The 72089-nt window shown below is 36.0% G+C and overlaps 4 protein-coding genes and 1 pseudogene across 5 annotated transcripts; 4 read left to right on the top strand and 1 right to left on the bottom strand.

The window, feature by feature from the left end:
• Positions 1 to 12845: 12845 nt before the first annotated feature.
• Positions 12846 to 22629, bottom strand: LOC114301654 (putative MO25-like protein At5g47540). The gene is given in 12 exon segments (XM_082879502.1): positions 12846 to 13088; positions 13175 to 13277; positions 13395 to 13439; positions 13533 to 13591; positions 13754 to 13793; positions 14631 to 14699; positions 14922 to 14981; positions 16722 to 16815; positions 18423 to 18497; positions 19486 to 19604; positions 19755 to 19916; positions 22351 to 22629. Coding segments are annotated over 12 exon segments (1056 nt in total). The 5' UTR covers positions 22471 to 22629; the 3' UTR covers positions 12846 to 12978.
• Positions 22630 to 34170: 11541 nt separating this feature from the next.
• Positions 34171 to 41292, top strand: EMB2761 (threonyl-tRNA synthetase, putative / threonine-tRNA ligase). Of its 2 annotated transcripts, none has more exons than XR_014336150.1 (8): positions 34171 to 34696; positions 36125 to 36271; positions 36399 to 36546; positions 38019 to 38272; positions 38442 to 38819; positions 39343 to 39651; positions 39819 to 40601; positions 40861 to 41292. XR_014336150.1 is itself a non-coding variant. In XM_028246629.2 (8 exons), exons 1-8 carry the CDS (start codon positions 34361 to 34363, stop codon positions 41119 to 41121), a joined length of 2034 nt encoding a protein of 677 aa, XP_028102430.2. In that variant the 5' UTR covers positions 34171 to 34360; the 3' UTR covers positions 41122 to 41292. The 2 variants fall into 2 exon arrangements, 1 of the variants encoding a protein (XP_028102430.2); XM_028246629.2 differs by having other exon boundaries at positions 39819 to 40019.
• A 929-nt stretch (positions 41293 to 42221) lies between these two features.
• On the top strand, positions 42222 to 50411 carry LOC145794807 (exopolygalacturonase-like; annotated as a pseudogene).
• A 9871-nt stretch (positions 50412 to 60282) lies between these two features.
• LOC114301656 (exopolygalacturonase) lies at positions 60283 to 63132 on the top strand. The gene is made up of 4 exons (XM_028246627.2): positions 60283 to 60565; positions 61503 to 61811; positions 61941 to 62459; positions 62568 to 63132. Exons 1-4 carry the CDS (start codon positions 60440 to 60442, stop codon positions 62811 to 62813), a joined length of 1200 nt encoding a protein of 399 aa, XP_028102428.2. The 5' UTR covers positions 60283 to 60439; the 3' UTR covers positions 62814 to 63132.
• Positions 63133 to 68462: 5330 nt separating this feature from the next.
• On the top strand, positions 68463 to 71607 carry LOC145794806 (secreted RxLR effector protein 161-like). Its single transcript, XM_082877168.1, has 2 exons — positions 68463 to 68648; positions 71181 to 71607. The coding sequence occupies exons 1-2, from the start codon at positions 68479 to 68481 to the stop codon at positions 71593 to 71595; spliced, it is 585 nt and encodes a 194-aa protein (XP_082733294.1). The 5' UTR covers positions 68463 to 68478; the 3' UTR covers positions 71596 to 71607.
• The last annotated feature ends 482 nt before the right edge of the window (positions 71608 to 72089 follow it).

Raw genomic sequence — 72089 nt, 5'->3', positions numbered from 1 at the left:
GTGGAGTGCTTGGATCAGTCCAACCCATATCCTGTTGCCCAAACTGTATTATCACAGATAATTTTCAGTTTACAAAAAAAAAAAAAAAAAATTGGATTATTTTTCTACTATACAAAACTTTTTTTGGATTACCTTTCTATTATAGACCTAATCTTAACTCTAGTTGTTTTTTTTTTTAATTATATATTAGTTATTATGTCAGATTTCTTTAAATTTTTTTTATGGGAGATTTATTTATAATTCCTTTTTAATAGATTTATAACTCAATAAACCCATAGTTTCTGGTGTTCCATCAAGTACCATATATTTAGATTTGTATCCCAGGAAATCCTTTTTTCTTGATTTATAATTTTTTTGGGACTATTATACCCTTTGTTCTATTTTGATAGTATGCATTATACACAATGGGATATATACGTTTTTCATATTTTGTTATTTCAATTTTGGAAGTTTTGGTGATTAGATAGCTTGGAGGAATCAATAGATAGGTTTCCATTATACATTTTTGTAGGAGTTTCATTTACACATTGGTGGTGAGAGAACAATCAAATATTTTCTTCTTCCATTGTTGTGATTCGAAACTCTTCTATTTTTTTCTTTTTTTTTTTTTCTGTTTTTCAATTGTTGCGATTTTGAAGTTCTATTTTCTTCCATTGTTGCGGTTTTCAAGTTCAAAATTGTTGGACGAAGGTTAGAGAACATTCAAATACTACCTTTTTCCATTATTGTAAGAAAAAACACTTTTGGCGACCATCTATTTTTTTTTGTCGCAAATAGTCCACTTTCTGCGACTAAAATTTAACTTTTGGCGACCACAATTTTTTGGTCGCGGAAAATCACCTTTTGGCGACCAAAAAAAAAAGTTGGTCGCGGAAAGTATACTATTGGCGACCAAAGGCTTTTTTGGTCGCGGAAGATCACCTTTTGGCGACCAAAAAAATAGTTGGTCACGGAAAGTATATCCTTTGGCGACCAAAAAAAAAAGTTGGTCGCGGAAAGTATACTATTGGCGACCAAAGGCTTTTTTGGTCGCGCAAGATTACCCTTTGGCGACCAAAAAAAAAAGTTGGTCGCGGAAAGTATGCTATTGGCGACCAAAGGCTTTTTTGGTTGCGGAAGATCACCTTTTGGAGACCAAAAAACAAAGTTGGTCACGAAAAGTCTACTATTGGCGACCAGAGGCTTTTTTTGTCGCGGAAGATTACCCTTTGGCGACCAAAAAATAAAGTTGGTCGCGGAAAGTTATGGCGGGATAAATTTTAAAAAAAAATGATACTACCGTAATTACATGCTATTTTTCTATTTAGGCATTAAAAGTTTTATAAAATAATATATAACCCAATTTTTATGGGTTATATATTTTTTTTGTCAAATATGAACAAGAAGTATGTTATTGGCAGAGTGGATTGGATGCATGGTGACTCCTTGGTCAGGAGTTCAAGTCCCAAGGAGCACAAAAGAATTATTTTTTTTGGGTCAAGGCGCTGACTTTTGGCGACCAACTTATCTTTGGTCGCTAAAAGTTTACTTTTGGCTAATATGAATTGGACTTTTCGCGACCAAAAAAGTTGGTCGCGAATGGTCACTTTTAGCGACCAAAGGCTTTTTTGGTCGCAAAAAACTATCTGTGACGAGGCTTTAGCGACCAACTCGCGACCAACATATTTTGGTCGCGAAAAGGTTTTAGCGACCAAATATGGTACTTTTCGCGACCAAACATGTTCGTCATGAAAAGTGTTTTTTCTAGTAGAGTTTGAAATTCTGTTTTCTTTCACTATTGTGGTTTTGAAGCTTTATGTTCTTTCATTGTTCCAGTTTCAAAGTTTAGAATTGTTCGATGAAAGTTAACACCATTTTTGTTTTGCAACTGCATGTAGGTATGCATTTGGTAAGGATTCATGTTCAATAATTGATTAAAGTTTGGTTCAACTTTTTGTTTCAAGATAAATTGATATGGTATTATGTATCAGGGTGTATATGCTTATTGGGCGGGTATTTCAGTGAAACAACCACTGAAATTATTGTTGTTGTAAATTATCAGATTTTAATATTTTGCATTTGATTATGTGAACTTCAACATTAGAAGCATGTAATGGTTGCATGACGTGCAATGTAGATTGATGATTGCATTGTTATTGCATATTGTAAATGTTTGTATATCACTGATTATTGTATGAGTTTTGCATGATTATTACATGGTGTGAATATTCACATTGTAAGGAGTTATTACTTGTTGTAAACTATCACATTGTAATGTGTTGCAATTGGTATTGTGATTATCACATTATTAATCAATGTTAATATTCACATTCAGAAATAGTCATACAAGTGCAAATAATAATGTGTTATTTTACCAACATGCATTTGTAATGTGAAAGTTAACATCAATATTTATTTACCTGAACCCACATTAAGCCAATAGTTATATGTATACAAATATAAGCAACCACCAATAATGTGAATCTTCACAATATTTAGACTTCGATCAATGTGAATGTTTATAGCGTTGCTTCTTCACATCAGAATAAGGTAGACGATTTAGAGTTTTGAAAATGTGAGAGATTTTCTTCCTAGAATAAGGGAGGGATTTTTGTCCATAAAATAAATGAGAGATTTTCTTCATTAAATAAGGGAGAATTTTCTCCATGAAATGAGGGAAAATTATTATTTTTTATGGTGTATTTGTTTCAAAATGGAAACACGCCCAAAAAGTTTGGAAGGGTGATTTGGTCATATTACCTTAAATAGGACTTAATGAAATATTAGAAAAGAAAATGGAACATAACATTTAATAATAGAACTTTCTAAAAGATGGCTCTTTTTTTATATCCGTCTTGACTTAAAAAGACCCCCCCAAAAAAATTTGCACTCTTTAGTGATAAAATTTAACTTATTTTCATCATTTATAAGCTTTTTTTTCAATTTGAGTTTTAAAATTTTTATATCTTCTACTCGAGATGAATTTAAAAAACAAAAAATTTTGTCTCAATTTTTTTAAAAAAAAAAAAAATCACAAAAGACAAATATATCCAAAAAAGTAAACCGACCTTTTAATTTCAGACGAATTAAACATATGTTCGGGAATATATTAAAATAGTCGAAAAGTCACTATACAAAAATCAACTCTTCTTTTTACTTTTCTGCATGTCTTTTTGTAAAATGCAAAAAAATTAACTAAAATAATTGAAAAATGCTAGAGATCCCAAAATTTTTATTAAATTTTCTACTAAACATTCATATGGGTGTAAGTCCCACACTTCTGTTTGATAGAATTTTTTGTATCCTACACTCACATTTTATGTATCTCTAGAATTGCTCAAAATAACTAGTTTCCAAAATAACCAGGTGTGACACCTTGGGCTTCAAGATGACCAACATTTAATCAAATTGTGAGCAATTATGTGCCGGGCTTCCTAAGAAATTATGTGCTTCCGTTAATCATATTGTGAGTAATTTTTGGTGGAAAGGTGATCCAGCTAATAGGGGTATCCATCGGGTTGCCTGAGATAAAATGATCAAGTCTAAAAATCTTGGTGGTGTGGGTTTTTGCGACTTTGGAGCTTTCAACAAAGCTCTGCTAGCTCGCCAAGGGTGGAGGCTAATTCAAGATCCTAACTCCTTTTGCGCCAGATTCTTGAAAAGTATCTACTACCCAAACACAGATTTTTTGATTGCTAAAAAAGGAAGCCGAGCTTCGTAGGCATGGGCTAGTCTAATTGAAGGGCGTGAGTTTGCTGGCAAGTTCATAATGGATCTTTAATTAATTTATGGAATGATAGATGGATTCCTTCAGCCAAGGACTTTCGTATTCACTCCCAAAAGCCTAGTGGCTGCCCTCTTTCTCGGGTAACTGAGGTTATCAATCCAATTTCCAAGACTTGGGATGAGCATAGGCTAGAATCATTGGTATCTGATAGAGAGATGGCTGCTATTTGCATAATACCTGTTTTGATAGAAGACAAGGCTGATCGTGTGGTGTGGCATCACGACCCTAAGGAGACATGCTCGGTTAAATCAGGGTACCATGTGGCATTGGATCTCTATTAAAGTTTTCTTGAGCAACAACCGTCTTCATCGTTTCATGTTCCAAAGATTGTTTGAAAGTTCATACGGGCCCTCCCTGTTCCCCCAAACTCAGGCACTTCTGGTGGAGGGTATGTCACAATTCGGTGGCCACGAAACTCAATCTCGTTGGGCGACAATGTGCTTCAGATGGCCTATACCCCGTATGTGCCAAGGAATTAGAGACAGTGGAGCATTTGTTATGCGGGTGCAATTAAGCGAAGGCAGCTTGGTTTGGTAGTATGTTGAATCTCTCTTTCCAGGAGGGCTCTATCCTTTCCATTGCCAGATGGACTTGTGAGCTCTTTGATGGCTTCTTAAATATGCAACATCGGCAAGCATTCTTTTTGCAAATTGCTATAGTTGGAAGAAATGAGTTTGTCTTTAATCATGTCCCAGTTGATCCTGTGTCTGCTATCTTTAAAGCAGGGAAGGACTGGGAGGAATTTGCAGCCTTTCTTCCCATTGGACAGCCTATGGTTAGCCGCCAGGATATTGTTCCAAGTTTCCCTAAGGTGTGGACTCCGCTTTCCCGTGGGAGATAAAAAGTTAATTGTGATGTGGCCTTCAATCCAGGGTCGTCTAAAGCTGCTATGGTGGTTTTTTTCGGGACTAGTAGGGCTCTCTCATGAATGGGGCAGTCCAAATGGAAGAGGTGGGCTCTGCATGCAAGCGGAAGCTATTAGATGGGCATGTCTTATGGCCCAATCTCTCAACCTCTCCCAAGTTGAGATTGTGGGCTACAACAAGACAGTGATCCACCTTTGCACCTCTGAAACGGTTCCTTCGTGGGAGTGCTCCTCCATTTTTGTTGATATCCAGACTTTGGCTTGTAGAAACAATTTCTTCTTTCTTTGGACTCCTAGAGAGGCTAATGTAGCTGCCCATTGGACTGCTACACAGTTCCTTAAGGGTCTTTTGCCTCCTGACTGGTTTTGTAATCCCTCTGATGCTTTGCGTCAGGTTTTGTTTTGTGATTAATTGATATCCTTTTCTCTAGTCCAAAAAAAAAAAAATGATGACCAACATTTAAAAAAACAAATAGTCTATGGCTTATAAACCGATGCCAGCACATCCACAGCCTGAGGTTCATTCCATATAATAGGCAATTCTTGTGGGAAATTCTATTTTCACACTCTTTTATCTCTATGTACATAATTTTTCAACACACACTCTTATGAAATTGGTTTTATATTTTTATTCTCAGTCCACACCTCACATGTTCTAATTATACCCTAAACTAACATCCTTGTACACACACCACTTAAACCATTTGTTCCATAGAGAATCAATGGTGTAGACTCATTTTTATTCCACCCACCTTGAAAACACAACAACATCTTTCACAAGAAATCCCTCACCAAATCGCTCCTTGAATCTTCAGATTATACTACAACTACCTCCTTTGATTTCCAGTTACATCATCAAATTGATTCCTTCAATCACCAATCTAGTCAATATTGAAAAAGTCATTAATTGGCATCTACTTGTATCAATATAGATCTTGAAACAGTATCATTTTTGTATCAAACTTCATTGAAGACGTACAACTCCATCTATATCTTATTTTTCATAAACTCTCATTTTTTTTTTGGAAGCAATTCGATTTTTCTTATTCGGTACTGGTTATCTGAATGAAAAATGTTTATTCGATTTTTTAACTTCCGAAACATGTAAAAAAATTCGGAACTTGGTTTTTGAAATAAATTCTTAAATTCGAAAGTTGAGTTCCGAATTCAAATTCGGAACTTGATTTTTGAATAGAATTAATAATTTCCGTAGTTGATATCCGAAAAAAGTAACATGTTTCGACACTGGTTTACCGAATTAAAATCGTGAAAAAAAATCTGTACAAAAAAACTTAAATTTTCATAACTGTTTTTGTTTTCGACAATGTTACGTAGCTCAAATTTTGTGGCTCAAAAGTGGCTCAAATGGCCAAAACGACGTCGTTTTGAGTACAGAACAATATAAAAATGGCCAAAACGACGTCGTTTTGGCCATTTGAGCCACTTTTGAGCCACAAAATTTGAGCTACGAGACATTTTCCTTTTGTTTTAACCAAGCATATATTGTTATTTGAATTTGAATTTCCATTGATTTGCAACTCTTTCATCACAAAAATCAAGAATTATGGTGAATTCTAATGACAAAACGATATAATCAATGCGTTATAAACTTAGAGAGAGAAACAATAGAAAAACTAAGGTTTATTAATTTTTTTTTAAACTCAAAAGGTGTATATTGAGATTTTTTTGTTCTTAAAACATGTATACAGAAAATTTTTCTACACAATATTATGGGTGTTACTAGATGTCTATCATGGTCATTTTTATTTATGATATAATTGTCATTAAATTAATATTTTATTAAATATGTATTATGAACTAATTAAGTGTGTGGAAATAAAATTTCTCAATTCTTATACAAATGAATCCAAAGCCTAGCTAAGATACCTAAATAAACCCGACCAAAAAATATACCATAATAAATAAAATAAAATAAAGGTTTTCTCTTTCTTTATTGAGTTTTTCAAAGATTGAGACATTTAGAGATCAAACTTTTCGCAATTTTGACGAATATTGGCAAATGATAAAATGGCATTCAATTGTGTTTTTCATTATTAATTTGCCAACAATCAGCCAAGAATTAGATGTGCTGTAATCCTAATTCTTTCTATCATCAAGTTGTTAAAGACAAACAAGAAAACGTATGTTTGATTGTCCAATTTAATCACATATTACGAGGGAATAATACAACCATGCAATTAGCATAGGATAATTAGTCTGACAGAATGAAATAATAATATTACTCTTGGACTAGGCCTATAAATGGATCTAATTAGGGTCGGATCTGTCAAAATTCGAATCCCATCCGATTAAAATAAACCTGCATTCGTTCCGAATCCGTTTATGCCATATCTGATTTTAGATCACCCGAATTCGAATCTGATAATTTCATATATTCGACCCAATAATCTGATCTGATACATTTATTTATTTATTGAGCTACAATTTTATATAATTTAATTTTTTTTTTAATTTTGTGTTTTCTTCATTCAAATTGAGAATAATAGGATTATCGGATTATCATATTTTTGCATATTTAATCCATTTAATAAACAGAGTCAAATTATTGGATTGCCAGCTCAGGTTTTTTGTAAATGGATTCGGATTTTCGGGTCGGACTCGGATTAAATCCAATCCATTGATAGCCCTACCTTGGACTATCTTATATTATTTTAGTTTTTACAGTTTCAATCAACTTAATTTTAATCCTAAATTTTGAATTTAATATCAATTTGGTCTAAATAAAAAACAGCCTTTAACATTTTGATGAAAAATATGTTGGTCATCAGCATATGACCATTTTCTAAGGGCAAAATAGAAATTTCACTCCCCTTTCCATCTTCTTCTTACTCTTTGTTTGATCTTTGCTCGGTGGCACTCCTCCTTTCCTCCCTTAGCCTCGATGCCACCTCTCTTTCCTTCTCCCAATCCCATTTCCCTCTCCATCCCTAGACACCATCCCTCCTTAGCCCATGACGCCACCCAATTCCCTCTTCCCAACACTTGATGCCATCCTATTCCCTTTCCCCAACCCCCGATGCCACCTCCTTCACCCCTAACCTCGACACCTCCCTCACCCCTAACCTCGACGCCACCCCTCATTCCCTTTCCCAACCCTATACTTTTTTCCCCTTTCCCAAGCCCCTGACAGCGTAACCCTCCCCCCTTCAGCCTTGTGCCACCTCTTTCTTTTCTTTTTATTCGTTTGTGCATGGTTTTGAAAATCAGACTGGACCGGACTGGCCGGTTCGACCTGTTGAACCGTCAACCGGTCGGGATTCTAGTTTGAATATGCCTCTTAAATCGTTCCAAGCTAAAAACCGACCTATTGAGAGAAAATTAGAAAAACCGATGATTGGACCGTCGAACCAGGTGACCCAGGGATGGGTCAAGCGAACCAAGTTGAAGAAATTAAAAATTTTGAATTTTTTTGATATTTTTTTATTTTTTCTTTCTTATTATATATATATATATAAGAAAATTTTAATTATAAACTCTCTTTCAAGGGTCTCCTCTTGTAAAGAATCCCATTGAAAGTTTGAAATTATTGTGAAAGTCTTTACCTATTTATAAGAAAAAAAATTCTTTCAAAAAAATTAAAAAAATCTATGTTGGATTCAATCAAATTTATTGGAGGGAGACTTGAAATTTTGATATACTCCAAAATTTTTGCTGTTCTTTCAATCAAATTATTTGAATTAAAATTATATGAAGGAAATGTTAAATATTTGGTTTCCTCCTTCAAAATTAAAATTAATAATATTTTAAAATATATTATTATATTTTTTAGTAAAAAAATATTAGTTGAAATATTTAAGATAATTTAATATTTTTAGTTTTTTTTCAATTTATAATTTAATATTTTTAGTTTTTTTTTAATTTATAATTTTATTACTTATATTTTTATTTAGATATAATTTTAATATATTTATGACATCATGGGTCGACGATTCAACAGACCCATCCACCCAATCACTTTTCCGATTCATTCACCGGTTCGATTTTTAAAATATTGCCTTTGTGTATCTAAAAAAATTACACACACATATATATGTATATATTTATGATTTTTTATTTATTTATTTATTTATTTTTTTGAGAGTGAACTCATTGTGAGTAACTCGCTAAGCTAGATAGCATATGAGCAAAAGGACAACTTTGTCCTTAAAAATTTACATAGGAGGTCCATATGTATATTTTTCATCAAAAATGCTAATGAGTGTTTTCGAGTAAACCAAATTGATACAAAATCTCAAATTTAAGATCAAAATTGAATTATTTAAAATTATAGAGATTAAAATAATACAAGACAAAACACATAATTACTGGTATAATTGGCCCAAAATTTATCCATGTCATGATTTTTACTCTATCAAGTTGAAACGTAAGAATGAATACAGATACTTATCTGTTTTTAGTCGTGCAATATAAGATTTACTAATGCATTATATGGAAAACTAAAGTCGTAATGCACTATATAATGTAAAACTATAGTGCTATATAATCAATATATGCCATGCCAAGAACCATGGACTCCAGCGGCAGAGCTAACAGGGGACTAGGGGGTCATTGCCCCTGACTCATCAATAAGTTTTGTTTTTGTTTTTTTTTTTTGTTTTTTTTAACGGCAGTTTTTTTTTTTTTCAATTTTGAATATATGCCTATGCAAAATGTGTCCTCACATTTGTCTCAACATGTTTTTTGGTTTAGGTTTTTTGCATTGTTTATAGTACGTAGTTTTTTGGTATATTGAAAGCACCATATAATATTATTTATGTAGTAATATAAATCAATAGTCTAGCGTGAAATTTATGAATGGGACATAAAATCTCATTATTGTTAGGTAGCTAGCTAATAATGAGTGGATCACTTAGCGTAAGTTACAATTTCTCATGTCAGGAACACTACGGATGTAACATTATATGATATTCCGGACTATCTAATAATTTTTAATCAAAACATATCATTTATAAGTGGGTGAATTATACTAACAATTCTTACAATTTAGGACTCATGTCACTTTGATCCCTGACTTTTCAATTATAACACATTTGATCTTGAATTTTGAATTTTATTCCAAATAAAGACAATTGAAGATACCATTGATCAGTTTCAAGGATAAAATCATCAATTTGATAAAATATAAACTAATTTGATAAAAATAAATGTCAAAAAGATATTTTTGAATTTTTAAAAATTATTTCTACTCACCAAAGAAAAAATTATGTAAAATTGAAAAATCTTTTACACATTTATTTATTTATTTATTTGACCGAATTAATTTTTATTATGTGTTTGGATAATGATCATGTAATGAGTGGTTATTTTTATTTTTATTAAATTAGTTTCTATTTTTTCAAAAGTCAAATATGGCGACGACTTTGATATCATTATTAAGAATAATACTATATTTACTAATTAGTGTACTAACTAGTGTACCAATTGATGATGTGACATAATTTAAGATATTTTTGATATTTGTAATTTGTATAATGAATTGGGTCAATAATAATGTTATAGCTAGTGTTGGTACACTAATTAGTACATTAATTGATACATGTAACACCACCGCATTATTAAACCAATCCATTAAATCAAAAAATTCAAAACTAAAAACATTTCATATATTAAATATATCGATTATACATTAAAAGTCTAACAATCACCCATTACATGATCATCATTGAAACACATAATAAAAATTAATTTGGTAAAATAAATGAATAATTAAATGTGTTAAAGATTTATCAATTTTACATAATTTTATCTTTGTTGGGTAGAAATAATTTTTAAAAATTTAAAAATATTTTTTTGACATTCATTTTTGTCAAATTTATTTATATTTTATCAAATTGACGATTTTGCCATTGAAATTGAGCAATAATATCTTCAATTGTCCTTATTTAGAACAAGATTCAAAATCTACGGTCAAATGTGTTACAATTGAAAAGTCAATGACTAAAGTGATACAAAACCCAAACTATAAGGACTATTAGTGTAATTCACTTTTATAAGTAATACTATATCTCTCGAAAAAGAGTTAAAGAAATTTTAAGGATTTATGCTATAAATGATATCTTTTATTTTCTAAATTTAGGAATTTTAATTTGTAATTTTTTGTGCTAAAATTATAAACTTATTTTATTATCGCGTACCAAATTTTAATTTGTTAATATTAATAATGAATATTTAATTTTTTATGCTTAAATTTAACTCATAAAATTATTATTATTTAATAATTTTATAGTTGACCATGAAAACAAAAATTGAAATTGTAAGGTACCCTATAACTTAATTTTCTGACTCAGCCACTGATAAACACGGACACAAACATGTGATACAACAAAAATATGACACGGATACGTCGACATGACAATTTCTAAAAAATACAAAACATGATACGTGAACACACAAAATACATAATTTTATATATTTATTATATGTCATATATATAAATATATTATTCTAAGACAATAAATAAATACAATATAATACTAATTTGTATAAGTTATTATTTTTCTTTTATCATTATAATATAAATTATTTTATTCAAATTTATAATTAATTTTATGTGCGTTTGATCAATAGATATATGTTTCAGTAATAGACACGTATATCTTTCAAGTGTTTAAAAAATGTCCTAATCTAAATTTTTTTTTTTAAATTTAGAACACATTTAGATAAGTATCAAATACATGTCAGGAAAGTGACCGGTGAATCCGGATCACCCATCGCCTTCTCCTGTCGCCCCCAAAACGACGTCGTTTTGGGGGCAAATTTTCAAAAAAAAAAAAAGCAGAGAAGAGGGAGGAAGGAGAGGAAGAGGGAGCGGGAGGAAGGAAGGAGGAGGAGGAGGAGGAGGAGGCTGTGAGCTCGCCGTCCTCGTTCCTCGCCGCCGTCGCAGCCGTCGCAGGTCGCAGCAGCTCCACCTCGTCGCAGCACCTGCGACCACCGTCGCCTCCGCCTCCGACCTGTCTCCACCTCCTCCTCCCCCTCCCCTGTATTTATGGCCCCTCCAGTCCGGCCCTTCCCCTCCTCCTCCTCCTCCTCCTCCCTTCCTCTTCCTCTTCCTCTTCTTCCTCCCTCTTCTGCTTTTTTTTTTTTTGAAAATTCGCCCCCAAAACGACGTCGTTTTGGGGGCGACAGGGAAGGGCGACCGACGATCCGTTCCCAGTGACCGGCACCCACACGCTACTTTTTTTTAAATGTCCGTACTACTTAGATGCCATGGTGCGATGAAGTGCAATCAATGCCTATTCCGTTAGTTTTCACCGAACGAAAACATTGACACGTCACAATCAAAATTCAGCTAAATCTCGGCAAAATATAATTATGTAAAACAGAAATGTTCAAATAAAAAATAAAACGCGTACTTAGGAGTACCTTAAAATGATCTAAATAAGTATATTTTTTAATTTTTTATAAAATATAAATTAGATATAAATTAGATTTAAAGTGATATAGTAGAGAGTTGATATGACTTTAATAAGATGATGTAACTTAAATAGAATAGTAACTTTTTGACTTTTTAATTTTTTTAAATTATAACAAACAAGGTCTTAGAGTAAGTCATCAAAACAAATCCAGCTTTGACAATTATAGAATCACATCTATATAGCAATACCAATCGGCTTGTTTGGTTTCGTTTTTCTGAAAACAATTTTCAAAAAATTCTACTTTCTTATTTTTCGTGTTTTTTTGTTTTTTATGAATTTTTTTAATATTTTAAGCAATTTTTTTAATTTTTAGATATACCTAACATAAATATACCTAAAAAGTAAAAATATTGTAAAAAAAACTTTTTAAAAAATCACTAAATACCAAAAATATAAAAAAAAAAAAATTACGAGAATTCAATACATTTTTTATATTTTTATGTATTTAATAATTTTTTAAAATATTTTTTTACAAATTTTTTACTTTTTAGATGCATCTAAGTAAAGTGCATTTAAAAAACTAAAAACAATGTTTAAAATTTAAAAAATATTCATTAAAAACAAAAAAATACGAAAAACAAAAAAACTCAATTTTCAAAAAGCTTAATCCAAAAAACTCAAACCAAACGCACCGAATAATCTTTAGCTCAGTGAGGTTATGTGCAACCAGACACAACCCTTAAAACCATCTACACAACAATCCAAAAAGCTACTATGGGCTTAGAAGTTGAGACTGGTGAACATATTTTACTGTTGAACAACTCTTGAATGAGAAATGATAATTCAAATAACTGGCGTGCACTACGCTTTTCTATTTTGACTAAACCATTAACCAAGTATGTAATTATGCACATTTCTGAAGAAATTTCAGTGATCAAACCAAAAATAAATAAAATTAGTTTACATGCCTGTTAGCAAGGAATGTCACATTTGTCTAAATCTGCGCGCGGATTGTTTGTGGGCTCAAGCATTGCAATTTCTTTGACAACTTGAGCTTTGCCTGCTTCAAATACTTCATCCACTGTGAGATGAAGCACATCTTTACTCACAGTCTACATCACAGTGCTAAGGATATTCTAACAAATTTCATTAACAGAGAGCGCGTACCTTTATCAAACTTGAAGTCACCAAAGAACCGGAGGAGCTTGCTTCTATTTGAGATGAGTATGCTGACTATCTCAGCAGGCTTATTTTGATTAGCGACAAATAGCTATAAAATGGAAGAAAAAAGAAAAAAACATAAATTCAGACAAATGAATCAATTGTGAAAAGGAACAGTAAGCTGTTTTTCTATGTCGTGTAACACTAAGTCGTATTCTGTAAAGACCTTGAACACATGAAAAGCATTTAACTGGATTGTCTTGTTTGAGTCCTGAAAAAAGAGAAGTAAAATAAATGCATTGTAAGATATGTAAGGTATATAAGTAATTGTGAATGTACTTATATGTATATATACAGAGAGTACCCTGAGTAGATTCATCAGAATCCTCATATTGTCCAATGATCTCACATAACGCACCATCACTAATGCTATGTTTGGTCGAGGGATTTGGGAAGGGATTTGGAACGGGAAAGAGAAAATGTGTGTGAAATTATGTGAAATATAGGCATGATTTATTCACATTTTACCTACCTTTCCCATTTCCCTTTCCAAATCCTTTCCCAAATCTCCTAACCAAACACAGCATAAAGCATTTGATCGGTCAAGTAACATATCTCCTAGGAGCTGCAACACATGGCTGACTCTCAGCAAAGGAGTTATTATTAAATTCTCCAGAAAAAAAAATATAAAATCTCAAAAGATTTTTGAGTCTGGTAATACCAAATTACATGCTAAAAGATCCTTTCAAAAAAATATTTTTAAAAAAAATGCATTATTGCTATACAAAGCAACAACGGAGAACAAATGGATAATTTTGATCGGAGAGGACAAGAAAAATAACACATTACAATGATAGAGAACTACAAAGCACCAACACTTCAAAACAAGTGTCGTAGCAATGTCGGATACAGGGACACATACTGGACATGCCATGTGGTGTGTCCCTTTATTTAATTAATTTATTTCGGGGACATGCCGACTAATTTTTAACCCACTCTTTTTTAGTACTTTTGACGGATATTGGATGTTGAATATTTATTAAGTTTTGCTTAGATTTAAATAATGAATAGAAATCCAAAAAAAATACATAAATGAAGAGTTTACTTAAGATTGAGGTTTTTAACATTTCAAATATTGAATTAGTGTTAGTTTTTGTTAACTTTGATTATTTGTGCATATAATATTAATCTACATAGCAAATAAAAATATTAAAAAGAAAATTATTGCCATGTCCCCTCCATGTCCGTGTCTCTATTTTTTTTTTAAGTCATAATATCCCGGGTCCGTATCCACATCAGTGTCCATACTTCTTAGAGAATAAAGAGAACAACACAATGAAGATGACAACAACAACGACAAAAACAACAACAACAACAACAACAACAACAACAACAACAAAAAAGAAGAAGAAGTTCAAGGCCATAGAACCTATATTAAAAATCTAGAGCAACAAAATTGTACCTTGACAGCATGCCGTCTGGTGATGTAATTAGGAGATCCCAGCAACTTTGAGTTGTATTCTTGAAAAAACTATAACCAAGATATAGTTGGAACATGTTTCAGGCATTGAAAGATCTGAAATTTATATGAAGAAATTTGGAAGTACGTAATATCATAGTGTGTCAATTGTATGCAAGTTGAACATCTAATCAAGAACATGCTTTTGACAAACAGTACACACACATTGATGCTGAACACCTCTAGACTGTAAACCTAACACTTACAGATAATTGAAGTAAACCTAACACATACCCACTCATAATTTCTGGAAAGAAAGTCAGCAACAGTTGATTTATGCCTTGTCAAAAGCTCCTGATATACATGTGATAGTAACATCAGCAGGGTGACAAGCATTAGCACAGGACTGAAACATAATACAATTATCACAGAAACAAAAAGTCCTTTAAATTTGTCCAGAAATGATCAATGGATTTCTTTCCTAATTCAGAAATATATTCAATCGAGAGAAAAGCTTGTTCCATCGGAAATGAAAAACCATGATTTAAAGCATTTTCTAACTCACTAAAACTAACTGAAAGTTGCAAGGAAATAAAAAAAAATTCTACATTAAATGATCTCCACAGATCAATATTGGACTACATTTACAAATCAAAAGTGGAAAATTATTTGAGTTGTCTGTAATATGTCAAAAATGTAAGCATTGTTGTGACACGAGAAGGTATTCAATATCATTATCTACCATAACCCCAGAGCCTTAAAAGAGTAAAATCTTCCACAAAACAAAAATTATTATTTAGTTTTACAGCCAGATACATATGACACATTTATTTGCATGCTATTTTTTTGAAATAAGAACAAAAATTATTTTAATTCATAAACAAAAAACCTAGAGGAAATCTACTTGTGAGAACTTTAAGGATGCATAATCATGCTACATGAATGTAAGGCACTGTGGACCATTCCATAACATTAAGGCTCTATTTGGTAGAGCTTTCCAAAGTTAATTCCACCGCTTGGTTTGAAGAGGTGTTTGGTTATAGTTTTCAAAAATTAATTCGACACCCACTTTTGCAAACACATCTACCCGGTCATCCTCCTGGACGTCCCCCGGACGTCCAGCCAGTCGTCCGGCCGGTTGACCGGAACAGTGTTCTATTTTTTTTTTTTTTTTGGCACCTATTATTTTTATATTTTAAATATAAAAAAAAAATTCGGAACTTTTTAAAAAAAAATTTATGAGCTTTGAATAGAATTTTCAGTTGTATGTTTAGTTATGAGTTGTAAGTTTTTGAATCAAATATTATATGTCACATCAAAAATTTCAAACTTAATTCAAAACTCATAACCAAATAAATTTTTTACACTCAAATCATAATTCCAAAATTCACAAACTCAAAATACAACTCTATTCTCAAATCATAATTCATTAGAAGGGAGAATTCAAAGAAAAGAAAACACGCAATCTTTACGCTGTGACCAGGACTTTGTATGAACCTAACAATTTCAATGATTATTTAGTAACTATAAGTTTCAAATCATTTATGGCCAGTACTATTTTTGTTGCAGCACAATCTTTCCATATGACAACTACTATAACTATGGCAACGCGCAATAGCTCTGTTCTCCAGATTAAATCCACAACTTCCAGATAGAGATCTGAGAAGGTGACATTACAGTTGGTTTGTTGATTCCACAGCCTTATCTCTGTCACAGGATGATTTAAGATAAATGGACTCAGAAGCATATATACCTAAAAGACTTTTTTATATATAGCTAAAAAGACAATTCAAAATAAAATTTAATAAAATAGGATTAAAATTTGGATTTAAGATAAATTGACTCAGAATCATATATAGCTAAAAGACTTCTTTTACATATAGCTAAAAGAAAATTCAAATAAGTTTGAATTTAGTGATGCATTAACAATGGACGATAGAAAAATGCCAAAACAACAAAAACACCAGTCAAATTGCTGGTTTTATATTCATGCAAACTGCAAAAAAGGAATAGAAAACACCATACGACTATGCTAAGAATTTAATCATCAGAACTTGTCAAGCATAAAAACAGATTATCTTGACCATACTCAACTTTAAAAGTCGCCACAGCATCTGAAGCTATATCAAAATTTGGACTTTGTATTTAGTCAAAAAACTTCTTCATATGCTCTGACTCTAAGGTGTACCTGTGAAAACAACCATTTGAAATCAAATCTAAATTACACAATTTGCATGTCTCAACAAAGAATATTTTTGATGAAAAAGGACAAACCAAAGACAGGTTTTTTGGACTAGTTAAATTGTTATTTTGCTTTGACTAGGCACTAGCTTGTGAAATGAACACAAACATGCATAAGCAAATGAATGAATATTAACAAGGAACTTTTGCTTAACCGCCGCGTTGGTCACTATAGAAAAATGCAGCAGTCTATTTAACGTTCTACAGTTCAGATTAAGACATCAAGATGTCAGAGATCGAGAACTAAAATCCCATGCTCTATGTACTTCGTTTTGTAAGTAAAGACTTGAGATTCAAGGACACAATTGCAAGCCAAATTATGTAACAATTGTTGTAGCATAAATAGCATAGCAGTTAGCACAAGAATAACAATATGATGACCACATCACATGATGGACATTTTTGAAGCATCTGCAGAAACAGGCCGAGGTTGGTGGTTGTTATTTTCACATCAAGAGTTAAAACATATATGACGTTAATCTTGTTTATTTTACGGAAACCAGGATGATGGTGTTAAGAATCACCACTGACTTCTCTTCACCTTTTCTAGAATCTTCTTCAGATATTTCCCTCTCTCCCTTCAGATAATTTTATAAGATTGCAGTTACACTTGAATGTTCTGCAACTAAAACTTTCACCACACTTTTCACCTACCCAACAGCCATCATTTACCAACCACTCATTTTACCTACCCAAATTTCACCATTTACCAACCACTCATTTTAGCTGAAGTTTCACCATTTATGAACCACTAAGTTTGCCTGACTTAATTTGTGGCCAAGGTTTACTCTTGGAATCTTCTTCACATTATTGAAGTAGTATAAATATGGGATGAGTTCTTGTACTAAGCATCAAGTAGTCAAGGAAACAAGCTATAAGTGAGTTTGAGTGCACCAAAGTGTTTAGTGTACATGAGGTGTCCTAAAATTTTGAGTGTTCTTCTAGTATGTACTTGAGTGTACTATCTTCCTTGTACAAGTGTTTTGTACTTAATAAAAATTCACATTAGTGAAATTCGTTGTGTTCTCACTCAACAGATGGTCCCTTTATTTCTTCTAAGAGTAAGTTAATTACTACCACACAATTCTTTTGAAGAATATCCTTACCCACTTAGCATGTGGATTCATGTTTCAATTTTTGTGTCTCAGGATGTGATTTTTGCTTCACTTTTCAATTTGTACATGAACTGCAAATGAAGCTGACATAACAAGCACAAGAACTTTGAAAAATGCTGATTTCTAAAACAGATGAATAATAATCTCAGAAAGTGCTACATGATAAAGTAGTATTGTTATGTCACAAGTGTGAGGCATGAATAAGCCTTAGCACTATTTGAGAGGGCAAAAGGCCACAAAAACTGTTCCCCATACATGGAGTGGAAGTAACAAACAAGCATGCTGAAATTGTTCATTGTAATGCTAGGTTTCTGCTACTATGAAAATAATAAACCCTAACCAGTTATCAAACAAGATTTATTTCAAATAGAGTTCTCTCTCTCTAACAACGAATTTTGACAAGTCAACAGGGCCACTAAAACATTTTAATATTGCTCACCTTGCTGCAACTTGATGACGAATGCAGTCTCTCAAAAGTGCACCATAAGATAGTGCAATGTCAGAGTCTTCATAACTAACCATTTAAAATTGTAGGTTGACATTAGAAACTTAAACATAAAAACCAAATAAGGAACACAAAAAATATCCTATTGACCCACAAAAATGTGAACTTTCATAAGAAAGATCACCAGAAATGGTAACAGCCCTCACTGAGACAACATGGGAAAGACAGTGATGTCAGATGGTTAGTAATCAATCACAAACCTATAAATTAGGATCGGCATCTCCAACATAGAAGTAGGCTCAAACCTTCCAAGCAAAAAAAGGTTAAAATTACAGAAAACCTTCAAAGTACTAATCGTAAGTTAATACATTGTAGCCAATTAGATAATCTTTTAATTTTCTCTGATTTGTGAATTGATTCGTAGCAGTCTCTTGAAAAATAAAGCAGTTCCATTAGTAATGGTGCTTCTTTCTAATAATCACTACCTTTTATACATGCACACTTTTTTGGTCAATATGACATAAGCGGACTTGATCCCCAAGCACGAAGTTCAAGAGACCAACCAAATACCACTTGGCGCATAAGGCTGTGACGAACACTATCATTTGTCATAGTCATAAGACTTTAACTAAAGATCAGATTAGGCCTAATAATGCAAATAAATGTGCAATGGAACATAAATGATCAGGACAGCACTTGAAAAATTAGAATACAGCAATCACCATTTAGCTGCAATGTACAATCACTTTCAAGTTTAGGAATGTTTGTTGCTTTAGGATTTGTAAAGACAGAAAAACAATGTAGACAACAGAAAAACCAAGTAAAAGAAGATCAAAATATAAAAAAACTGAAGAAATCTCAATATGTAATTTTCAAACAAAAACAAAACAACAGCTGCCATCAAGATGAGATGAATAAGTGAAGAAATCTCAACTCATAATTATCAAACAAAAAGAACAGCTGCCATCAAGAACATTGGTATCAAATATACATGCATCATAATATTCACAATTTAATTAGCCACAATATTTCTGAACCTGTAAAACCTAGATCTTACCCTAGTACCAAACTATCCACAAGGTCTACATTCTGCTCCATGTATTCAGATGCAATCAACCGTGAATTAACCCATTGTCTTTGCAAATTTGCAACCACATGAGTGGCATCTTGCCGGGCCTGCGGATTATGCATTGTATCATGATTTGCAAAATGGAGAAAATATATAACGTACAAAGAATTTTAGCTCCAAAGCCATAAAGCAACTAACAGTAACAACCTGAAACAAGGAATATATGAATTTCAAGAAAATAGTCTCCAAAGCCTTACCCCAGAATCTAGTTTAGGAAGACAAATAATTAAGAGGCGCAACGTATCGCCTTTAAAGAACTCCTCTGTCAACTGTGCACAAGTTTCGGTTACCGGCTCAGATTGACCATCGCCATAAAGAACTGTCCTCATCTCCAGAATAAGTTTACACAATTCACTTATCTGCATGGAGTCCAGATGTTGGCACAAAACTGAATATTCTGAAATACTTGCAAAGAGAGGTAAAACCAAACCAAACCAAACCTTAAGTTTCATCAAATGGGGTCGGCTACATGAATCTTTCTTCTCCACGCGGCCCTATCAAAGGCCATTTCATTAGTCAAATTAAGTAGATTCATATCTCTATTTAAAACGCTAGTCAACGTTAATCTCCGTTGAATATGACCAAACCATCTCAAACGATTCTCTCTCAACTTATCTTCTATCGGTGCTACTCCTACCCATTCCCGAATAAACTCATTCCTAATCCTGTCTTGTTACCACACATCCACCTTAGCATTCTCATCTCAGCCACACTCATCTTATCTACATGTTGTTTCTTGGTTGCCCAACACTTCGTCCCATACAACATAACTGACCTAATAGCCGTTCTATAAAACTTACCTTTTAGTCTAGTGGGTATTCGTTTATCACACAATACCCCAGGCGCACTTCTCCACTTACACCATCCCGCCTTAATCCTATGGGCCACATCTGTATCAATCTCTCCCGCTGTTGTGATAATCGACCCTAAAAAATACTTTCGTATTAAAAAATTTACTTATCAAAATATGTAGATGAAAGGCTAAGTTTGATTTTTTTTTTTTTTTTTTAATCATAAAAAGTATGAGAAAGAATAACAAGAAAATTTATGTATGACATAAATTGGTAAAGAATAGACTTGAATACTTATATAGGTTGCATAAACAAGTAGTTCGCTTCTTCTTCTAGTCTTTTTTTTTTTTTTTTCAGTTAAATCAAGAGAAGGAAAGTTGGATAAGATCTGGAACATGTCAGGTACCCAAGATACCAAGCAAAACATAACTAGTTAACAAATGCAAGAAAATATATGATGCTAAGAGGCTTTTCACTTAAGGATGAAGTTGCAACTTGCATACCAAACTAAGCCCTGCGTCCCAATTAGATGGGGTCAACTACATGAATTCTTTTTTGCCATTCCGCTTTGTCAACTTTATACATTCAGCTAAATTAAATAAATTCCTATTTTTTTTACTACCAAACCCCAAGTCGGTTTAGGTTTTCCCCTCTCCCTAAAATTTATGTTTATGGTGATCATATTACCATAAGCTTTCTTTTTGTTCCTTTTTCCTGTTGACTAGTACACAATAATAACCAAAATACCAACTTTGCCTGTACACTTCTCAGAGACACTAAATGCATTCAGTGAGCTTGAGCTATGCTTTTAGAAAGTTTTTCTGACAAACTAATTAACATCTACACTACACTTTGTATTAAAATATATGAATGTACAAAATATGTGCAAGCATAAATTTTGAGCAGCAAGTTATTCCTTTTTTCACAACAGTCACAAGGCTAAGAGCAGGGGGGGAAAAAAAAGGTTTTTTTTTCCCCAATTTCACAGCAACCAAACAACCAGTGATTGTTTTTTTAAAAAAAAAAAAATTTGTGTGCACATTAGAAGCGAAGGAAAAACATGATAATATCATAGCAACCAAACAACCAGTGATCTAAAAAAATACAAAAAAACCCAATTGATAATTTCATGGCAATGCGTGTACAGTAGAGCAAAGGCAAAACGTAGAGAAACATTGATAATTTCACAGCAACCAAACAACCAGTAATCACAAAAATCAATTGACAATTTCATCGCAATGCATGCAAATTCAACCATTAGGCCACTTAGGCCTACACAGGACCACAAAAAATAAAAATAAAAAAATCTAGTTGTTTCAAAAACACCAACTTTTCAAAGACTTAGTTAGATAATGCATAAGGCCACTGATAATTTCACACCAACCAAGCAACCAGTGATCTAAAAAATTCACAAAAAATCAATTGAGAAATTCATGACTTGGAGAAACACTGATAATTTCACAGCAACCAAACAAGCAGTGATCTAACACAATGTTTGGATTGAGTGATTTGGAGAGAATGGAAAAGAAATGGAGAGACGTGTGTTTTTCTTGTTTGGATAACCTAAATGGAGAAAAATAGAAAGAAATTGAGAGAAACTCATTTCTCTTACGAGCCTCATTTTTAATCTTTCCAAAAGTGAAGAGATTGAGAGAGAAAAGAAATTACTATTTTCATAATACTAATTTTGTCCTTATAAAAATAAAAGAAATAAAATAATTAAAAATATAAAAAGATTATTTTAATAATATAATATAAAATAATTTCTTTTCTTTTCTCCTAATGAAATCTAACTAAATAAGAATAAGAGAAATTACAATAATTTATTTTCTTTTATTTATTCTTTATCCAAACAAAAAAGAGATAAATCATAATCATTTCATTTCTTTTCTTTTCTCTTATAATTTAAATAATCATTTCTTTTTTTTTCTCTCCTAAATTCTCAAATATAATGTAAAAAATTCACAAAAATAAGTTGAGAGAGAAGATGAGAAATCAAAACCTTTTCTTGGCGCTTGGTTTGGCGGGGGTCGGTGTTGCAATCGGCGTAGATGAGGAGGTCGCGGACGTGACGAATGAGCTCCGATGGAGTCCGGGGCTTCGACTTGAAGAGTCCCTTCATCAATGCAGTGAAAACCAAAGCTCTCTCTGTATAATCTGTATCTATATGTGCATATATATCTTCGAATGGACTAGGGTTTTAGAGAAAGAATGGGATTATCTGCACTGTAGGACAGGCTTTTTGCATGAGAGAAGTTGGTTATGACCTACGAGATTTATCACTCGGACACTAGTTTCCTCCACGAGCTTGGACTCCTATTTTATTTTAATTTATTTTTTAATTGAAAGAATCAAATTTTTTTTTTTTAAAAAATTATATTTGAAATACTTGGAAATTTTCAGTTTTTTAAAATGACTATTCAAATATCCTTTGTTTATTTGGCTACAACTTTGTGCAAAGTTGTGTAATTTTATCAAATTTTAGAGAAAAAAAAATTCATACTATTTGGTTTCAGTTTTTAGAATTCACTTTTCAAAAAATTCTGTCTTTTCATTTTCTATATATATATATATATATTTTTCAATGAAATTTTTTAATATTTTAAGCGATATTTTTAATTTTTAGACACACCTAACATAAATACATTTAAAAAATATAATATTTATGAAAAAAATCTTTTAAAAAATGGATAAATTACAAATATACCCCTTGAGATTTGCTTAAAATACGAATTATCCCTTATAGTTTGAAAAATTACAAATACTTCTCTGTCAGAATTTTTTATTTAACAGAATTAATTGAAAAAATTTCTAACTATTCACCTATATAATAATAAAATTATTTGAATTATTAATTGAAATAAAATTTTAACATTATTAAAAACTATAAATTAACTTGATAATTTATTAGGATCTATTTGTTATGAAATTAAAAACCTTAGGGGCATAATGTAATTTCTAAAATCATAGGGGCTAATTTGTAATTTAAGTAAACCTCAGGGGGTCTGTTTGTAATTTATCCTTAAAAAATTCACTAAATACAAAAAATATTTAAAAAAAAATTGAAAATATAGTATATTTTTCATATTTTTATATATTTATTAATTTGTTTAAATATTTTTCACAAATATTTTACTATTTAGGAATATTTAAGAAAGATGCATTTAAAAATGTTAAAAAAATTACTTAAAATTTTAAAAATATTCACTAAAAATAAAAAATAAAGAACAAAAAACGAAAAAACTTAATTTTTAAAAAATTAAATTCAGAAAACCAAAACCAAACGTAATTTTTTTTTTTTTTTTTTTTTGGAGGGGGGGGGTGTTTAAAAGTCAGTGGTTTGTTTAAATTTTTTTTTTCCCACAATTTTCGTATAAGACTGCAATTTCTCAGTTTATGTACAAATATTGTGATTTCACAGTTTTCTAAACAAAAAAAATATGGGCAAATTCATAATTTTTTAAAAAGTTGAGATATTAGTTTTCATAAAATTCACAAATTTCATACAAAAAAATGTGAAAATACACAATTTCTCAGACATAGGAATACTAAACCTATTCTAACATATCTATCAAACAATATCTATTTTCAATATAAAATTTTGATGGAAAAAGATTGAAAATTTTTATTGTTTTTATAAAATCAAGAAATTTCTTAGTTTTCATAAATTTCCATAGTTCCCACTGTGAAAATGTTAAGTTTGCGTAAATTATGAATTCACAGTTTCTTAAACACACAAAATTGTGAAAATTCATAATTTTTTAAATGGTTAAGAAATCCTCAATTTTTGTACAAAAAATTTGAAATTTTTTTAGTTTTCATAAACTTGGAATTTTGCTCAAGAACATAAGAAAATGTTTTTACATGATTTAATATATAACTTCGATATTGTTTGATACTTTTTGACAAAAAATAAATTTTAAATTTTTTTTATATATAAAGTAGATATGTGCAATGAAAGTTATGACATTTTAACAATGAAAAAAAACAAAAAAAAAAAACACAACCTAATTTAACAATTAATGTCATCAGTATGGGACGCATTGCTAAACTTTTAACCCATTTTCTTCTCTCACAAAAAGGCAAAAAAAAGTCAAAAAATTTTTTTTAATCATCTTCCCAAAACACCCTTAAGTAAAAGTTGAGGTCAATTAAAAAAGAGTTAATTATTTAAAAGTATTATTTATAAATGCTCTGATCGTATATGTTCTATTTAAGGTTTTTCAATTCAATAAGCCCTATATAGTAAAATTAAGAATATTATCAGTTTTTTTCAATTTTTAAAATTAAGAATATTATCAATTTTGTATGGCAATATTTCAGATAATTGTTTCACCAACTGATGAAAAAAAAACAGAATATGAGATTAAATGTTTTAATCATTCTACTTATTAGTTTGATTAAACTATTCAACAAAATCAAGAATATTATTAGTTTGTTCTAGTTTTAAAACTGAAAATATTGTGAATTTTTTATTTTTAAATTTTTTTCTCCAGTTTTGCAAATCAACGTTCCATCATCATGCTCCTTTATAAATATAAATTTTTTAGTTTTGCACAGAAAAAATAATTCAATTTTTTCAATTTTTTCAAAAAAAATAAAATTCAGTGTGTTTGATTTCAGTTTTCTAAAAATGGAGTTTTTTTGTTTTTCGTGCTTTTTTTGTTTTTAGTGAATCTTTTTAAAATTTTAAGCAAATTTGTTTACTTTTTTAGATGTACCTTACTTAGATGTATTTAAATAGTAAAATATTTGTGAAAAAATATTTTAAAAAATTAATAAATACACAAAAATAAGAAAAATGTATTGAATTTTTGTATTTTTTGTATTTAGTGAATTTTTTAAAAACAATTTCACAAATATTATACTTTTTAAGTGTATTTATGTTTGGTGTGCCTAAAAATTTTTAAAAAAAAAAATTACTTAAAATATTAAAAAATTAATTGAAAACAAAATATTAAAAAATTAATTGAAAACAAAAAATATATATAAAAAATAAAAAAGTATAATTTTCTGAAAAGTGTTTGTACATAATTTGTTTATTTATAGTTTTTTCAACTTGAAAGTTGATGTTTTAACGTGTTGAAAATCAAAATAAATATCAAATTATCATTTTTTTTATAACTAATCATAAATGATAAACAATCATTACTTGAAAGGCAATTCCGACTATTAAAAATTTAATAGGATTTGAAGATTTAAAAAATCTTAATTAAGACTTAATAGAATATAAATTCATAAATTAAGATTTATGTGTAAATGTCTTATTCAAAAACAAATCTGTCTAAATCTTCACTAAAATTTTAAAAACAAGCACAACCTACTGAAAATTAAAATTAACGATATTGTTTTTCAAATTAATAAAAAGTGATAACACCTAATATATTACAAACACTATGGCATGATTTGTCACCAAAGACCCTTTTAAAAAAATTATAATTTTTTTTTTTAAGATTTGAGTATTCTAACAAAATTAATTTGAATTTTTTATTTTATTAATTTAAATTTAAATTTTTTGATTTATTTTTTCAATATAAACTATTTACATATTTTTATAAAGTAAAATTATTTGAAAAGTGTATTTAAGTATGAAATACCTACATTGAGTTTAATAATTAAAATATTATTTTTTTATCAATTTTATTTACAAAAAATAAGCAAATGGTTTATATTGAAAATAAATTAAAATATTATGGTATAAATTTATAAAATGAAAACTTCGGTATTTATTTTATTATAAGGTTCAAATTTTAAGATTTTTATTTTTATTTTTTTGGTTTGGAATTTTTCACAAAAAATAAATAACCACTAATCTCTAATTTTTTGCCCCACATTTTGGGTTGTTCTGGGAATAACTATTTTAATTAGTTTTTTGACTTTTTACATGAAGATTTACAGAAATTAGAGAGAAATGTTACTTTTTGTAGTAATTTTTTGATTTTTTAATTATTTTAACCTATTATTTGTAAATTGTCCAAATTTTAAAAATTAGGATAAATTATAAATGCATCATCTAAGGTTTGCTTAAAATATGAATTACCTCTGTTGTTTTGAAAACTATATCACGACCCTTGAAATTTCTAATTTCATAATAAATGACATATTCTTAATAAATTAAGTTTATAATCTCATAACAAATAACTCATTCTTAATAAATCATCAAGCCAATTAAGAGTTTTTAATGATATTAAAAATATATTTTAATTAAAAATTTAAATAATTTTATTATTATATAATAAAGCAGTTAAAATTTATTTTTTCAATTAATTTTGTTAAATAAAAAATTTTAGAAAAATAGTATTTATAATTTTTAAAGTCACGTGAATTTTTTTAAAAAAAGCAAATCTCAACTAATGTATTTCTATTTTACCTTAAAAACTAACGCTCCATTTATTTTGACGGAAATATTTTCTATAGATTTTTTTTTAAAAAAAGTATTCTTTTATGTTTGGTGGTGGTAGTGGTGGTGAAATGGAGGTGGAGGTGGAGGCAGAGGTGGAGATGGTAGCATGGTGGTGGGGTGGCGACGGCGATGATAGTGACGATGATGGTAGTGTGTGGTGAATCTGAGAGTGGCGGTAGTAATGTGATAACATTGGTAAAATTTTAGTTTAAAAAACATTTTATGCATTTTAAAAGTAAAAAAATATTTTTTTATCCATATAAACTTTTTTTTTGTTGACCATAAAATTATATTTCATTGATTTTTATTTTTTATTATACCAAACATTAATAAATATAAAAAATGTTTTTCACTCAAAACGTAACGTAAGAGCCAAAACAATTGTTTTAAAAGGTTGCATTTGATTTAGTTTTTGAAAAGAGTTTTGAATTATATGTTGAAAGATAAACTGTTGAAAAGAATTTTAAAAATTAAAAATTTGTTTGATTATGAGTTTTGAAAATAATTTTGGGATGATTTTTAGTTTTTTTTTTTAATTTTATTTTTTTGTAGTTGAATAGATGAGTATGAAAGAAAATTTGATTGATTAATGGGTAAAATATGAAAGAATAAGAGAAAAAATTATTTATTGCCCCTTGGGCAAATCTAAATGGTGCTTCAACCTAAGTATTATTGATTGAAATAATGGGTCCCATTACTTGTTTGTCCATTTGGAGAGACAATTAAATACTTGTCTAAATATGAATGGTGTGGAGTAATGCTTTTGGAGCAATGAATAATTTATGGAATGAGAGAATAGAGAGAAAAAGTGACTGATTGATTTATTAATAAAAAAAATGAGAGAGAAAAAATATTTTTTTAAATTATTAGTTTTTTTTTTTTTTTTATCGAAAAAACCACCATGCTTGGTTATCATTTTTCAAAAATATTTTTCAAAAAATTCAACTTTTTTATTTTCTATATTTTTTGTTTTTACTGAATTTTTTTAATATTTTGAGCAATTTTTAAAATTTTTAAACATACCTAACATACATATACCTAAAAATTTAAAAAAAATAAAAAAAAATCTTTTAAAAATTCACTAAATACCAAAAATACAAAAAAAAAAAAGAGAATTCAGTACATTTTTTGTATTTTTATGTATTTATTAATTTTTAAAAATATTTTTTTACAAATTTTTTACTTTTTAGATACATCTAAGTAAGATGCATCTAAAAAAGTAAAAAAAAATGTTTAAAATTTTAAAAATATTCACTAAAAATAAAAAAACACGAAAACTAAAAAATTCAGTTTTCAAATAACTTAATTCAAAAAACTCAAACCAAACACACTGATAGATAAACTTGAAACAAGCAGGGGAAGGGGGCAAGCCACCCAGTTTACAGGAAGATAACCTTCTAGATGGGCTTGTGCAACCCAGTGCGCTGCACTATTAGCATTGCGAGGGCACCATCTAAAGGATAAGCCCCGCCTATGTACTAGAGCTTCGATATCAGCAAAAACAACGGCACAATCCCAATGAGGGACATCCTCAAAAGGAAACAGGCCAAACGAATTGCCATCGCTTCATCCTGAAACACCGAAGAAATAGCGACTTTCGTTGCAACCCCATTAATAAGTGTCCATCGATCATTACGCAGCAGAGTAGCCACCACACCCTCTGTTGCACCAGGTTGAATGGCCACATCACAGTTAACATGAAAAGACCCTGGTGTGGGAGCAACCCATGCACGGGCGGCACCAGCAGCCTATCTGTGGTCACTAGCTGGGGCCACCAGAAACGCTTGGGCTGACACAAATTCCAAGTCATCCTGAATTGCCTTGACAATCACCTCCTTAGGATCCATTAGGGCATGGGTAAAGATGTGAGCGTTACAAGCCTTCCAAATATGCCAGCAGAGCCACAGAAGCTTACAGATGGTCTCTTGTCGAGCATGGGAGCTATCGAAGCTCTCCATGACCCCACTAAGCCATTTCTGAATTGACTGAAAGCTAGATAGATCAAAATGAATCCCAAGTCCACTTTTGAACCAAATTGCCTTAGTCCAAGTACATCCTACGAAAAGGTATTCGATGGACTCAACCTCAGAATGACAGATTTGACATAGATTCGCCTTTGCACACCTTCGATTAAAGAGGTTTTGACAGGTAGCGAGATAATTGTCACACATACACCAAGCAAAGTGTTGGAGCTTGGGGGGGAGAGCCAGCACCCATATGAATTTCCATTATTTATCAGACCAGCAAAAGGAGGAGGATAAAGCCAGGTAAGAAGAGTTAGTCTCTGTGTTCACCACAACTGCATACGCAGACTTGACAGTGTAAGTTCTTTTGGCCTCATAATGCCATATGCACGTGTCCTCTTTATTCTCAATGGAAATGGGGAGAGCAGCTATTGCGTTTACCTCAGTCGAGGATATCAATCCCTCCAATTTGGCTTTATCTCACGATTTGGTTTGAGGCAGAATCACATCTTGAACAAGGTTAACCGCACATCCAACCGGTTGTCTGGAGTGCAATTTGAAACCTTTAAGCATTGGAACCCATTTATCCTCCCAAAATTTAATTGCGGCCCCATTGAAAACTTGCTAGCGTAAACCTTTGACCAACACTTCACGGCCAGAGAGAAGACTAGACCAAGCCCAAGATACACGGGCCATTTTAACAGCATACAGGAAATCAGAATGGGGATAATAAATACCTTTCATAACTTAGGCACACAGAGAATGGGGAGATCGCAGGAGTCGCCACCCTTGTCTTGCAAGCAAGACTTTGTTGAAAGACTTGAAATCATGAAAGCCTAACCCCCCCTTCCACTTTGGAAGAGTTAATTTGCTCCACCTAGCCTAATGAATGCCCTGGTCCTCCGAATTCCCTTTCCACCAGAAATTACGGATAAGGGAATCTAGTTTGTTGCACACTTTATGAGGAATCAGAAAACAGGCCATCGCATATGTGGGAATAGCTTGGGCCACCGATTTGATGAGCGTCTCTTTGCCACCCTGAGATAAAAGATGAGCTTTCTAGCCATTAAGCTTAGACAGCATTCGCTCAATAAGGAAATTGAAGGCTGCAAATTTTGATGTGCCCCAACACGAAGGTAGGCCCAAATACTTTGCACCTATTCGAACCATGGCCACTTGTAATATCATCCCAACTGGTGTTGAGTAAGCATATCCACATTTGCAAAATATTGAACACTGGATTAGCCAAATTGATCCGTTGGCTTGAAGAATCCCCATAGAGTTTTAAAATACGAAGTACCTCTTTGCATTGGCCCTTTTCGGCTTTGAAGAACAATAAGGCGTCATCCATGAAGAATAAGTACGAAATAATAGGGCAAGTCCTCTGAATTCTCAAATCGACCAGTCGCCCATGTTGGACATTATGCTGTAACAGTCTAGAAAGGACATCAATTATCAGCAATAAGAGGTAAAGAGATAGCGGGTCTCCTTGCCGCAAACCGTGTGAGGGCTTAAAGCTAGCTCGCTGAACACCATTAGCAAACACCGAAAAGGTAATAGTGGAGACGCACTCCATGACCCATTGAACCCATTTGGAACTAAACCCCAATTTTATCATAACGGCACGAAGAAAGTCCCACTAAATTGTGTCATATGCCTCATGGAAATCCAATTTCAAAGCCAAGGATTTGGTCTTACCTCGTTGAAGTTTCAAGGCATGGAAGGCTTCATGGGCCACTATGATATTGTCTTGGATAAGCCGACCGGGGACAAAAGCTAATTGACTCGGAGAAATAAGAGCACCCAGTACCTTTTTTAGTCTGTTGGCCAAAATTTTGGTAACAATTTTCAAATTAAAGTTACAGAGATTGATCGGGCAGAATTGAGACAGCTTTTCGGGCACACAGACTTTAGGAATGAGAACCAAATTAGTGTGGTTCATTTCTTTAAGCATGTAGCCCCCCTTGAAAAAACTTTTAACCGCATTACAAGTAGCTTCACCCACCACACTCCAATATTGTTGATAGAAAAAACTAGGAAACCCATGTAGGCCTGGTGCCTTAAGAGATCCTAGTTGAAAAGCTGCTACCTTGATTTCCAAGTTGGAGACATCTCGAGTGAGGGCGTCATTGTCTTCAGAAGAAATAGCCCTATGTGTTCATCAATCTCAGCATCGGTCGACAACCACCGCCCCGTTTCTGTTTGCAACTTCACCAGTTGGTTCCTTTGCCGCCGTTGGGTAAGAGATGTGTGGAAGAAGGCTGAGTTCTTGTGACCAAAATTTAGCTAGCGAATTCTAGACCATTGGTGAAGAAACATTTGTTCCCGAAGTAATGCGCTGTCGATATCATTTTTCTGCTAAGTTTGCTTGGCCATGTTATCCTCCGAAGGCGGTTTGCCCTGTACCATAGATAATTGCTACCATAGAGTCGCTAGACGAGTCTTTCCATTTCCGAATTCCTGTTTACTCCACACTTGAAGACCTCGCCTGCATATCTTAAGCCGTTGAGTGAGTTGAAACATAGGAGACCCGACTGTTGAACCAACTTGGTTAAAGTCCCCAATACATAACCAAGGGTAATGAATTCCAGCAGCCATCACTTCTAAATTCTTCCAAAAGGTTTGCCACTCTTTTCTGGTGCATAGGAGCATAAAGGAAAACCGCAGTCCAATCTCTACCTCCCCAACTAGAGAGAACACATCGAAGAATATGACGGGTTTGAAAGCGGACATCCAACTGCATAGCATCCGTCCACCATAGGGCCAAACCCCCCGATAAGCCTATTGGCTCCACATAAAATTTATTGGGAAAATGAAGACTACGTCTGATTCTTTCCAACTTAACCTCCTTATTTTTTGTTTCTATTAGAAGAACCACCATGGGACGATGGGTTGTGCATAACCCTTGTAGAATTCGGATTGTCAGGGGACGCCCCAACCCCTGATAGTTCCAGCTGATGATCAGCATGACTCGTATGGCTGTTCAGGGATAGCCACCAAAACCCCTTCATCTTGCTGAAGCTCACCACAGATAGGGAAAGTACTGGCCACTTAAGAGCAGGCATCTAAATCATCTCTAGATTGATCTCCCTAGGGACATGCAGCAGAGCCAGGTCACGTTCCATCCCGTCGACACCTTGCACCCGAACATCCAGAAATTGGTTTTTCCGTGGTTGGCCTACCTTCCTACCAAATTTCTGCCCCTTAACATTATAGGAGACGGACAAGTTCTTGGCAAACTGGCCTGTGAGAGGCGTTGTTGCAAGCTCATGTTTTGAGTTCGAGCATTTCTGAAGTTTAGAAGGTTGGAGGCCATTAGTGGCTTCTTCGGAAGGCTTCCGTTTAAGAGTTAAGTCCATGAAAGCCTGCGAGATGGACACGTCTATAGTTCTGCTTGATGGATCTACCATAGAAGGGCTAATAGGGGATGCGATCTCATCAAGGCCCAAAGACTTCAGCGAAAGGGCCAGGCTTTCATAAGAGTGGGCTTTGGGAGATGGAAGTGAATCTGAAGGCTCAGTAACAAAGTACTGAGGGCCACAACTCGCAGATGGGTTAAGTAAATTGGGGGTCAAGGGTGCATTCAACTAGATCAAAGGCAGTTTGATAGCCCAATGAGCGTGAGGCCCAATAACTGGGTTTGGTTCCCTTAACATTCGTAGCCTAGACAAACCAAAATGGTTTCCTTTAGCTTGAAGTGCTGGCATCGCCGAAAATTCTGGAGTAGTGGTTGTGCTACGCGCACCTTCCCCATCAGGTACACTCACTCTGTTAGACGTACATCCGTGCACAGCCCTACTACTCAGTCGTACAAACACCTCCGAGGCTAGCAGTGCATGCTCTCCCTGTGGTATTGCACGCGTAATCCCCACCCACACGCACCATTGCCTGCTCCCCTGGCACTGTCTGGGTTGTGGCGGTGGTGGAGCCCGAGGTCCAGCTGCAATGAACGATCGTCGAAAAGGCTTAGTCAAAGGCCTCAGACTCCGAGCTACACCGGTGCGCATGTCCGGGCCATATCCCGAGTTGAGACCATGTTTCCGAGAGACAACTTTATAAGCATTCTGGTCATGGCCTATTTTTCCATAATCATAGCAAAACTCAGATAACTTCTCATATTTATAGAGAACTTTGATACTAGCACCACCTAGAACCTTCCATTTTTCTTCATGATGGAAAATGAAACCTTACAGCAACGGCTTAGTAACATCAACCTCAATTCGAATCCTCAAAAAGTTACGCTGCAATAGGAGCCTTTCCGTATGGGCCTCCACGCTGATTAATCACACAATACACCGTCCAATGGTTTCGCCGTGCCCACGGGTTAACTTTTCGATCGGCAAACCATGGACTTGAACCCAAAAGAGACACCAACGAAACTCCAACTCTTATGTGACCATTCCAGGTTGGGGAGGTTGGAGAACAAGAAGACTACCTATAACCGACCAGGGAGCATCCTCAAGAACTTTCTGACGATCTGCAAGCTCTTCAAACTAAAAGAGATAAACATTGTCGTTCCAAGACGAGATTCGCACCGGTGTTCAGGTTTTCCATGCACTGTGGATAATATTGAGAACTGCTTGCCTGTTTAAAATTTTGGGAGCTAGGATTTTGCCCACCAAACACCTTCCAGAGACATCCTCGTTCTCATCAGTGCCTTCGAGTAAGTCAAAACTCTCCATCAAAGCAACTAGGAAAAGAGGGCACGAAGTCCAAGAAAAGAATAGAGAATAAAGAGAAAAGAGAAAAGGGAAACCTGCAGGAAAATCTTGAGGAATAGACAGACAAAGAAAACTGGGAAAGGCATAAACCCTAGACAGCTACTAGACTAGCAGAGAGGCTCTCATTCTAGAGAGAGAATTTTTGACCGTCTTTTTTTTCACTTCCACACTCTTCCCTTCTTATTAGTCAAACATATTTTTAATTTTTTATTCAAATATTAATTTAAAAACTAAACCAAATACTATCTTAATTTTAATTCTAAAAGCATTTTCAATGTTGTATCTTTTTTTTTTTTTAATATCAAATTTAAGTAAAAACTTTATATGATATTACAAGCTCCAATGGAGAATTTTAAGAATGTCCGACCGATCGATCGGTCAGTGTAATTTTTTCATAAGTTTTTGTACAGAGATAGTCATCCTTAAGGACAACCGGTTAGATATCTGGTCGATCGCCCAATAATAAAAATGGCCTGCAATTCCAACGATCATAAATAATGATTTGACGAAAAATATATTTATCTTTAATTTAATAAAAGATCTTGTTTGGGGTGTACTAATAAGTACACACTTTTTATTTTTTTTCTATCACATCACCTCTCTACTTTTCTATATATTTTTTCATAAAAAATTAAAAAATATATTTATTTAGATTATCCCAAACCACCTATTATTATTTGCGAAAGAATTAGAGCAGTAAAAAGAGGCATGTTACATCAAAAAAAAAAAAATTTGATTAAAAAAAAAAAAAACAATGGGCTGGGTTGGAGATGCGCCAAGCAGTCCAAATTTATTTCGTGGTCGTTTGTCATTTGGGGAGAGAGAGCAAAACAGACTCTTCACAGAGAGAAAATCTGCACCACAAAACCTCAATACTCTGTTTTCAGCCAAGATTTAAAGATTTAGAGAGAAAAATTGTAACCAATGTTCGTCGTCCAGAGGATGGCTTTATCTTCTCACTCTCTCTTCACTTTCTCTCTCCGTCTCTCAACAAACGCTGCCTCAATTTCACGCTCTTCTTTCTTCCCTCTCCACTCTCCTTCGAAAACCTTATTCTCAATCTCCAGAACAGCTTTTCAGAGACAAATTAGGGTTTTAGCTCTGTATCACAAGAGAAATGGGGTTTCGACATCGTCCGCTGTGGCTACCGAATCGATTGAGACAGCTTCAATCGCCGAAGATAAGGAAGAGATTTCGACCGAGAAGATCGTTCTTCCCACTAACGATTCATCTGAGAGCCTTCTCAGAATTCGCCACACAGTAATTCAGTTTCTCCCCTTATAAATTTGTCAATTCTTTTACTTTTCTTTGTTTAATTTGTATTCGTTTTCTGTTTGGCTGGCCAGAAAATGAGAAAGAAAATCGATACTTTTTGTCTTTTTCGTCATTCCAGTTAGCCTCTGTTTGGGAAGTGGGTTGATTTTTGACTTTTTGGCTTTTTTTACTATTTTAGCATAGGATAAAAAGTTTGGTTTGGGAGTATTTTTTTGATTTTTTTGATTTTGTTGGTTTTTTTTTTTTTTTTGAGAGAGAATAATGTAATGATTACGAGGTGATATTTTATTTTTTGTAGTTAAAATAGATTTTTTTTTTTTTTGGGCTGAAATAGCAAAAAAAAAAAAAAAAGAAAAAAAAAAGCCCCATTTAGCTCTTGCCAAACGGAGCCTTAATTGGAAGTGTTAGCTCCCAAAGATTTAATTTTTTCCCAATATTTAAAGCCAGAGAATACCCCTGTTCCACCTGTAATATTTAAATGTTAGTTATGTGATTTAATTCATTCTGGTGCCCTATTTGATTGATTACACTATAAACACCGTGAAAATAAATAAAAGGAAACAAAATATAGAACTTTGAAACCTCATAACAAAAAGTTGATTGAATTTGAATTTATTTCCTCTGTAATATGAAGAACTAGAGGAATCATATTATTTTAACCCCCCCCCCCCAAAAAAAAAAAAAAAAAGAAAAAAAAAGAAAAGAAGGGGAAATGCAATTCAGTGTAGGTTTTCAAAAAAAAAAAAAAAATTCAAATTAGTGGTAAACTTTATGAACTTTAATAATTAAAGTTATAAACTTTTTCATGAATTTGTAAATATTTTGTGAAGATCCCACTTATTTGTAATTTTCCAAAAAAATAACAAAATATGAAAAGCACACAGTGAGGCTGTTTGTTGCAGCTTCTAAGAGGTGACTGTAGTTTATTTTAATTTGGGAGTCTGTGCTAGACTATTTGGTGCAGCTTTCGCTTATAACTTATTGGACAGAAACAACTTAAATGAGCTAAAAAATGCTAATTATTTGGAAGTTTGGGAAGGGTGTTTTCTGATTATCAGCTTTTAACTTAAAAAAAGCTCTACCAAACAGGGCCACTAGAGGAAGCATTATTGTTACTGTTGTTTTTTTGGAGCTGTTGCCATTGAAGTTATATTTGGACTTGAAATGTCATGTATTGTATATGTCATAATGAATTAGGACGAGACATTTGTTCAATTTTCAATAGAATGGTCAGGACACATTAGCATTGACCCATATTAGGTGCTTTTAGCACTGGATCATGCTATCTTCCCATGTTTATATAAACGTAAGTAAATGTAAATCCATTTGTACATAACCAAAAGAGCATACGAAGACATACATGTTTAACTACTACAATGTTTTTGGACTAAACAATCTCATACATCAATGCAGTGTGCTCATGTAATGGCCATGGCTGTTCAAAGGATCTATCCAGATGCAAAGGTGACCATCGGTCCATGGATAGAATGTGGGTTTTATTACGACTTTGATATGGAGCCCTTGACTGATACAGACCTGAAAAGGATTAAGAAGGAGATGGTGAGCAGACTCAGTTCATGGTTACTAGCATTATCATTTTTAACTAAATGGAAGGTCATGAACTTGGGAGAATATTCATTAGCCTATTATTTCAGGGTACAGAATTTATTTCTTAAATCACCTGTAGGATCGCATTATTGGTCGAAATTTACCACTAATTAGAGAAGAAGTTACCAGAGATGAAGCTGAGAGACGAATAAAGGCTATCAATGAACCTTACAAGATGGAAATATTGGAAAGTATCAAGGAAGGTCCCATCACAATCTATCATATCGGTAAGGCTTGTAAATGCATGCATTCATTTTTGCTTCCAGCTCTTTGTGAAACTAACCATTCTAAGCATTTTATGTTGGGAAATCTATGTTGACAACTTTATTCTTTAGTTCTTGCTATTTGGAAAACTAATCACATTTAAAAATGTTTTTTTCACTGTTCGATTTTATTCCCAGTGATGTGGTTGCCAACTTGTTACATATTTTGTGAATTTATGCTTGTTAATTAATTAGAAAATAATTTTTTAAGGTTTATCTAAATTAGCGTGCTGTGATACCTACTATGGTGTGTGGGGTGGGCCACGAGATCCTCAATTGCAATGCAAACTGTATCTTATTATTAATGAATGGAAACCATAAAGGGTGAGAGTATCTTGTGCGCTGAGGATTCTGTACAGCTGTTTTTAGGGGTTTTGAAATGGGATTCTGTCTTTCTTGAGTTGATTTGAATTTGAGTCTTGTCTCTTGACACATTTGGTTGCAATACCAACTCATACGTCCATGTAATTTAGTGTAACAAGGTGAAGTTGTCTCATGCCTTGTGCAATGCAGTTGAAATCCCACTTGAAGATGAATGGTGCCTATGGCCTTAGTTTGAGCCCTTGACTGTAATATGAAATGTTCTTTTCATTCTAATGATGAAATTTCAGCATGCATTTTGCCAAAGGTTTCTGAGTTCTGTGCAACATGCTTAGCTTCCTTATTGGAATAGAATCACTTTGTTAGTTATTTGAGAGCCAAGACAATCATATTGAGTGAAGTTTGTGTAGATAGCTGTGTAGATGAAAGAAGAAGGGATTTCTTGAGGTAGACAATTGGACTTGCTCTCCAGTTGCTGCCTTTGAAATTGCGCTTTTATTTGAGAATCTGGAAAAAAACAAAAAATTGTCCACTGTAAGGATAAATTGGGAAGATTGTTCTTGCTTATACTAGGTACATATTTTCGCCTCTGTCTTTTGCCTTTTCTTGTAACTAGCTCTATTCCTTAACCTCTTAATAGACTTTTCTTATTTTTCTGATTTGGTGGTATTAATACATTAAGGTGGAACATTCTACATTTTAATGTTAGTGATTTGGAAGTTGGGTATTACTATTACGGTATTACCACATAAAAGTAGTTAGAAGGTGTTAGACACTGTTTTGGATTATCACATGGAAGGATTGGTAATTGATAAGCATAAAAAGGGAGCATGGGATGTGGTGTTGACTGTTGGCTATGTGAAGAAATCACATGGTTATTTGTTAGTCCAGAAGAAGGAAAAGCACCTTGTTTCTTGATGAAACACTGTAGATATAACTTTTCTTTAGTGATCTACTGGCGTGCTTAAGGTTAGTAGAAAGAAACATGTAACTTAATTTAGTAAATTAGTGTGTTCTTGCGTGAATAATTTGAAGTCTCATGCAGTAAGGTTGAACCATCTGCAAATGTTTGTCATGCTTGCTCTACTCTCTACCCTATTCTATATCCTTTCCAGGTAATGAATGGTGGGACCTTTGTGCTGGGCCCCATGTTGAGTCTACTGGAAAAATTGACAGGAAAGCTGTTGAACTTGAATCTGTTGCTGGTGCCTACTGGAGAGGAGACACAGATAAACCAATGCTCCAAAGGATTTATGGCACAGCATGGGAGAATGATAAACAACTGAAAGCGTACCTTCATTTTAAAAAGGAGGCTAAAAAACGGGATCACAGGCGCCTCGGCCAAGATCTTGATCTGTTCTCCATACAGGTAGATCTCATTTGCAATTGCAACGAAACTATGTTGTGCTACTTTCTACTGCCTATTAATGGCTTAGAGTTGCTAATTTGTTATTATTTATTTCGAAAGTTACTCATTGCTATTCATTTGCAAAGACAAATTTGCAGTTGAAACTCAACCTTCTGTGACAAATTTGTAGGATGAAGCTGGTGGAGGTTTGGTGTTCTGGCATCCAAAGGGGGCAATTGTGAGGCACATTATAGAAGGCTTCTGGAAAAAAATTCACATGGTACGTGGTTATGATCTGTTGTATACACCGCATGTAGCAAAGGCAGATCTTTGGAAAATCAGTGGTCATCTGGACTTCTACAAAGAGAACATGTATGATCAGATGAAGATTGAGGAAGAACTTTACCAGCTGCGACCAATGAACTGCCCTTACCATATTTTGGTTTACAAAAGGAAGCTTCACTCTTATAGGGATTTTCCAATAAGGGTTGCGGAGCTGGGAACTGTATATAGATATGAATTATCTGGAAGCTTACATGGCCTTTTCCGTGTAAGAGGTTTCACTCAGGTACATTTTCATTTCTTAGATTTATATCTGGAAACTTTTAGTTGGTATTTGTTTGTTTTGGTAATTGTCAAAGTTGATTTGAGACATCAAATTATGTCATGTTTCATGGACACTTCAGATAAAATACTAGTTTCAGATCTGTGGTCTGTGTTCTCGAATCTTTTATATCATCAAGATTAGACATCTAGGTTGCTTGTTGAGTAGATTTTGAAGTACATTAAACCACCTGCTGATTGTATCATTGGGGGGCACATTTACTTAGGATTACGCCCATCTGGGTTGGCCGATGCTTGGTCAAGTCGAGGCTTATATTTTTATGACTCTAGTCAGCGTCTTTGACAGACACAGTGTTGAAACCCTATGCTACCACGTCAAGACAGTAGCGCTGGCAGATGCATGGCTAACTTTGTTGGTGATGGGCTGTGGGCATCAACATGTTTTCATAGTGTGGCATCATTAATAAGCACATTGTAAATCATGGTATTTGCAATATCTATAATTTCACTTTCTATTGATTTTGCAGGATGATGCACACATATTTTGTTTAGATGATCAAATCAAAGATGAGATCAGGGGTGTCCTAGATCTCACAGAAGAAATATTACTGCAATTTGGTTTTAGCAAGTATGAAGTGAACCTTTCAACGAGGCCAGAAAAAGCTGTGGGAGGTGATGATATATGGGAAAAAGCAACATCTGCCCTTAAAGATGCATTAGATGATAAAGGGTGGAGCTATCAGGTTGATGAAGGTGGTGGTGCCTTTTATGGTCCAAAGATTGATCTCAAGATTGAGGATGCTCTTGGAAGGAAGTGGCAATGCTCAACCATACAGGCAAGTCCAGAACTTATGATTGGCTTATAATTTGTTTGGGGGTATTTACAGCACAAGTATGTCATCACAGTCATGTTGTTTTCTCTCACATGTTCTCTTCGGTCTTTACTGGTGGTGAAACACTGATCTTCTAATGGAAAAATATTTTTCTTTTTCCATGTGGACAGGTTGATTTTAATTTACCGCAGCGTTTTGACATTACATATGTTGATTCAAACTCAGAGAAGAAGAGGCCTATCATGATTCACAGAGCAGTTCTTGGATCCTTGGAGCGGTTCTTTGGAGTCCTCATAGAGCATTATGCTGGAGATTTTCCATTGTGGCTATGTCCAATCCAAGCTCGAGTTTTACCAGTAACTGACACACAGGTATCTTCAGTTTCATAGGCTTGCAATTTAGTCTGTTCCATAAAATTGAGATTCCATTTGATATGAATGAAAATCTAATCTAATAAAAAGAACCCTCTGATATCTGTGATGCTTTTTCAATACTGTTTGTGATGCATCATAATAGAAGCTTGCACAGTACCCTATTGCAGACATCTCTTTATTTTTTATTTATTTACATTTATATTTTGATTTGACCTTTTGTACCCAAAAAAAAAAAACTTTAACCTTTTATACATGTTTATTCAATTTTATTCTGATTTACATTTCAACTTTATAGTTGTACCTAGTGCACATGGTTCCCGACCCCGTATTGTTTTATGCATACATACACGACATACAACAGGTGCATGATTGTGTGTTTTTGACATAAAAATACACATAAAACCCTTACCTACTGCTAAATTGGCAAGATAGTCAATTGTTTGTTATTGAGAGTACAATACTAATCTTCATATATGACAAGGGGCATTGTGTGGTCAAATGGTAGATGATCATGCTGCTAAGTGTGAAAATGTAGGTTTGAGCATGAGAGCAACTACTTCATGCAAAATAATGCCAAAGGTAAGTCTCTCTCTAATCTCACCTCTCTCAGCACCCTTGATTAAAGGGAACCAGCACTGGTATTTTTTTTAAAACTGAAATTGAAAAGAATGTGTGATATATGCTTATGGAGGCTACAGTGGATAGTCTCCACCATGCCAATAGATTGTGCATATGCTCACATGACATGAGATTGCTTCAGTTGTGCATGTCATACTCCCTGTAGGATTTGTGCCATAATAGTTGAGAGGAGTGACCAATTGTGTTTATATGTTTTCAGCTCGAGTACTGCAATCAAGTGACAAGCAAACTGAAAGCAAGTGGTATTCGGGCAGAAGTTTGCAGTGGTGAGCGCCTGCCAAAGCTCATTCGAAATGCAGAGAAGCAGAAAATCCCATTGATGGCTGTTGTGGGGCCCAAGGAGGTCGAGACACAAACACTTACAATTCGATCTAGGTTTGGTGGAGAGCTGGGGACCATGACAATTGATGATTTTATTAGCAGAACCAAGAATGCCACTGAAAACAGAACAACATTTTGAAATGCTAGTAGTCGACGATTCTTGGATGTCCTGCGACCCCAACAGCATTATTGATTACAATTGTTTCATGTATACGAGGATTGAGGATTAAATCAGATACGCCATAATTAAAACAATTTTGTTCTTGAATTTTTGAAATCAGATATACCATAATTGCAATTATTTTGTTCCTGAGTTGTTTTGGAAAGTGATTAAGGCAACCTGAGAACTTGAACTTGCAGTTTGTGTCATTTATCAATTTTGTGAACTATGAGGGGCATTTATAAACTGCTTGATGTAGATGTTTCCTTACAGGGTGCGATGCACGGGTTCGAATTTTACTGAAAAGTAATGTAGCTTCTCTTTCTTCTATTTTCTTATTTCTGGTTGTTATATATATATATATATATATATATATTTATGTAGCAGTGACATAGTGCATGAGGCTTCCTACAGTGGAGTCTGAGAGGGCAAGATATCTGCATCTGGAAATTGAAAAGCCTATGCCCCCAATTCGAGTCTAAGAGAGCCTATCATTACATGCCCGATTAGAAAAGGTCAGACTTTTAACACAACCATGAAGACTGTAAAGTCTATACTTCTTGAACGAGTGATGCTAAATCCATTAACTGGATTGTCATAAATTCAAAAAATTTAAGCACAAACATAATGATTTATCACATGGCTTTTCCAAACGGGGTGTGAATTGAGACTTAATCAGTGTGAACATGTGATACATTTTGTGCTATTTGTAGTAGACTCAAAACTTACACTGAACAAATAAAATAAAATAAAAAATAAATTTTGAAGAGTTTTTGCTTGTGCATGTGCGCTGCCAGGTGCAAAAAAGCTCCCCATGAGAATGTATCTTAATCAATGATTTTTTGACCCTAAATAATATATAGAGAAAAATCTGAACTGCAAATCAAAGCTGAACATTTTGGGCAAACTGTTGTGAGGATGCACTCCTTACTCCTAAAGAGTCTGGATCCTCGGCCGCAAACATTTTGGGCAAGAGTGCATCCTCACATTTTGGGCAAACAAGTTTGCCCTATATATATTCATTTTCTTTCATTTCTCTAATCCTGCCAAAACACAGAAAAAAGGGCAAAAAAAAAAAAAAAAACTTTATAGCTTGTACTTCATTTTTATTCTTATTTTTCCTGTTCTTTTTCATGTCCTTAAAAAATTCAAGATCAAAACATAACTTCTTTATATTTTTGCTATGAAATAGGTTATGTACCCAGAATTTGTATCCCAAAACTTATCCTAAAAGTGAAATGTATAGCGTAAATTATAGACATTGTGTTGCGGGCCATTCTTATAGAATGAATGTAGCCTGTTGATATAATTTTTAAGTAATTTTTTTTTTCTCTCCTAGATATATAGTATTGTTATTTTCCTATCTATCTTCTTACTTAATGTAACAAAGTTAAAGTAGTGTGTGTTTATACATAGGGTATAATGAGTTCTTTGAAAGAGGCATGTGCATCAAAGGATCCAAGCACAATTGTGATATCACAAGGGACATATATGGTTGGTCCAGTGAAGTTTCAAGGACCTTGCAAGGCTCACAGTACCATTGATGATCAAGGAACTTGGAAAGCTCCTAAAGACCTCGATAAAATCAAGTCACAAGATGGTTGGATTATGAGAGGGTGGTTTGCGCCGTGCAAATGGGCCAAGCTAAGTTTGCGTGGATCTCGGATTTGAGCCGTGCAAATGAGCCGGGTTGAGTTTGTGTGCAAAGTGAGCCAAGCTAAGTTTGTATGGGCCTTGTGTTTGTGCCGTGCAACAAACCAAGCTAGATGGACTTTGTTTAGCTCTGTATGTCATTCTAGGTTGATGTGGCTTTGGGACCGAGCTAGTTTTGGGGAGACCGGACAATGGTTGACAGTTTATGATAGCAGAGTTGATCACATAACTGAGCCAAAAAACCGAGCAAGGTCTTGTAGCTAGCACGACATAACGTGTTGCTCGACAGTCTTAAATGCAAGAATTCAATACGGCTACTCGGTCCTTGACTAACCAGGATAGCACTTAGCTTGATGACCGAGGTAGGAGTGGTGTTATTTTACTCGCACTTTGGAGATAAGGGTGTTAAAGAATAGGAATTATCCTTCAAGAGATAGACTCCTGATGGGACTCTACGAAGAGGATTTAGAGTCCTGCTACAAGTCTACCTTGTGGAATACATAAAAGCTCAGAGGTAAACTTTAAAAAGGTAATGCAACTTTACTCACTGAATTTCTAGAGAGCTTTTCCTATATTGATCTTAAGGGCAAACTTAAGCATCGGAGGGATTTTCCTGCACACACCCGCTGGTTAGCTCGCCTGAGTTGTTTTGCAGGCTATACGACACCATTCAAGGTAAATAAGCTTGATCATGAGGAGTACACGTGTGACGAATATTTTGTGCCCGTACAAATTATTTTCCAAAACATTGATGGCTTGGCACTCTCAGGTGGAACTTTTGATGGCCAAGGAGAAATTGCTTGGAAAGAAAATAATTGTGCCCAAACAGGAAAATGCAATTCACTACCCACTGTAAGTCCTATTGTTTCTAATATTTTGTAGCTTCAACCATATAGTAATTAGTGCAAGTAAAGGGTTGTTTTTGGTTGTGCTTTTGTTTTCTTACTTTCATTTTTCATCAAAAATATAAATAATGAAAAGATCAAAAAAAAAAAAAAAAAAATGAAGTCGTTTTTTATTTTATATGTGAAAACAATTTTCAAAAATTAACTTTCTTGGACTACCCCAATGTGTGCTCATTAATCTCAATGTATATGTAAATATACTGACAAATACATAAAAGATCAGACCCAAAAATTGCATATTCAAATATTGTAGCTTAAAGGGGGGTGACAAATGCTTTTTATTTATTTATTTAAGAATTAAAAAAAAATACGTTTGTTAATTGTTAAAAAATTTACCCTTTTTTTTTAATGAGATAGTTTGTGAGTCTTTTCATACTTTTGCATTTTTGTGAGAAAATGCTATATTACCCTTACGGTGTTATGTAGTCCTTGTTAACATAACCAATTATCGGTAAAATTGTTTTTGTTCAATTTTGCTTAGATTATCAAAACAATTGATTTTTTTTATGCGAAGTTACTTATTTAGCCAACAGAAGTGTTTGGGAGAGTAAGGTGCATATACTATATGTACTTACGTAAGTTTTCACAAATATATATAAGCTATCTCATAAAATAGTGTAAGTTCTTACAAATATACGTAAGTTATGATTTTTAAAATTTTTATGGACTAATTTACGTATTGCCATTAGCCAAACCATACAACTTGTTATTTTTAGATTTTTAGCCAAAAAGTGGTAGCCAAACAAATCCCAATAGTTATGGAAGTTTGATTTTGTTTTCATTTTCTCAATTTCGATTTTTCAAAAATAAAAACAATAAAAAGTTCAAAAACATAAATTTCTTTTCATATCGTTTCATTTTCGCAGTTAAAAAATAACCTTTTGTGAAATACTAATGACCGCTATGATGTTTGTGTGAACTTTTCACTGAAAAAGTAAAGAAATGTGTAACAAATGTATATATAAAAATTTATTAAATTGTTCTGAGAATATGTAAAAAGTATATTAGAATTTAAAATTCAAAAGTGTATCAAATTTTTCTATATTCGTCTCTCCAAACAGAACATCCGATTCAACTCGGTCACAAGAGCAATAATTCAAGACATAACTTCATTAAACAGCAAGTTCTTTCACATGATTCTAAGCTGCAAGAACATGACACTTCAAGACATCACCATAAATGTGCCAGAGACGAGCCTAAAGACTGATGGAATCCACATTGGGCGTTCCAGCAGGATCAACATCACGGGCACATGTTGGGATCGGGGATCCCGCCTAAGACCTTATAGAAATCATACCAAGCAGAACAACACACCCTCATAGAAGGAGACACCATATTTAACGTGGTTCGGTCTCAAAGCTTACGTCCACGGGAGAGTAACCGGTTATTACTATACCATTGGAGAGATTACAGAAAGATTACAATAGAGGAGGAGCTCACACTTTCCTCACTCAGCCACTCTCCCATCTCCCTCGCTCACACCGAGAGAGACGGTCTCTCCGCCTCACATCTTTCACTCTCTTTGGTTTGCTCGGTTTGCTCCATCTCTCTCTGCTCTCTCTTCCTCTATTTATACACTGAGAATGGTAGAGAGCTGGTTGGCCTTGCACATGGCCAGCTGTTCCTTCACTTTTGGTGGCTGTCCACTTTTGCGGCTTGTCTTTGCGGCTTGTCTTTGCGGCTTGTCGGTTGGCAGCCGCATTCCTTGACATGGTGTGCTGTGTTTTCACATGTGAAGAGAATCACCCCTCACATGGGGTGATATCAACAAATCACCCCCTCAACCCATGTGAGGTGATCTAGTGCACACATTGCTGCTAATCTTGTTATGCCCAAATTTTAGCATAGTCTGCATCTCTTCACTGAGACGCTGCATCCCCTGAAGCTAGAGATAATACACCAAAGATACAAAAGGAGGAGGGAATCCTACATCCTCAACTCAACTCACACCACTCTCTGATTTGGAGAGAGCCTCTGCTCCTATCTCCCACAGATCTCTTCCACGCTTCCTGTCTCGGATGTCTTCACCTGCTATGCTTGAACTTGCGTAACCAAGATATCCGACACCCTCTAATTGGATGTCCTGCACCCCCTACTGAGATGCCCTTGACTGTCATGTCTTATCTCGCAGGACCAGTCATTGAAGCAATAGAAAACTCGTTGTTTATCCCATCAACGTCCTTGGTCTTCTTTGCTCGGAGCTTTTCCTCTGAACTATCAGCCTTTGCCCTCTGCACTTCTGAACAACCTCCTAGCGTTTCCACATATGCTCGTTGTCTGTGCCTTTCCAATCCCTGATTTGCTATCCAGTAGATTGATGGTTGACAGTAGCTTCATCTGTCAAAGCATCGTCAGCTATGCAATTTTGCATAGTGCTCGCACACATGGCTTCTGGTCTCCCTGCGTCGAGCTCGCTTGAGAGATTCGCATCAACTCTATCCTTCGCTGCCATGGAACTAAAGAAACCACCATAGAGAAAAAGACTTGCCACTCCTTGGCGCGCACTCTTGCGTTTTACCCGTCTCAATTTCTCTGTCTGGAAGTTCCTGTGAACTTTCAACAACCCATTGCTACATACTTTTCTCGCGCCTCTGTACGACACTCTAGCGTACCCTTGCATTGCTGCATGTCTGCATTTATGCTTCTGCGCTTAGTATGCTCCTCTACAACTATTGTTCTACACATCCACATTTCATCAGTACCTACTCATATACAGTAGCTCCAACAGCCACAGCATTTCCTTGAGCCTGTACTTGTTGCCAAATCATTTGTCCATCGATGAATGGTCTTGAACCAGATCTTCCGATGTACTTCGAAGATAATCATCTCTGCAATCCTCTGATCGCCCCCTGACCAATCCTGATCTCCCTCGATCCACTACTTGATCAAGCCTGATCTCCTCTGGTCTTCAATGATCTATCTGAATCTGTATCTGGTTGTCCAATCTGGTCAGAATCTACCAATTCTAACCTTTTAAGTGAATCCGCAGCGTTCCACAATATCCGACAACCTTCCTTCGTCTATTAAAGATGACAAACTCCCATGTTTTGACAATCTTTAAAAAACCATTCAGAATTTCACTATTCTGACCTCGCGGTTGTGTCCGGAATGATCCGTTTAGCTAGGACCAACCTTCGCTGCACTTTCGGGGACCTCACTGAAAACCATCCCCGAAAGTTGGGCCACACCACAATTTTTTGAAAATTCTGGGCCAAATTACAATTTCAGAAGTTCAGGGAATATTTCGTACTCCAACAGAATATTTCGTTCACTGCACCTCATGCCGTCTACCACTTTGATTTGCTTTTTTTTTATACAAAAACTCCAATTCCAGAATCTGACCGTATGGATGTGTTCGGAATACTCAAAATAGTTGGAAAGCACTATTGGATTGCCAGAAACGAACTCTGAATGGCTTAGATCAAGCCAAAACATTTCGTATGCCTCAGATTTGCGACTACACCTTAGCCGCGAAGCATTGGATTCTTTCTATTGCGGCTACACCTTAGTCGCATCACACTGGATCCCTCTTCTGTGTGCTGACGTTGCAGATGACGTGGCAATGACGGTGCTAACGTGGCACCGACTGGACCGCCACGTGTCAATGACGTTGACGACACGTGTCACTGACTAGACGGACACGTGGCGCTGACGTGGATGCCACGTGTCATTGACGTCTACTGACGGGCCTCTGACGTGGTGCCATGTGGCGTGCGCGTTTCGTACACACGTTCCTTCTACTCCCCTTCTTCCTTCCGCCGCGCGTGGGGCGCGTGCACGAGACTGGGCCGACGCGTCGTCTCACTGCACAGCGCGTGAACGCGCGTGCTGAGACTAGGACTTACGCGCTATGTTCAGGTGGCGCGTGGAGGCGCGTTCCGGCTCGTCTGGGGCTCTTCTTTGCATATTTGGACTCCTCTCGTCGAGACCTTGCTCCTGGTATGCTCGAAACCTGATTTTGAGCAATTTGATTTCTGGACAGTTTCGAAAATCACACTGTTTTTGTTCTGAAACGCCATCAACAAGGCTCTGATACCACTTGTTGGGATCGGAGATCCTGCCCAAGACCTTATAGAAATCATACCAAGCAGAACAACACACCCTCACAGAAAGAGACACCATATTTAATGTGGTTTGGCCTTAAAACCTACGTCCACGAGAGAGTAACCGGTTATCACTATACCATTGGAGAGATTACAGAAAGATTACAATACAGGAGGAGCTCACACTCTCCTCACTCAGCCACTTTCTCGTCTCCTTCACTCACACCGAGAGAGACGGTCTCTCCGCCTTACATCTCTCATTCTCTTTGGTTTGCTCGGTTTGCTCCATCTCTCTCTGCTCTCTCTTCCTCTATTTATACACTGAGAATGGTAGAGAGCTGGCTGGCCTTGCACATGGCCAGTTGTTCTTTCACTTTTGGTGGCCGTCCATCTTTGCGGCTTGTCTTTACGGCTTGTCAGTTGGCAGTCGCATTCCTTGACATGGTGTATTGTGTTTTCACATGTGAAGAGAATCACCCCTCACATGGGGTGATATAAACAACACACATATAAAAACAGGCGACGTTTGTGTGTCCCTAGGCGACGGCAGCCAACAGGTAAACAATGAGAAAGTGAAGTGTGGGCCCGGCCACGGCATTAATATTGGAAGCCTGGGGAAGTACCATGGTGAAAAGCCAGTTGCTGGGGTGACTCTAAAGAATTGCACAATGACTAACACAATGAATGGGGTTAGGGTTAAGACATGGCCTGCCTCTCCAAGTGGGGTTGCCTCAGACTTGCATTTTGAGGACCTTGTTATGAACAATGTTAGCACGCCTGTTTTGATAGATCAGCAATACTACCCATATGATCAATGTCAACCAGAGGTACATCAAAATCTATACTCTGTTGACAATGAATGAGGATTTTATGTTGGTATCATGCTGCCATAACACGTAATAGGCCTGGAATCACCCACGCATCCTATAATCATTCATGCAAATGAAAAAAGAAATAAGAATTTTTTTTTCTTTTTTCGAACGCTTGACATTAGATTACGAAACCAAAGCTAAAGCTTTACACAGTCCTTCAGGAGGATTACAAAGCCAGTTAACAGGTAGAGACCCATTAAAAAAGGCTCTGGCTGTCCAATGAGCAGCTCTGTTGGCCTCACAAGGAGTCCACAAAAAGGAAAAATTACAATAGGTGGCCAAGCATCTAATGTCCTCAATGATAGTAGCACAACTCCAAGGCGGATCATCCTCCGACACACATAAGCAGATCACTGCTTTGTTATCACCAACAATTTCCACTTGAGGGAGAGATTAAGGGAACGAGCTAAAAGACATGCCCATCGAATCGCCATGGCTTCTCCTTGCATGACTGACCCCACTACCTCCATTTGCATTGCTCCATTCACAATAGAGCCATAATAGTCTCGATAAGCACTGCGATTGATGCTTTCGAAGTGCTAGGCTGTAACGCTACATCGCAATTGGCTTTGAGAGTCCCATGCCAAGGAGGAATCCACGTCCGTGACACTTCTGTACGATAGCATGAAAGGCCAGAGCTCTGAGGACTGATTGGCAACCCAAGAAATAAGAAAACTTCAAAATGTGGGATTTGGGCCTATTCCTGCCCACTTATATGATTTGAACTGTTCAAATTGTGGGGAATCACCAAGCAGATCAATAAAACACAAAATGAAATTGATTAGATATCAATTTGGTATAACCATATCACATTTATCTTTATAGAAAATGAATGATTTATTCTAAAAAAATGTGACCGGTCAATATGATTTTTTTTATTATTGATCTTCTGATAGGTCCTTCAAATTAATGTTTGGAATTATGGAAATGAGTTTAGAATATACCCCCACCAAGGACTGTTAATAAGGCACAACATTGCCTATTGATAAATACCTAACTTTAGTTATTTTTTATTTATTTTTATTTTTTAAATTGACTCATCAATATAAAATAAAATACTAATAGATATATTCAAAAATTGTAGATCGCGCACAAATATATGGATTATGTTAAAGATCTAAAATCCCCATTTTCATCAAAAGATGAAATAAATTTTTTTTAATGAACTATTTTTCAACAAATCAATTGCCAAATGGTTTTAGGCACAACACCGCCCCAAATCCTACTTTTGTTATACTTCTAACTAATTATGCAGTAAAAAAACTACACATTGCCACAGCAGGGCTGCCGGAGGTTCTGCAAAATATATATATATATATATTTTCTGTTGGATAGATTTGAACATTTTTTGTTGATTTCAAATTCCTTCGTGTGTGAAGATCACCAATGTGAGCTTCAAAGATATCCCGGGAACATCTGCAACTGAGCTTGCAGTAGGGGTTCACCGTGCCAGGATGTGAAGATAAGTGGCATTTGTGATACAATGGTGAAAATGGATCTTCTGCTCAATGTGCTAATGACAAGCCCACTGTCACCAGCAAAAATTCCCCCCTGCCTGCGCTGCCCCGGCTCCCCAATCTAATCCTTAGTCTTCATTTAGATGCTAATTAATCATCATATTAAAATGACTATATGTGTGTGTGTATAGAGAAAATTTATCTCTTTGCACCTCTTCATGCTCAAAGGCATGATGAGTTTGGTGAAGTTTTGTACTTGTAATTTTTCTATGTTCTTGTTTATACTATACTTGTAAACAACACTACTCAATAAAGATATGGATTGACAAATTAGTATAAGATTGTTAGAGTTGGTATTTATTGATTGTACAAATTGAATGTCACATGTTGATTAGTTGTTGTTGGGGAGGGAAAAAAATGTTTCCCTGTGACCTTCCTCAAATGACAAATGGGTTTTCAAAAAAAAAGAAAAAAGAAAAAAAAAGGGCGATTAGGAAGTGGAGCGAGGATTTTGTCCTTGGAGCCAAACATTGTGTATAGAAATTTAGATGAATAATATGGATTATGTTGATGTTTTTAGATCCTAATTTGCATTGTGTCAAAATATACCAGACATACAAAAATTGAATATAAACAAAAAGAATAGTTTATTTATTTATAAAATACACAGTTACTTAGTCATCGAAAAAAAGTGATTTTTGATAGTCATTTTTACCAAGGAATTCATTTTGGTTGAAAGTATTTTACAATTTTAAAGGTAAAAAACATTTTTTTTGAATCTTACAAGATAGACCAGATCTTATCAACTTTACCATCGTTAGCACCACCATTACCACTCTGTCACCACAGTACTGCCACCGCGTGTCACGACCCCAATCCGCCCCTAGTAGAATGGTGCAATGATGGCCAATAATCCGAGATCACCAAAGGCCAACTTACAAAGTCACACACAATCAGAGTATACATATGGGGCTCACATGTGCGGAAGCAACAAATTTAAATCCAAGTAGTCCATAAGATGTCATGACCCGAACCCGTCCCAAGGGTTAAGGACATAACCGGCCAATAATCATAAGATTACTTACGGCCTCAAACCAAACCGGACATAACTCATCAGAGTAAAGGGGGGCCAAAGGGAAGCAAAATTTAAATATTTGTCCATAGAGCTGTGCTTACATGGCACATCATAACAAACCATACATAGACATATTAATAACTCACAACAGAAAACACAGTAACATAAAGTTTTGTACAAACAGGATCATTTAAGTCTACGTCAACCCATGAAACTATGTATAACAGATTCAAAGTCTTCGCCAACATGACAAAATATAAATACATAACAAAAGGGCGAAGGCGAGTCTCGTGCGTGAGACGCAAGGGCTGACTCTTCAGAACTTAGGTTGTTCCACACAGACTTCACTGAGGCTGGGTTTGGACCTCTCTTGGCTCACCTACAAACACATGAATGAGCGTGAGCGAAAGCCCAGTGAATAATATCAATTAAAGAAGATGCATTGGAACAATATACATCGGACGGCCTTAGGCCCAATTCATATTTCTATCTAGTACATAAATAGATATGGATCAAGTAACTTCAGTTCCAAACACTTCGGACGGCCTCGGGCCCACTTCATTAATGTCAAACTGGCCTTTGGCCCATTTGTCTTTCATTCATGTCAGACTGGCCTCTGCCCCATTCATTCTTTCATTCAAATCATACTGGCCTCTGGCCCATTCATTTTACCATTCAAATCATACTGGCCTCTGGCCCATTCAGTCATTTATTCATGTCAAACTGGGCATTGGCCCATTCATACTTTCATTCAAATCATACTAGTCTCTGGCCCATTTATTCATTTATTCATGTCAAACTGGCCTTTGGCCCATTCATATTTTTATTCAAATCATACTGGCCTGTGGCCCATTTATTTGGCATAGCAAACATTGTCCACCAATCAAATCAACAAACTTATAAACTTACATAGAAGTAAGCAATTGGATAACAACATATTTCAGATATCTTGTCAAGATATTACTCATAGTGATCGGTTGGTTGGTTTGCCCTAGAGCTTGACCCTACACATCACATAACACATACGGGTCACAAATGATTCAATCTATTCTTTAATTCACATATTCCTCTTTAGGCCTTATTCTTATCCCTTTAATTCAATTACAATGCTCAATGTATGCCTAAGAGTACTTAGAAATGAAAGAGAATAGAAAACGAAACACAGAATGCCTTTTTAAAATTTTCAGAAATAGGGTCCCCGCTCGAGCGTGGACTTCCTCGCTCGAGCGGACCCATGAGGTCTGCAAAAGTGTTGGTTACATCAAATTTACGCTCGAGCGCGCACTCAGACGCTCGAGCGTGAACTTGGTCTACATAGCTCCCCGCTCGAGCGGGAGCTCGAGTGTGAACTTCCCACTCGAGCGGATGTCATGACTGTAGAGAATACTGGGAGCTCGTATTTCCCGCTCGAGCGGCGGTTCCCTCGCTCGAGCGGACATCAAAATTTCTGGGTTTTCCAACAATGTTCTTGAGCTCAAATTCAACCTTCAAATCAATACATCTTGCATTTTATGGCTCAATCTTCACATAAACATGTACTAACATGGTACAAATACCAAATTACAACATTATGAAGCTCAATTCCATGAATTACTTACATGCATGACCCAAATTACCCCAACTTACTTTCATGATAACAATCCCATGTATTTCAAACTCATTTCCTTATAAATTGTACATGCATGTGGAATATAACTCCAATTCCAACTCAAATGGTGCAAATGGTGATCACAAGCATAAGTTCTAAACAAAATTCTACATGGATCATATTTTTCATACTCATTTATACAAATTCATGGCAATTATACACATGCATGCATTCCATGACTTCAAACTCAACAAAACCAACTCAATTCCATCACAATCAATTTAATTCATGTTCTCGACCATTAATCAAACTTGAATTCACAAAATTGCAATTTAAGTTCCATGAATTCACTTACCTAGAGGCTTTAATCTTCCCAAATTATGGTCAAATCTAGAGTTGACCTTCCAATCTTCACAACTTGAGCCAAACACCCAACTCTCCCTCTTCCTCTCTCTCTAGCCGACCCTCTCTCTTTTGCTTAGAGTTAAAAATCAGGCAAGATGTAACAAAGGAGAGGAATTGAGTGTGCAGTGCCTATTTAATATAAGTCCCACTAATCACACTTATAAATATTAAATAATTGGGCACTATATCATTGATTTAATCTATTTAATTCGATCCGAATCAATTTCAATTAAATTTCACCATAGGCTCTAAAAATTACGCCAATCACAATGGCGTAATCAATTTCAGGTTCTGTGGCCGATAAGGCCTTCAATTTAAATTCCAAAGCAGATAATCAAACAGATATTCCTACGGTGAACAGATAGAAATTCAAAACCACATATTTTCACATAAATGGCACACATAAACATATTAAACACATAATCACATTCATAATAAGGACCAATTAGCATAATACGGAACAGGGTTATCACATAAGAGCTGTGCATAGATAAAATGAAATATAATACATAACGTGGTTTTACAACTTGAATACAAAATAAAATGGAGTACATATTACATCTTGATCAAAAGGCTTCTCAAACCGACATATACAAAAGACATAACCAAAAGCTAAGAAGCAAAATCTTCAAGATGCTAGCAAAACATGAATCCAAAACAACTTGTAAATAACATCTAGGTGTCACCACTTTCAAGCTCGTCACCTACATATATATAAGGAGAGGGTGAGCTTGGATACTCAGTGAATGATATAATTAATAAAGGTTTGAATAAATGATATTTGAGATCTTTATCAAAACAATACATAGCATATCTTGTACAAGATCAAGGGATGAACCAAGTTCATCTACCAAGTCTTTCCAAAGCTTCAAGGGATGCTTACTAGCATCAATATAATACAAGGGATGACATTCCTGACAAAACAAGGGAATAATTGACCCGGAATCGATTAGACAAACCCACCCGCACAAGGCCGTCGGTAGCAAGGGAGATATCTCAAACAAGGGTACTAGTTGCATTATAGTCCCCTAGCACTAAGGACTTTCCAAGAATGTCATCAAAACAAGATAATACTTGATACAAAACTAGGAATAATCATTCATACTTGAACAAACACTTTTCCAAAACGAAACAAGCAAAGCTTTTATCAAAATATTAGAACATAGCTTTATTAAAATACCACTCACATAGCTCTTCGGGTGTGGGGATTAGAGCAAGGATCCAAGGCCTACAAGCACATAATAAATCCCATTGAATGCACTTCAAGAAGACAGGAAGAGATGCTCAAAGATGGATATAAAATGCATCCCTAGAACAGGCTTTACATGAGTGCAAATGATCTCGGCATTTCTTTCAAAACTAAGCCAAGGCAAAGCAAAACATGTGCTGGGAGTTAAAACACTGTTTTTCATCTCGGAAAAACATGCTGGGTACCAACCAGGTCTTGGCCGAGGTCCTACACCTCTTGGCCGAGGTATGGTTTCCTAGGCCTAGGTGCGCATGCAAGACAAACTAAAGTGCAGGTGATCATGCAAGGTAGGCCAATGTGAGATACGATGCTTGGTCTAGGTGTAGGGTCTAGGCAAGAGTGGGTCTCGGCGACCACACTTAGGGAAATGAAGTCTGGAAAAATCTGAGTTTCCTCTTGAAGAACATGAAGAACATGAATGCCAAAATCATAACTTCTTTATTTAAAATCTAAAATTTCATAAGATGAGTTCAAAAACATGGACCTGGGTACCCATACTTGAAGATCTTATGAAAACAAACACAAAAACATGGATCTTGATACAAACTTTCAGATCAAAACATGGTTTTATTTCAAGAACACAAGAACATCATTTCCTCTTTCTAAATCCAAACTTTGAATCAATGCATGGCTTATGAATCATGCTAGATCATGCAATGCGATTAGATCAACATAAAGAACGACAAGAGTAGATCAAGAATCTAACCTCAAAACACGGATTTAACGGTTCAAGGTGTGAAGATCAAGCTTGGGATCTAGCTTTCTCACTCTAAACTTCTCTTCCTCTTCCTAGAGCTTCTCTCTTTATCATGCAAAAGGTATGACACAAAATGATATGGGTTCTCAGCTAGTACCTGACTTAACCCTCTATTAGGACACGTGGCAACGCCATATTGGATCTCTTCAAAAAGGTGACAGAATGACAAGACAAGAGTATGACAAAGTGTGTACAACAAGTAAGGTGACAAGGGTACTCTGACAAGGCAAGGATCTCGGATCAAGACATAGGCTTCGGCAAGTAAGGTCTCAATGATCTCGGCTAGGAAGGATAACACTTGACCTAGCTGTGCCACACCTTGGCCTAGATGTGCCACACCTCGGTGTAGGTCATACCAATCCAGGGACAAGATCACTAGGTGCAAGGATCAAGGATGTTGGATGCCTAGATGGTAATACCTCGGCCTAGATGATACACATCTTGGCCTAGGTGATGCACACTTCGGCCCAAATGATGACATCTCGGCCAACATGCCAGGGTGAAGGTGGAGATTAACCAAAGTGATTCCAAGATGGTTCTGGGTGTAAGAGGTTCAAAGGTGTGATCTAGGCTTAAGATGACTTCAGCTTAACACACACCAAGCAAGGAACAAAGCATACAAGCAATATCACATAAGCACAAAACAAGACAGAGACCTTTACGTTAGGCAAAACAAGTCAAAATCTACAATGCAAGCTTAACAAAACAAAATCATGCAAATGCACATAAACATGGCTAAGACGAGGATGAGGGTCATTACACTGCGACCACCTTACAACCACTATAACTATCACCACTATGTTTGCCTCTTACACCTCATTGCTACAATTGCCGCTGCTGTCACCATCAATTGCCATGACCGCCAACATTAACATTTTTAAGATCGCAATCAAATATAGAAAAATATTTATTTACAAAAAGATAATTATTTTTTGCACCGGAAACAAATGGAATCCTAGTCTTAATTTTACAACAATGTACAACCTCTTTTTGTGTCTAAATAGGTACCATTCACCTTGTTTGGTTTCAGAAAATTGTGCAAACTTTTCATAAAAATTAAGGTGTCGTTTGGTAACACTTACGTTTTCAGTTTTCTGTTTATATTTACAAAAATTTAAAAAACTCAAATAAAAATTTGTTTGGTAAATTTTTGATCTATAAATCAGTGGTCTCAGTTTATAAATTTGGCCAAAAAATGTAAACTCAAAAAATGTGTTTCAATTTTGAGTTTTCAGTTTTTTTTTTTTTACCACCCAACACTAGCCACCAGCCGCCACCATTTTCCACCACTGTCTTCCGCTACCACCACCCACCTCTACCACCAGTTGCCACCACCACTCACCCACCACCCGCAACCACCATCCACCTGCCACCCACTCGCCACCACCACCCACCCCTCGCCACCACCGCCACCAGCCACCACCCGCCACTACCATCCACCGCCCGCCACCACCACCCGCCACCACCTGCCACCACCATCCACCACCCGCCACCACCATCCACCACCCGCCACCACCAGCCACTTGCCATTCACCCGTCATGACTACCACCACCACCACCATCACCACCCACCACCACCACCCACTCGCTACCACCCACCTCCTGCCATCGTCACCCACCCACCCACCCACCCACTACCACCACCACCACCGGCTATCCGTCACCCACCATCCGCCACCGTCACCCACCCACCCACCCACCATCACCACCCGCTACCACCACTCACCCGCCATCCGCCATTTGCCACCCACCACCACCCACCCGCCATCTGCCATCTGCCATCTGCCACTCACCACCACCCACCACCCGTCACCACTACAACCCACTCGCTACCACCCATCACCCGTCACCTTCACCGTCACCGTTACGCACCTACCCGCCGTCACCACCTACCCACTTGCCACCACCACCCGCCATCCGCCACCTAGTTGCCACCACCACCCACCACCCGCCGCCACCACCACCACCGCCACCACCACCCACTCGCTACCACCCGCCACCATCACCTACCCACACACCACCACCACCCCCACCTACCCGCCACCACCCACCACTACCCGCCATCCACCACCCACTTGCCACCACCACCCGCCATCTGCCACCCATTTGCCACCACCACCCACCACCCGCCGGCACCACCACCGCCACCACCACCCACTCGCTACCACCCACCACCGTCACCCACCCACCCACCCACCACCACCACCACCCCCACCCACCCGCCACCACCCACCGTCTTCCACCGCCACTTGCCATTTCTCACTCTTTTTTATATTGTTAATTTTTTTTAAATATTTTGTCAATTACCAAACGCGTTTGTAGTTTCTGTTTTTTTAAAAATAAACAAAAAATAAACAAAAACTAGTTTATAAAATTTTTGTAAATATAAACTGAAAACGTAAACGTTACCAAATAGACCATAAGTTTTTAGTTTTCCATGTTTTTTTTAGTAAAAAATTTCAATACTTTTAGAAATATTTTTATTTTTTAGATGCACATAACCTATATATACTTAAAAAATATAATATTTATGAAAAAAATCTTTAAAAAATTCATCAAATACAAAAAATACAAAAAAATAAAATAAAATAAAAATTCAATATATTTTTGTATTATTGTGTATTTATTGAATTTTTAAAATATTTTTTCACAAATATTTTATTTATTTGGTGCATCTAAGTTATGTGCATCTAGATTATAAAAAAAAAAAAAAACTTAAAATATTAAAAAAACTATTAAAAATAAAAAATAATTTTTTTTTTTTTTTACTTTTAAAAAATCAATCAAAACCAAACAAGGTGATTAGTTTCTTTGTTTTCAATATTTAAATTGTATCAATTTAGTTTTCAATGTGTAAAATATGTTTTAGTTTAGTTCATCAGCCAAACTCCGCCTGCAATACCATTAAAGCTAGGGTGAATATGTAAATTTGATTTTAGTCGCCAAAGAATATGATTTGTGTCATTTTGCGGGTGTCTCTATTTACATACCATATTTGGTCTCAAGTCACACCATTACTCAATTTATACCTTTAATAATTTAAAAAAACATAATTTTTCTTAACACACACCACAACGTTCCATTTTTGTCCTCACTGCCCACCACTTGGTACACACCTCAAACTCAAAAAAAAAAAAAAAAAACCAGAATACCTTAATTTTTCCAACTCTTTCTATGCTTCGTATCTCATCATTATCATCTTCATCACCTTGATCATGAAAAATGGAAGTTGTAATGGATCATTCAATGCCAAAGCGCCACAAACCTCTTGATAAACCCCAGTTGTAATGGATCATTCATTCAATGGTTGATCAAAGTTTTGATCTTCTTGTACTTCCCTTTGGATTCACTGGTTTTCTTTGATTTCACACTTTGGACAATCTTGTGAGTTCTTGTCACTCTCTCCTTTTTCAACCATTCTTGGGTTCAATTGGGGTGTTTTATTTCTGGGTTTTTAGTTTTTTTTTGTGATTCTCACATACTACATCAGCCCATTTCTGTTCTAGGGTTCAATCTTGAACAATTTTTGAGTTTTTTTGTTTTTGTCACTCTCTCTGTTTTGAGCAAATTGGAATTTTTACTTCAATTGTGAGCTCATTTCAGTTCTAGGGTTCAATCTTGCATAATCTTTTTGAGTTCTTGTCACTCTCTCTCTCTCTCTCAGCACTTGTTGGATCCAATTGGGTTTGGGTTATTGTAATTCGAAGGATTTGAATGCATACATAAAATATAAATTGCTAGTGCTGTGTAGTTGACGTGAAAAATGCCAGTAACAGATTATTAGGGTTGGTGTGTAATTAGAATTCTGTTCAAAATGGTAATTTAACTAATAGAAGGTTGTGTATTCAACTAAGGTGTGTCTTTGGTCATTTTGGTCATTTTAGATAAGGTTATTATTGTAATAAAAAAATAATCAATTAATGGTGTGCCTTAAAATAAAATGGGGTGTGTAAATAGAGGCACCCTCATTTTGCTTCTTAATATATAAATTATGACAATTTAGTCGTCAATATATATATATATATATATAAAGTGTTGCTATTGATCCCAAACCTAATTACAACTCTATCTAGTTGAACTATGGACGAGAAAACCTTAAATATATATGGTCAAAGTATAAAAATAAAAAAACATCAACGTCTTTGAAGGAAAATATCCTCAAGAAAAATACAATTTTACAATGCCAAAAAATAAATAAAATGTCGGCCAAAGCTTACTTTTCACAATGAAATAAGATCCTTATCACCAATAATGCTTTTTCTTGTAGTATACCAATATGTTTTGATATATATATGTATATAAGTAATATAAATATGCATGTTGGATGGCCAAAATAGGTTGGGAAATCAAATTGAAACATTTGTATACATTGAAGGTTAAATTGACATAATAAAAAATTGGAAATTAAAATATTACAAATCTCATGCATCAGAAACTAAAATTATAATTTTTTTAATTGAGTTTCCGCATTTATCATTGATTTTAACAGAATCTACAAACAAAATTAGATTGAGAATCAAATAGAAACACTTTTTGGAGGTGTTTCACAAGTGGGTTTGCAGGCTAAAACAGCCTCAAATTGAAAAAAGTCAAAAAAGCATATGCAAACAAAACCCATCTGCAACAGGTACACTGCCAGGAACGCGAAAAGACATTGCCCTTGAAATTTTTTGAATACCATACCAATCATTAGGGGCAATTTGTCATTTCTTTTCCCACATTATTTCAAACACATTTTTCAATACAACAATCTAACAAAAAATCCAACTCATCTTCCCAAATACAAAACTAAAACAACCTATTAAACTAGCCAAATAATAAAAAATCTAAAAAGTAGTCGCTTCCCAAACGAGACCTTTATATAATAGAAATTAAATTGATATAATTTAAATATCATAAATCAAAAATGTCACAAATTGCGTACTTTAATGACTAAAAAGGCAATTAATCCAAAAATAACCACTGAAAAACACACATTGCATAGCACTGGTGAAAAGAAGTGGTTGAGATTGAAAAATTGTTTCTCATAATATTTTCCCTTGGCACTTGGCAACACATTATCACTCATACTTATTAATAGGAAGTTGAATTGAAACATTAAAACCTCAAACAAATTTAGTATAGCATTGTGTTAGGAGTTTTGTGGTCTCAAGTTCTTCCTCATTTTATATGTGTGTATATATATAGGCTCCCATCAAAGATCAAATTGCATCATTCTTGCAAAATAGTGTGAGACGGAAAAAAAGGAAAAAAAAAAAAAAGAAAAAAGAAAAAAAAAAGAAAGAAGAAAAAAATGGTTATGAAATTAAGTGTCTCACTAATTTCTTTCTTCTTGTTATTAGCTCAAGCTGTAGAAATACATGCAGCCATTTTTGATGTAACAAAGTATGGCGCGAAACCTGGAGGAGACATCACCCAAGTAAGAATACTACAAATTTAAAACTATTTGGCTTTGTTTTTGTTCTCATCGTTTTCAGTTTTGATGTTTTTAGAAACAAAAACAATGAAATACTAAAAGAAATAAAAAAACTCATAATTTTCATATCCTTTTTATTTTTGTACAAAAACAATTTTAAAAATTTGAATACATCTTTGCGGTCTTTCTTTAAAAAGGAATTTTGTTCCCCATTCCAAGCCCATTTTGGTGATTCGAATTGTGTATTTGGTAGTGCACGCAATATAGATCTTTCATGCAAAAATTCAAATTGATCAAACATCTGTAGTCAAATAATTTAATCACATTTGTCTTTAAAAAAATACACAAAAAATATGTTTTTGAGAATGGAACCACCCGTTTTTTTAAAAATAAATTTGATATAAGCATGTAACTATCGATATTTGATTAACTCAATTTTTTACATAGATCTATTCAGGAGGCATTATAAGTTGAATTATTTGAATCACCGAGATAAGCCAAAAATGGGCCCGAAGCACCTCAACTGAATCTTCCATCCAATTATTAGACTTCCATCCAATTATTAGACTAGAGGAAAGCCAAGTCTTCATTAAAAAGGGATTGTTCTAAAAAGCATTTCAGGGTTTGTCAAACGAGTTTTATATCTTGTTCTCCAAAAAAATAAAATGAAAACGATACCAAATAAGAAGATTCTTAGCACATGAACCTCTAAATTTTGGTTGACAGAGTCCTTATTTTTGTTGAGAAAATTCTTTTAAGCTCTATTGAGTGCTTGGAAAGATGAATGTGCATCAACAATTGTTAGTAAAGTTGTGATTCCAAAAGAGACATTTTTGAAAAATTAAAAACAAAAAACAATAATAAGATGCTTGGCACATGAACCACTGGATTTTTGCTGAAACAGTTCTTGATTTTTCTTTTTCTTTGAATATTTTTTTAGGCTCTATTGAGTGCTTGGAAAGAAGCATGTGCATCAACAAGTGCTAGTAAAGTTGTGATTCCAAAAGGGACATATCCATTAAATGAAGTGAAAATCCAAGGCCCTTGCAAGGCTCCTGTGGAGATTCAACTTGACGGGACATTGAAGGCCCCTGCTCAACTGGGCATACTCAAGGGTGATTCATGGCTTACCATCGCATACATTGATCATCTTACAATATCCGGTTCTGGAACTTTCGATGGCCAAGGCGCCGCCGCTTGGGCCCAAAATGATTGTGGCAAGAACCCCAATTGCAAGGCCATACCCATGGTAATAACCAAATATATCTACTACACTTCTTCATTCCATTATGTCGTTCTTATATTGATGTCGATGGAAGAAAAATGCTATACAAACTAACAAAATAAGTTCCATGATGTGTATTTGACTTGAAATTAGAACCTGAGGTTCAACTTTATCACCAATTCGATCGTGCGAGGCGTGACTTCCAAGGACAGCAAGAACTTCCATGTTAATGTATTGGGGTGTAAGAACTTCACCTTCCAGCACTTCACCATCTCCGCGCCTGGAACTAGCATTAACACGGATGGAATCCACATTGGACGTTCAACCGGGATCAATATATTAGACACAAGCATACAGACCGGAGATGATTGTGTCTCGATTGGAGATGGAAGCCAACAGGTAACTGTCGAGAGAGTGACTTGTGGACCTGGCCATGGCATCAGCATTGGAAGCCTCGGAAGGTACCCGAAAGAAGATCCTGTTGTTGGCATCAATGTTAAGAATTGCACCATATCCAACACGATGAATGGCGTGAGAGTGAAAACATGGCCATCGTCCCCTGCTCCTGGCGTTGCCTCCGACATGCATTTTGAGAACATCATAATGAATAATGTTGGCAATCCTATCCTCATTGATCAAGAATACTGTCCTTATAACCAATGCCAACTAAAGGTACAAATTACCAAATAAACAACACGGTTTACACTGTTTTGTTTGATCTACAAATTAAAATCGAGAATACTATGTTTGATTGAATTGTTAATCTTTTCTTTTATTCAGGTTCCATCAAAAGTTAGGATTAGCAATGTTAGCTTCAAGAACATTAGGGGCACTACTTCGACTCAGCTTGCTGTGAAGCTTGTCTGCAGCAGCAGCTCACCGTGCCAGAATGTGGAGGTTAGTAATATCGACTTGAAGTACACTGGAAAAGGAGGCCCTGCTACGAGCCAATGTAAAAACGTCCAACCAAGACTTTCTGGCACACATAATCCTCCTATTTGTGTCAACTCCGCTAAAGCTTCTTAATTATGCTTTTTGGACTCGAGGAAAGGGCTAAATGCTTATATGTAATCATATTTTTATATTATCGTTTTGTATTTATTTATTTATTTTTCCAACTATAAAAGAAAAATATATAGGCGGGTCATTGTTTGCTCCTGTTGCAAGCGAGACCTGTGATAGAGAGTTATGCACCACATCGTCCATGCCTAAAAGCATGCTTGATTGGTAGAGGTGATTGTAGTTGTAAATTGTAAAAGGATCGTATTGTATTGTATACAAAGAAACGAACCTGATTACAAATTTTGACAAATAATAATAAATATTGTTTGTGCTGAATGCTAAATAGTTTTTCTTAATTGTCAAGTTTTTATTTGCAAATTTTAAATGCTCCACATTCAATGTCTCATGTTAGAATTATAAGTGTGTGTGGCAATTTCCTCCCTGCCCTGTCCCGCATCTCCGTCTCGATTTGTGTGGATTTTCTCTATCCCAAATAAAAAATGGGAAATTCTATTATAATTTTGTCCTAAAATAAAATTACCAGAGTGTCCTTATCTTCTCCACTAAAACTCTTGTTTCTTAACCCTAACCCTACTCACTGCCCACCGCTATTGCCACTGCCGCCATCAACTCCGCTATAACTTCTTTGCCGCAAAACCGCCATCCCCTCTCTCTCTCTCTTTGTGGTCTTCTTCTTCTTCTTCTTCTTCTTCTTCTTCTTCATCATCATCTAGGAGGAGCATTTGAGAACCAAATTCTAGACTGGTCCAAAACCCAACCCAACCCACTCTTTGTTCTTCTTTTTCTCAAATTTTTTTTCAATAAAGTTTTTGGGTTACTTTACAGATTGTTAAAGTTTGATCAAAGTCACAATTGTCATTAGATCCAAAATGTCTAAAGTCTTCAATTACTCTCTCTTTATATAGACACAGATATATATATATATATATATAACTATATGCGAATTGAGTTGTGTAGTTACGATGCAAAACATACTTGTGATTGGTGGTGCTAGGTATATTGAAACCCACATGGTGCTTCAGTTGCTTTTGGGTAGGTATAAGGCGGTGGTGATCGACAATCTTGACAACTCCTCCATCGTTGCTGTTAACATATATTAATATAATGTAACATACATTAATATGTATATATATTATATTAACACACATAGCTATACTAATATATTATATATATAGTGGATGCTAGGATGCCAGAGCACGCCTTCGCTTTCGGCTGCTTTCGGCCACTTTCTAATATTTTATGTAATGTAACATAATGATGATGTAAACAATAGCTCCTATAAATGGAGTCTCCTCTTACACGGTCAGATACAATATATACAAGAGATTTCTTACACTCTCTTATTTGTTTCATGGTATCAGAGCACAGGTATACTGCCTAGTCTCTTTCCTAGCATCCTTTTTTTTTTTTCTTCTTTCTCTCTCTTGGCAGTCTGCAGATTGCTGCCCCTCTCATCCTTCTCTCAATTACAGTTTGGACACCACCAAAGCCTTCATCTCTTCACTACGGATCCACGGCCACCGGATTCATCCTCTTTCGCCGTCACATGCGCCGTCACGCGCTAGTTTTGTCGCCGGCGCGTCGCCTGCTTCGGCCTTCAGCATCACACGCGCTCCACGCGTCCCCAGTCGCCTAAGCCACCTCTTTCCACGTCCCACGCGCTCCGCGTCCGCCAGCCACGCCAGCCGTCCGCGTAAGCCATACCACCCGCGTCCCTCGCGCCGGCTCGCACCGACTGCACCTGCTGGTCACCCACTCGGCTCCAGCCGGTCCGGCTCTAACCGGTTCAGCCACTTTCCCAAGCCGGTTCACCCCCATTTTTGGCCCTTTTTGACCGGTTCAGCCTGGTTTCTGACTATTTTGACCCTTCTGCACCCACTGGTGCCCTTGGAATTTTCAGATTCTCCCTTGCTTGTGCTATTTTTCTCTCATGGATCGCTTGGACTTCTCTAACCACCCTATTTCCGTTATTCTTGACGGGACTAATTATGTCCTATGGGCCCAAGCTATGTCTGGCTTCCTCAAAGGAAAGAAACTTTAGCGCATCATCACTGGGGATGTGTGCAAACCCATTCAAGAGACCCCGGATTCTGCTGCCACGGACTCCACTACCAAATATGTCGACCGACTGGAAGATTGGGATAGTAAAAACTATCAGATCATCACTTGGTTTCGCAATACTTCTATTACCTCTATCAACCTTCAGTTTGGTCGGTTCCAACTTGACTCTGCTTCCTCTCCTGCCAAAGCCATCTGGGATTTTTTACAAGAACGCTATCAAACTACTGGCCTTGCTCACCAATATCAGCTTCTGAGTCATCTTCACCGTATGCGTCAAGACACAACTCAGAACATTAATGATTTCCTCTCCCAAATGTATTCTGTTTGGGATCAGCTCGCTCTTTCTGAACCTCCTTGGGATTGTACTAAGTATGCTGCCTTATTTACTACTTATCGTGACCAACAACGCTTGGTTCAGTTTCTCATGGCTCTCACTCCCCGATTTGAGCCAGTACGAGCATCTCTCCTTCATCGCACTCCTTTACCCACTCTTGAGCAAGCAATTTCTGAACTCCTGTCAGAGGAAACCAGATTTGGTACTCTCCATCTGCACCCTGTGGACTCTGTTCTTGCCACTCCCCAGCTTCGCAGTTCTCCTTCCCCACCTTCACCACAGAAGTCCAATGCCTGCAATTACTGTCACAACCGCAATCTTCCGTCCACTCATCTTCTGGTTAATTGTCCAGTTCGTCTTTGTCGGTTTTGCAACAAGACTGGCCCTGGTCATCTTCAACAAGATTGCTTCCGCAATCCCGCCCGTGCCTCTCGCCCTGGTCCTTCCCCCGGGAATTTCTCTCGCCGCCACTCTCACCGTTCTGGGACCCCGTCGACACCACTGCCTGCTCAACGCACTGCTGCTGCTGCCTCCGAGGATTTACCTTCCTCTGTTCCTGTAGACCCTTCCACTCCAGTCTTCTCTCAATCCGATGTCGAAGCCATGTTTCAACATTTTTGGCAGAATTCCGGTACTCCTCCATCTACTGCTTTCTCTGCCACCGCAGGTAACTCTTCTTGGTACTTTGACTCCGCTTGTTGTAATCACATGACCTTTGACCCTACTATTTTTACTCCTCTCTCTTCTACTCCTCATGTTCCTTCTATCCATACTGCTGATGGGTCTCTTCTGTCTGTAAGTCATGTTGGTTCTGTTTCAACCTCTCACTTATCTTTATCTCATGTCTATCTTATGCCTGCTCTTACTTTAAATCTTATCTCCATTAGTCAATTATGTGAGCATGGTCTAACTGTTACCTTTTCCCGTTCTGGTTGTTTGGTGCTGGACCCTCGGACGGGGCAAACTCTTGGGATAGGCCGTAAGCATGGACGTTTCTACGAACTCATCCATCTTCATGTTCCAGATTCCTCTCAGATCACTGCTCCTACCACTGCTACCACTGCTCCTCCAGCTCCTACCACTGCTACCACTGCTCCTCTTTTATCTCCTTTTCAGCTTTGGCATTGTCGTTTGTGCCATCTTTCTGTTGGTCGTTTAAAATCTTTAATTTCCAGTGGTCATTTAGGTCACGTAAGTTCTGATGTTTTAGATTGTGTGTCTTGTCAACTTGCCAAACAACCTGCCTTGTCGTTTAATAAAAGTGACTCTGTTTCTCTTGCCCCATTTGATCTCATTCACTCTGATATTTGGGGACCCTCTCCTACTTCTACTATGGGGGGTGCACGCTATTTTGTTGTTTTTATAGATGATTTTTCCCGTTTTACATGGTTGTTTCTTATGAAAAATCGCTCTGAGCTCAAACAACTTTATTACAATTTTGCTGCCATGGTTAAAACACAATTTTCTAAAACTATTAAGCTTTTTCGCTCCGATAATGCCATGGAATATAAAGATTTTGACTTTCTTTCTTTTCTTCAGCGTCATGGTACTCAACCTCATCTTTCCTGTCCCGGCACGTCTCAACAAAATGGACGTGCTGAACGGAAACATCGACATATCCTTGACACTACTCGCGCCCTCCTTCTGTCTTCCTCTTGTCCGGAACATTTTTGGGGAGAGGTAGCTCTCACTGCTGCTTACACTATCAATTGTATCCCTACACCTGTCATTCATAATCACACTCCTTATGAGCGTCTGCATGGCACCCGTCCCCCTTACACCACCCTTAGGGTCTTTGGCTCTACCTGTTTTGTTCTTCTCCAACCTCATGAACGTACCAAACTTGAACCACGCTCTCGCCTCTGTTTCTTCTTAGGGTATGGTATTGAACACAAGGGGTATCGTTGTTGGGATCCTCTCTCCCAGCGACTCCGTATCTCTCGTCATGTAGTCTTTTGGGAACACAAAATGTTTTCTTCTCTCTCTCTCTTCCGTTTGTCCGTTCCCTCATCCACTTTAATTTTTACTGACCCTTCCACGGATCTGTTCTCTGATGAGCTTACTCCCACGCCCTTGCCAGCCTCTCTCGAGTTCTCTGATGAGCTTGCTCCACCGCCCCCACCAGCTTCTCTCGAGCCTGCCTTGCCTACTGGTCTGTCCCATGCACCTGCTACCTCTGATGGTCCTGCTCTTGTTCCCTCGGGATCCTCCCCTCCTGATGCGTCTCTCCCTTTGGCTCCTCCTGCCTCTACTCGACCACACCGGGTAACCCAACCTTCTACTCGTCTTCGTGACTTTATTGTTGGTTCTACTGCTTTTTCTACTTATGAACCAACCTCCTATCGTGAGGCTCGCTCTAATCCTCTTTGGCAGCAAGCTATGACTGATGAATTGCAGGTTTTAGACAAAACTCACACTTGGGACATTGTTGATCTTCCTCCTGGCAAGACTGCCATTGGTTGCAAATGGGTTTACAAAATCAAAACTTGTTCTGATGGATCTATTGAGCGCTACCAAGCTCGCCTTGTTGCCAAAGGCTTCAACCAAGAATATGGTATTGACTATGAGGAGACCTTTGCTCCTGTTGCTCGTCTCACCTCTGTTCGCAGCCTGATTGCGGTTGCTACCACTCGACACTGGGATCTTTATCAAATGGACGTAAAAAATACTTTCCTTAATGGTGTTCTTCTTGAGGAGGTCTACATGCAACCTCCCCCTGGGTCTACTTATCCACCTCATAAAGTCTGCAAACTTCAGCGTGCTTTATATGGTCTCAAACAAGCTCCGCGCGCTTGGTTTGCCAAGTTCAGCTCTACTATTCATGATTGTGGTTTCACCTCCAGTTCTTATGATACTGCTCTTTTTATCCGGACCACTGCTCAAGGGACCACCTTGCTTCTTCTTTATGTGGATGACATGATTATCACCGGTGACGATCTTGATGGTATTCTATGCCTTAAACAGTTTCTTAGCCAACATTTCGAGATGAAAGACCTTGGTCCTCTCAGCTATTTCTTGGGTCTTGAAATCTTCCATGATTCCACGGGGTCTTTTCTCTCTCAGGCTAAGTATACCTCTGATCTTCTCACCCGTGCTGGGCTTACGGATTGCAAGACTGCCTCCACTCCGCTGGAGCGTCAGAGTCGTCTTACACCTCTTGATGGCACTCTTCTCTCTGATGCTACCCTCTATCGTCAGCTGGTTGGAAGCCTTGTCTATCTCACTGTTACTCGTCCTGATATTGCCTATGTCGTTCATATTGTCAGCCAGTTTATGTCAGCTCCTCGTACCCCTCATTATGCTGCCTTAGTTCGTATCCTTCGTTATCTCAAAGGTACCTTGTTTCATGGACTTCATTATTCCGCCCGCTCCTCTCTCCAGCTTCGTGCTTTTTCCGATGCTGATTGGGCTGGGGATCCTACTGACCGGCGCTCTACTACCGGGTTCTATAGCGACCCCGGTCTTTCTCCTTTTGGTTGTTGTATCCGGACTTAGGTTCCCTGGATTCTCTCATTATATAATTGTGGTTGTCATCCTTTATTTTCTCTTTTTGAGTTATCGGATGTGTTGGGCAGGTTTGTTTTAGATTGGTTGGGTTCGGAAACCAGGTGTTACTGTCCAGAATTTGGATTGGTCGCTCGAGCGGGGGTTTGGTCGCTCGAGCGAGGGTTGAGTTTTGTGTCTGGTGGCTCGAGCCAGGGTTCCTTCGCTCGAGCGAGCGTTTGCGTTTTGTATAGACCTGAGAGCAGTGTTTCTTCGCTCGAGCGAGCTGTTCTTCGATCGAGCGAGTCTTTCCTGTGTCTGGTCGCTCGAGCGACCAAGTCTTCGCTCGAGCGAGACTGTCCAGTTTAAATAGGCAGCAGCGGGTTTTGATCAGTCTTTTCATCCTCTTCTAGTTTCCAAACCCTTGGTACGACTTCTCTCTCTCTCAACTCATCTTCTTCCTAGGTTTTCATCTACTTCTAGTGTGAATCCATCTTAAGTTCTTTGTAAGAAAGATAGAGGGCGGCTTGGGCTTCATTCTAATCTGGAAAATAGTGGATTTGGAGCACTTGGATTTTGGGTCATCTTCTCCATTTTTTGTTCTTCGTTCGAGGTAGGGATTCTCCTTGTTTCTTTTCAATACTTCGTCTATAGATAGACATGTGGTAGTTTTTGTATTGCATAAAAATGGTATCATGTTGGATTTGTGAAAATCATTGGGACTGAACCTGGGGTTGGTTGTTGAATTTGGGTTTATTATCATTAGCTGTGGTTTGGGCTAATTGGAGTGTTAATTAGCATGTAGTTGTTGAAAGGAGAGGAAACCCTAATTTCTTTTATTTGATTTAATAAATTAATTGAGGGGTTTTGATCTTTGGGCAAATACTTAGGTATTATGAGTCTTAATTGTGGTTATTGTTGTTTGTTGATGTTAATTAGGCCTTTTTGGTCAATATTGAGAAAGAGGAATGAAAGACCCTAATTTATTGTTTATGACTTAATGTGCATAATTAGTTTGAAATGGCTTTGAAAAGAATGTAGTGAATTCAAATGAAGTATGGCTTTTGTCCATGGGAATGATTTTTGTGAAAACAAAGGAAGTGGAATTCATTTTGTGAAATGGGAAAGGTATTGTGAAACAAGTATAAGAAAATTGGAATGTTGTATCTTGAGTGTTGAACACACTTATGTGGGGTATAGCTTCAACTACCATGTTCATGTTGTTGTTGAGTTTTGTAATCTCATGTTAGTTGGGTCTGTTAATAGATGTACAATATGCATGCATCTAGAGATTTTGTTTTGGTCATCGGTGGAGGATGATACGGTTGCGTTGAATTGTTGTGTATGTATTACACCATTGTTGATTGAACATCATATGTAATGAAATGCTGAATTACATTATATTTGTATACCGGTTGGGGAGAAGAGAGGGGTTGTACTCCAGTGTGTGTGAGAAGATAGGGGATGGACTCCACACACTTATGTGTTCAGCGCTTATAATCAGAGGTATCATACCCTTCCAGCTAGCGCCTGGAGAACTGACGCGCTGATAATCTAAGGTACCATACCCTTCCAGCTAGCGCCTGGTAAACTGGTAGATTGTTGTGAGAAGTGTATTTTTGGCTTACTACGCATATAGCTAGTAGTGCATTGTTGTTTTGTTATTGTTTCAGTGTATCTGGAAACATTGTGGATTGTATTTGTTACAGTGTTGGAGGTACGAGTTGACTCATTGATTGATTTTAAGTATGTAGTTGAGTTGTTATTTTTTTTTTATAGAGGTGTGTATGGATAATTATGATATAATGGGAATTGCATTGAAATGCCAAATATGTTTTGAAAAGGCACATCTTTTGTATGTGTGGCAAATGGAAGAGTAATGGGCTTAGTGAATCTATTTTTCTAAATAGTTGTTTATGTTATAAAAGATTGGGAACGGGGGTTAATGAAAGGAAAAAGGAAGGATAAATCGCTTATAGCGGTGAATTAAATGATTGTTTTCAAGAAAAGTTCATATATATATTCATATATATATATATATATTTTGTATAAACTGTCACATTATTATTCTAGTATGAGAATGGGTGTTCATGATCATAGCTATCTGTAATGTTGTTATTGTTAAGGAGCATGTTGAGTTCCCTACTGGACTATATGTTCATCCCACGTTGTTGAATCTTTTTCAGGTGTTTAGCAGGGTGTGCTACAAGATTTGGATCTTCTTATTTGTTGGCCACGGGGCCTCTGTTATGTTGGCGGAATGCCATTGTTGTAAAGGGTTACACCCTTCTTCTTGTACTTTTAATGATGTAAGCCCAAGGGCAATTTATTAAGTTAGTTCATGTAATATTTACTTTGCATACGAATGAGAGTATTGTTAATCACTTCTACGGATTGAATGTATGAGTTTATTTCCGCATGTTATCTCTGAAATTGAATTAAGTTAAAGAATTTGGTAATGACTTCAAGTAATAAAAAGTGGGGCGTGACAGGTTCTGTTTTTTCTTGGGTGATTCTCTTATTTCTTGGCGCAGCAAGAAACAATCTCTTACTGCTCGCTCCAGTACTGAGGCCGAATATCGTGCTCTTGCTGATACTACTCAGGAGCTTCTCTGGCTTTGTTGGCTTCTTGCTGACATGGGCGTTTCCCCCTCTGGCGCTACCGCCCTCTTTTGTGACAATCACAGTGCTCTTCAAATTGCTCACAATGATGTTTTTCATGATCGCACCAAGCACATTGAGATTGACTGTCATTTTATTCGTCAACACGTCACTCGTGGTACTGTTCATCTCCATCCAATCTCCTCTGCTGATCAACCTGCTGATATCTTCACCAAAGCTCATTCTCCTGGCCGCTTCGTTGACCTTGTCTCCAAACTCCAGTTGGTTGATGTTTGTCCTCCTTGAGTTTGAGGGGGGCTGTTAACATATATTAATATAATGTAACATACATTAATATGTATATATATTATATTAACACACATAGCTATGCTAATATATTATATATATAGTGGATGCTAGGATGCCAGAGCACGCCTTCGCTTTCGGCTGCTTTCGGCCACTTTCTAATATTTTATGTAATGTAACATAATGATGTTGTAAACAATAGCTCCTATAAATGGAGTCTCCTCTTACACTGTCAGATACAATATATACAAGAGATTTCTTACACTCTCTTATTTGTTTCAGTTGCAATCAAGCAGGTTTAGGAACTCGTCGGAAAGTATGACCCAAATCTTATGGTGGAAGGGGACTGAAAAGGGGTAACTCAACCACCGCCATTGCCAATGCATGGTCATGGCCGATGAGTGGCAATGAGTGTTGGTTTAGGGTTTCAATGTTAAAGAGAGAAATATTTTTGACAAAAAAGGTTGTGCATTGAGTAAAATTATAAAATTAGT

This window comes from Camellia sinensis, chromosome 7 (genome assembly GCF_055761805.1).
Source record: "Camellia sinensis isolate YWXY chromosome 7, ASM5576180v1, whole genome shotgun sequence".
NCBI lineage: Eukaryota > Viridiplantae > Streptophyta > Magnoliopsida > Ericales > Theaceae > Camellia > Camellia sinensis.
The sequence above is the reverse complement of the archived record's forward strand: the minus strand, read 5'-3'. Positions and strand labels throughout refer to the sequence as shown.

Excerpts from the sequence above, each read along its gene's own strand:
- LOC114301656 (XM_028246627.2), top strand. The coding sequence starts at position 60,440 with ATGGTTATGAAATTAAGTGTCTCACTAATTTCTTTCTTCTTGTTATTA. Across the intron at positions 61,812-61,940 it reads ATTGCAAGGCCATACCCATG|AACCTGAGGTTCAACTTTAT; the intron begins GTAATAACCAAA and ends ACTTGAAATTAG. Across the intron at positions 62,460-62,567 it reads ATAACCAATGCCAACTAAAG|GTTCCATCAAAAGTTAGGAT; the intron begins GTACAAATTACC and ends TCTTTTATTCAG.
- EMB2761 (XM_028246629.2), top strand. The coding sequence starts at position 34,361 with ATGTTCGTCGTCCAGAGGATGGCTTTATCTTCTCACTCTCTCTTCACT. Across the intron at positions 38,273-38,441 it reads TTGATCTGTTCTCCATACAG|GATGAAGCTGGTGGAGGTTT; the intron begins GTAGATCTCATT and ends ACAAATTTGTAG. Across the intron at positions 38,820-39,342 it reads GTGTAAGAGGTTTCACTCAG|GATGATGCACACATATTTTG; the intron begins GTACATTTTCAT and ends TTGATTTTGCAG.
- LOC145794806 (XM_082877168.1), top strand. The coding sequence starts at position 68,479 with ATGTCAGCTCCTCGTACCCCTCATTATGCTGCCTTAGTTCGTATCCTT. Across the intron at positions 68,649-71,180 it reads GACCGGCGCTCTACTACCGG|GTTCTGTTTTTTCTTGGGTG; the intron begins GTTCTATAGCGA and ends GGGGCGTGACAG.